Source organism: Jaculus jaculus, chromosome 1 (genome assembly GCF_020740685.1).
Source record: "Jaculus jaculus isolate mJacJac1 chromosome 1, mJacJac1.mat.Y.cur, whole genome shotgun sequence".
NCBI classification, from domain to species: domain Eukaryota; kingdom Metazoa; phylum Chordata; class Mammalia; order Rodentia; family Dipodidae; genus Jaculus; species Jaculus jaculus.
In genome coordinates, this window is record NC_059102.1 from 226,809,817 (window position 1) to 226,881,905 (window position 72,089).

A 72,089-nucleotide genomic window follows, 5' to 3' on the forward strand; every position below is an offset into this window, starting at 1 on the left:
TCTCCGTGGAGGGTCACACATCTGGGCCCCAGGTCTCTGTGTCAGGTGAAAGAAGGGTCACACATCCCAACCCCGGGGTGTGCCTTCCTACTCTGGTTTTAATCACGTGGTGGCAACGTGGTGTACAGCACTGGGATTTGGAGCTGACCCTCGGGACCATCCACACACTCCTTCAGAGTGGAGGAGACAGTCACACAGTCAACATGGAATGTGTGCGGCTGCCGGCAGGAAAGTAGGTGGCTGGCTACTCTCCTTATCTGACCCAGGAAGCCAGAGCCAGAAGTGGAGGGATTCCCAGAGGCATGGGAACTCAGGAAGGACAAGAGTGCTGGAAGCAGATGGACTGTCCAGTGCCCTTGGACAGTGTGTAGCTTCCCAGACATCAGCCTCCTCCTGAGAATGAGAATAATAATGGGGCCCAGGATGAAGGAGGTGAGTGGTGCCAGCGTGCTCACTTCCCCTTTTTTGAGCCTTGTTTAGATTTACCTGGAAACGTGAAGAGAGAATATCAACAGGGCACCGCCGCTGTGCTCTGGGGTCCAGCAAGTCTGCAGAGGTGTCTTGGAATGCACAGGCAGAATAGAATAATCTCTGCTCTTCCCTTGACTTGGTGAAAAGAGTAGGCTCTATCCCTACCTCAGGAGGAGAGCCGAATGCTGAGTAGGTAGGTCCTAAATGTTGTCTCTGTTCCTTGTCTTTCTTTTTTTCCTGGTGGTGGGGGTGAGTTTGAGGTAGGGCCTTGCTCTAGCCCAGACCTGGAATTCACCATGTACTCTCAGGGTGGCTTTGAACTCATGCTGATCCTCCTACCTCTGCCTCCCCAAATGCTGGGATTAAAGGTGTGCACCACCACGCCCGGCCTCTGCCTTATTTTTTGAGACAGGGCCTCTCACTGAATCTAGAGCTCGCTGATTTGGCTAAACTAGCTATCCGGGAGCTCCAGAGGCCCTCCTGTTTCCATCTGCACGGTGCTGGGATTACAGCACGCACTGTCACGCTGGCTTTTATGGGAGCACTGGGATCCAAACTCGGGTCCTCATTCTTACAGGGTGAGCTCTTTACACACTGAGCCGTCTCCCCGGCCCTGCTTGTTTGTTTCTCATCTAACCCTGTCATAGGAAATGACCAACTGATCACTATAACTTTTTTCTCTTTTTTTTTTTTTAAATAAAAGCACATAAAATAGCAATGGAAGACACATAATAATTTATGACTTTAGGCATCACTTGGATTTCTCAGGAATCCTGCTATTGTGCTGTCACATCCTAAAAGCCAATCTCTGGGACTTTGGAACTCCTGGCCTGAGCTGGGCATCAGGATCTGATGTTAGCCAAGCTGGAATGGGACATGTCCTGGAGACAGTGGCCAAGGCCGCCAGGTCAGCTCTTCTATTGACACGGTTAGTCAGAGGGTTTTAGAGAAATGAGGAAGACAGACACTCAGGCTTGGGAGACCAGCATTGTTTTCCAGTCCTGCCCTGGACCATGGGTTCAGACACGAGGACATACCGATGACCCTGTGTGGCCTCGGGTGGCGTGCACACCTACTGCTGTCCAGCCACCGTGGTGTGGCACGCTGAGCCATGCAGGTGGCCCCAGCTCTCCAGACAGATGGGCACTCCCCCGGCCCCACACACGCAGGCTGCGGCGGGCTGGGTGGGAAGTGGGTGGGCCGCCTCTGCTCCTCAGTCCAACTTGGCCCTGGCTGGGCGGCAGCCGCCCAAGCCGCCTCTGCTGAGGCCTCCGAGCGGCTGGAAGCGAGGCCCTACATAAACACACGCTATTTTTCTTTGAGGCTTATAAGCGCTTATCCATGTCATAAATTGTCACCTACTTACACTGAGGGAGAGCAGGCCTCCTTCCCAGGGAGGTCCCTGGCTCTCCCCAGCACACAGGGCAGAGGGCTCCTCTGAAGCTCTTGGGGAATGGGTGATTCTCACATTCAGGGATCCATGGAAAATGCAAGGTTCAGGCCAGCCGGCTCCCAGGAGTCACTCATCTGCTCGTTTACTCAATCAACAAACACTCAACAAGGGCTTTCTCTGTGTCTGGCCCAAGCTGGAAGTTTGGGATGAGGCGCAGGCGCAGCGCAGAGAGAGGGTTCACGCTGACGACATGAGGAATGCAGCGATGGCGGCTGGGTTTGGCTCCAGAGTCCTCCCAGAGGAAGGGAAGTGACTAGGGAAGTGGGTTGCCGAGGCTGGGGGTCACGAGCGAGGCTCCTGAGCGTGCTCTGCTCCCTCCGAGTAGGAGAGGACAGCATCCATGGGAAACGGTCACAATTTGGCTGGAGAGTGCAGAGTTAGAAGCCGAGGTCTCCGGCCACCTGGCTTAAAGCCTACTTCTGCCATTCACTGAGGAGCGTGGCTGCAACTGCTCTCACCCCTCTGCACCTCAGTTTCCCCAGATGGAAGTTGGAGGTAACAGCAGCACCTGGCTGAGTGCTGTGTGGATTGAGTTACTGTCCAGGAAACAGCGTGTGGCCGGCAGGGCACCCAGGCACTCCTTACTTGGTGTGATTCTTTTTTTGTTCGTTTGTTTTGGGTGTTTTTTTTGTTTGTTTGTTTATTTTAATTTATTTATTTGAGCGCAACAGAGAGAAAGAGAGAGAATGGGCACGCCAGGGCTTCCAGCCACTGAAGACGAATTCCAGATGTATGCACCCCTTTGTGCATCTGGCTAACGTGGGTCCTGGGGAATCGAGCCTCGAACCGGGGTACTTAGGCTTCACAGGCAAGCGCTTAACCGCTAAGCCGTCTCTCCAGCCCTGGTGTGATTCCTGTTTGCAGCTGACAACACCAAGGTGAGAGTGGCAGAGATGTGGACACAGCGGAAGGCAGAGTGGAGAGGGCCTGAGGCCTAGAGCTCCACAGTCCACTCCAGCATGGCGATGTGTGGAAGGTGCCAGAACCAGGGGCTGAGGTCCGCTCGGATGGGTATAGCTGGCTGGTCGTGAGCCCCTCTGAGGGACTGTAGGAGCTCAGGTTTTCCTTGGGGCTATCAGTGCTTCCCTCTCCAGTCATTTTCTCGGGAGGTGGCAAGACATGGTCCCAGCTGTGGGGCCAGGACAGGGGTAGGGGTGTTTGAAGGTCAGGAGCCAGCCTAGAGGCAGGCGATGGCCCTGACCCTGTCCCTCCGCTGGGCTGTCAGCCACACAGCACTGAATCCCTGTGGTTCTGGACATAGATGTCAGTGCGCAGGGAATTCCCTGACCTCTGCAGAACAGCTTAATCTCAAAAAGGTGAGTAGTGGGGGAGGAGGTAGGACATGGATGAACCTAACAATGGTACCAAATTGACTGTATTCGCTGGGTACAAAACTAATTAATAAAAATAAAAATAAAAAAGGTGAGTAGAGTGTATAAGTTGGGTAGACACCATGAATATGGGAGGTAGAGATGTAGACAAAAGTCACATACATTCATAGTTATCATTTATAATCCCATAATCCCTCAAAGAAACAGCCCATGTTTCCTACCAATGCAGAAATGGATAAACTGGACTGCAGAGATGGCCCAGTGGTTAAGGCCCTTGCCTGCAAAACCTAATGACCCAGGTTCAGTTCCCCAGTACCCACGTAAAGCCAGCTGCACAAGGTGGCACAGGTGTCTAAAGTTTGTTTACAGCTGCTGGAGGCCCTGGCATACACATGCTCTCTGTCTGTCTCACATGTCTCTCTGATTGCAAATAAATAAATGTTTTTTTAAGAAGAAATGGAAACACCCTGAGATGACAGAGTTAATTCCAGGTCAGCCTGGACCAGAGTGAGACCCTACCTCGAAAAACCAAAAAAAAAAGAAGAAATGGAGAAACCAACTGGAGTATAAAAACATTCAGCGAAATATTACACAAGCGAGCTGCACATCACACAATTCCACTTCCACAGGATCAGTTGGTAAGCACCTGGTGTGCCAGCGTGCAGACCTGGGCATCCACATAAACGCCGGGTGCGGCAGCCTGCCTGGAATCCCAGCGCTCAGGACACAGAGGCAGATGGATCCCCGGAGCAAGCCAGCTAGCTAGGATGCCCAAGTTGGTGAGCCCAGGCTTCAGCTAGAGAATCTGCTTGAGCGTCCCTGTCCTCGGGAAAGCCATTGAGAAGATGGCCTGGGGGATAAATCACTTCCTGTCCAAGCACGAGGATGAAAGCTTAGAACCCCCCACCTCCTCCGGCACCCACATAAATGCCAGGTAGATGTGGAGGCAGCCTGTAATTCCGGTGCATTGAAGGTGGAGGCAGTGGGTCCCCTGGGCAAAATGTCTAGCTGAAATGGCAAGCTCTAGGCTCAAGGGAGAGACTCCCCACCACCACCACCACTACCAACCCCCCCCCCCCCCGTTTCAGTAAAATAAAGAAAATACATGACCTGAGCTTCTGGCCTCCTCACGTACCCACACACACATACAAGTGCATGCACCCACAAACACCATACACACAAACACAACAAAAAAAGAATTACTTGCAAAGACTTTATAGAAGGAGCAGGACCATCAAGATAGGAGGAACTAGTAGTTTCTGGGCACTGGGGGACAGTGGGCCAGGGAGTGATTGCTGTGTAGGTACAGGATGATGTCCTTCTGGGGTGATCCAGTTGGTCTGCAATTAGATGGAGATGTTGTTTGTTTTGTTTTTGGCAATGTTGTGAACGTGCTAAAAGCCACAAAGAACTCCACCTTAAAAAGGCTAAATTAAGCCGGGCATGGTGGCGCACGCCTTTAATCCCAGCACTCGGGAGGCAGAAGTAGGAGGATCATGACGAGTTCGAGGCCACCCTGAGACTACATAGTTAGGTCCAGGTCAGCTTGACCGGAGTGAGACCCTACCTTGAAAAACCAAAAAAAAAAAAAAGCTAAATTATATGACTTTCGCCTTGATAATAAAACAAAAAAGGAAAAGCAAGGCAGACAAGTTCAGATGGACAAGTCAAAGCCCTGGAAAGTCCATTACTCCACGCTGACATTATGTAAGTGATGAGGCGGGGACAGGCGGGAAGGTGGCAGGAGGCAGCTGCGCTGGCGGGCACACAGGGCGAGGCTCGACATTTTCAGGGTTTAAAGTAGCAGGAAGCCTGAGCCCGGCCATAAATCAGGATTTGCTGACTGGGTTTCTTGTACAACGCTGAACAAAGCGTATTAAATGTCCCAGCGTGTGTGAGGCTCCTGCTTCCCGGCTGCCAGGTCCTGCCACGGGGAGACTTCTCATTTGACGCCGGCCTCAAACTGGAAATCGCTCAAAAAAAAAAAAAAGAGGTTTCAATGTCTTAGCAAAACTGGAGACGAATGGGCATTCCATGGGATCTGGGGTAACTGAAAAATAACAGACACGTTTTGTGCATGGCCTAAACAAGCAGGGGGACATTTCCTCTTCTGGACCCATGTCAGAACTCAGAATGGCCGCTGCGAAGTGGCGAGTATGGGCCTGGCCCGTGCTAGCATTGGGAAGCCCAGGCTTCATCCCTCAGACGTGGCCCCGGGCAGGCTTTCCCCTCCAGCTTCCTTGGGGCTGGAGGCATTGGCACCCAGAGCCTGCTCACCTTGAATCAGCCACATGTCGTTAACATAAGCCGAGCTTCCTTCCTGCAGCACTGTGGGAACCCGCGAACCGGCTTTTCCATCAACCACTAAGATGAGTCGTCCCAGCAGACGTCCTGACCAGAGGAGGAAGTTGATTCAGTCAAGACAGATGCTCTCTCTGCATTTTATTTTTGGCAACTTCTGATTCTTCTGAGCTGTGGTTTGCTCTAAGTCCATCTCATTGGCCTGCCATGGGAATCAAAATCACCTTTAAGGCCTGGTCCCTCTGCCTGGCACTCTCCCCATCCATCCCTCTCCCATGGGCTGACTCCATCGTCTTATAAGTCTCTGGTGGAAGCAGATCTCCGAACGATGCTTGCCTGACTCCTGGAATGGCTGGAATCTCTTATCATAACCCTCAGCTACCTTCTGAGAAAGATCTGTATTCCCTACCTGAGGCCAACCCGCATGGCCTAAGACCGCCCACCGCCAGAGCCTTCACTCCATCACAATGCAACATCTCTCCTGCCACGTAAGGCCACAGCTTCAGGATTTCAGGACCAGAGTAGGGCTTGTGGAAGCCGTTAGTTATTCTGTCTATACAGCAGCCCTGGCCTCTTCCTAGAAACAGACTGCTCTATGAACAACTTAGGAAGGGGGCAAGACAATGAAACCAGTACCTAGATAATCACATTCAAGGGAAACTCATCTTTCTGCGTCAATAGTAGTAAAACAAAAACTATTTCTGGGACCGGAGAAATGGAACAATCAGTAAAGTCCTTGCCATGCAAGTATGAAGACCTGAGTTTAAATGTATGGAGCAGTGGCTCACACCTGTCATCCTAGCACTGGGGAAGTGGAGACAGGAGGATCACTGATGCCTACTGGCAAGTTAGCCTAGCCTCCTTGGTAAGTTCCAAGCCAATGAGTGAACCTGTCTCAAAACAAAAAATTAGGGCTGGAGAGATGGCTCTAGCTCTAGAAGTTAAAGCACATGCCTTGCAAAGCCCAAAGAACTCAGGACTCACATAAAGCCAGATGCACTGGGGGTGCATGCATCTGAGTTCATAGAGGCCCTGGAGTGCCCATTCTCTCTTTTTCTAACTGCCTCCTTGTCTGTCTGTCTGTCTCTCTCTCTCTAATAAATAAATAAAATATTTGTAAAAAATTTTAAGTGGGTGGTACCTGAGGAACAACTCCATGGTTGTCCTCTGGCCTCCATATGCAAGTGCACGCGCAAAAAAGAACACACACACTCATGCAAAGTCTATTCATGGAGTACCAACTGTGCTGAGCACTTTGTCCTCAAACATCCTCACGGATCATATACAGTAATGGCACAAGGTAGATGTGGTGCCCACCTAACAGAAATGACAGCCAAGACTGGAAATGCCCCTTGAGTGGTCTATAGTCTGCAGTTGTTCTGATATCTACCATGTTGAACATGGGACAGGAGCTCACAGCCCTCCACTGAAGATGGGGCAGAAGCTTAGAGCATCCATTGAAGATGAGGCAGGAGTTTACAGCCATCCACTGGCAATGGGGCAGGAGCTCACAGCCCTCTATTGTCTAAATGCCACATGGAGATGCAGAGGTGGTGCTCAGATCATTTGTCCACTGCTTGTCAACTTGATGTGGGGAGTGGTCCATACCCCTCTTAGTTCACAGCTCCTTTCCCCATGGCCTATGGAAAACACTGGATGGGCAGTGTGACTGTGCCCGCCCAGTCCATCTGTCTTCAGATGAGTGTCACCCTGCTTCCTGCTCAGCCAGACAAGTGGCAATGAGGAGAGACCCTGACCAGTTTCAGGGCAGATACAGCCCACCTGAACCTTTCAGCCAGGAACTCAGAGATCACCACCAATAGGTTACCCAGAGCTTAAGAACCCAGCTGAGAATCTTAGTTTCCCTGGGGAATTAGGGTCCTTGTAGTTGGATGTAGTCCAAATTTCTGTTGTGATAGCTAAGGTTCTTTTGTGTATGTATTTTTTTTTTTTTTGGTTTTTTTATTTTGAGGTAGGGTCTTACTCCAGCCCAGGCTGACCTGGATTTCACTATGGAATCTCAGGGTGGCCTCGAACTCATGGCAATCCTCCTACCTCTGCCTCCCGAGTGCTGGGATTAAAGGCGTGCACCACCACGCTCGGCTTGAGGTTCTTTTGAATAAATAAATTTATTCCAATGTCAGAGGAAAAGAACTCAGAGAGAAGAGATTCCTCCATGAGGAGGGGATTCCAGAGCTGGAAAATCCACCAGCCCTAGTGGGAACTGGACCTTTATCAAACAAGGGAAGCCCAGCCATCCAGAGTCTATGTTTGGTCAGCTTAAATGAAAGGGAAGCAGTTATTGGGCCATGATGCATCCATTGCTACATAGGTCCCAGAACACCGCCAAGCCAGGCCGCCCCGCCAGTGGAAAAACTCACTTAGGCCAGGAAGAAGGAGGAGGGCATGGAATAACCCTCTTGGCCATCTTGGGTTAGAATATAACCACCTACCATGGGTCCTGTTGCTCTGTCAGTCTGCCTAGCCAAGGACATTGCCTGTCTCCTATTGTATTTCAATTGTCCCTGTCAGAAACCACCCTAACTGCTATTAGGAAAATAGGGCAGTGATGGTTCCATCCTGGGGTTCGCCAGGGCCAAAGGCTAGTGCCACATAGCCACTGGGTACCATTAGGAGCTGCCCAACACATTTTAGCCTCAGGACCCAATCAGCAGTGTTGCAGACAGCTGCGTGTTGCTGGAAGAAAACACCCGACAGCAGTTGTGGGAGGGAATGGTTTATTTTGGCTTACACACCAGAGGGGACACTCCATGATGGTAGGGGGAAATGATGGCATGAGCAGAGGGTGGACATCACCTTCTGGCCAACATCAGGAGGACAACAGCAACAGAAGAGTGTGCCAAACACTGGCAATAATACATTGCTTCCAAGAGGCTTCGATTCCCAAATTGCCACCAGCTAGGGACCTAAGCATTCAGAACACATAAGTTTATGGGGGACACCTGATATATATGTATATGATATCTATATATGTATATGTATATATCTATATATCTATATCTATATCTATCTATCTATCTATCTATCTATCTATATATATATATATATATATATATATCAGATTTGAAAATAGCCATCTTGATATCCATAATTATTTTCTTTGCTCATGGAACCAGAACTACTAGAGGGGGTCCAACATACGTGTATAGAGTGTTGTATGACTGAGGTTCTAAGAGGCCACTGTTCTCCCCTCCCCAGAACTGGCCGGTAGCCCTCGTGTGCTGGCAAAGCATCCAGTCTATGGTAGGCCAATGTAGCAATTCCCTCCATGACGAGAAGCTTGGGTGTCCCAACCCACGTGAGAATAAGGAAAAGTGCCTTGAGGTCTTTCAGGCTTGGGTACGGGAACATGTGCTTCCTGTGTGTTCCTCCAGCTCTCATTCTGGGTCCATGCAGTGTAGACATGGCTGTAACAAACCCGATGACTTTGTCCATACACAGATGTGGCTGACTGGATTAGAGAGGAAAGGTAGATTCCCTGATGATACTGGGATCTCTAGAGACCCCAGATCCAGATGATAGCTAAGGCAGCAGGAAAAATAAGGCCTCAGGCGTAGTCTATATTTCCAGCATTCCACAGGCTGAGGGAGGAAAACAATGAGCTTGGCTATACAGACAGACCTTGTCCCAAATAAAAATTTTAATATTTATTTATTTTATTTATTTATTTGAGAGAGAGAAAAAGAGGGGGAGAGAGAGAGAATATGCATGCACACCAGGGCCTCCAGCAACTGCAAACAAACTCTAGATATGCGCACCATCTTGTGCATCTGGCTTACGTGGGTCCTGGGGAATAGAACTTTGGTCCTTTGGCTTTACAGGCAAGGGCTCTAACTGATAAGCAGCCCTCAGAACAAAATTTTTTAGTCTGGTAAAATATCTGTCTAGTATGCAGGAGCTCTGAGTTCCAACCCTAGGTGAGAGAGAGGAGAAGAAGAAGGAAGAAGAAGAGGGAAGGACAGAGGGAGGGGGAGAGGGACACACAGAGAAAAAGAGGTTAGAGGACATATCCGCTGTGTGGTGGCCACCTACTCTGACAAAGTGGACTATGCCCAGGTCAGAAATTTGTTTTCTGGGTTTCGCATTGGTGGTAGTAATTTTAGCATTTCTGTTTTCCATCTTTACATGCATAAAGCTGGCTAAGACAAATTAGTAATCATGAAATATTATAACGGTATCAACTGATTTCGATAATAACGCAAATTCTCAGTATGGAAGAAAAAAGATACCAAAGAAATACAGAGGAGAAGATGTCTTCCTCCATGGACCTGAGTCAGAAATGGAAGCAGCAGTATGGACCCCTGAGGCCCTTGTTCAGGAGCTGCCTGCCAACAAGGGCTTAGGAAAGATTGCAAACTCTGAGATAGTCTTTGAAACACTGCTGCTTACTAAAGAAGCTAGGGGCTTCTGGGAGAAATGGGAGCTTCACACATGCAAAGGGAATGCAGTGGGTAAACCCGGAGCAACATGCTATCCCAGACTACAGGGGCTCCCGCCTGGAATCCTGGGAATCCAGCCTGGGGAGGGTGTGAGAGGCCATGGGTGAAACTCTCTAACATGCTCAAGTCTGTGCATTTACAATGCTGTTGCTTTTGTTGTTGTTTGTTGATGTTGTTGTTTTTGAGCCAGGGTCTCAGTGTAGCCCAGGCTGACCTGGAATTCGCTATGTAGTCTCAAGCAGGCTTCAAACTCATGGCGATCCTCCTACCACCGCCTCCCTAGTGATGGGATTAAAAGTGTGCGCCACCACACTTGGCTTGATACTATTATTTAGAGCTTTAAAAAAAATTATACTGCCGGACGTGGTGGCACACACCTTTAATCCCAGCACTCGGGAGGCAGAGGTAGGAGGATCGCCGTGAGTTCAAGGACACCCCGAGACTACAGAGTTAATTCCAGGTCAGCCTGGACCAGAGTGAGACCCTACCTCAAAAAAACAACAAAAAAAAAATTATACTTATTTTCATAGGGAGAAAGAGAGAAGGGGTGGCCTCCAGCTGCTGCAAAGAAAATCCAGATGCATATGCCACTTTGTGCATCTGGCTTTAGGTAGGTACTGAGGAATCCAACTGGGGTCATTAAGCTTTGCAGACAAGCACCTGCTCTCCAGGCCCACTGATGCTATTTTTTAAGGCCTAAATGGCTGCCTTTCTGAGATTAAGAGACGTCAGGTTATCATGAGGAGCATGAGTAAATACAAAGAATCCATCATTTGACCCCATTTTCCTGTGTAACTTGGGTCATGGGTAACTGAGCAATAGTGGAGGGGACACTTCCCTGTACCAACTCACTGTAGCAGATAAAAGAAAATGAAATTACAGATTTGGAACATCACTGCTTTGTAACATAATGAATTAAAGGGACAGTACCAACTGTCAGGAACTGGTGACACCAAACACTAGAGAGACAACAAGACAAAAGAGCAAGAAAACCTAAGAACTCTGTCTTGGGTAGTGAAAACGCAATAGGAAAATATTTATTTATTTTATTTATTTACTTGCAAGCAGAGAAAGATAGAAGAGAGACAGAGAGAATGGGCATGTCAGGGCCTCCAGCCACTGTAAACAGACTCCAGACACATGTGTCACTTTGTACATCTGGCTTTACATGTGCACTGGGGAATTGAACTTGGGTGGTTAGGCTCTGTAGGCAAGTGCCTTAACCACTAGCAATCTCTCCAGCCCAGGGGAAAAAAAAAATTAATTGTCTTTTTGTTATAGTTTGTTGCTATCTTGGGAGTCTTTTTTGCGGGTGGGGGGAGTATTTTTGGGTTTTTGTTTTGTTTTAGGATTTTGTTTGTCTTTCCATCTATTTGTAACAGGGGTGTTGTTATGTAGCCCTGGTGGCCTGGTGCCCACTATGTAGTGCAGGCTGGCTTCAAACCCAGGACAGTCCTCCTCAGCCTTCCACATTCCGGGATTACAGGCGTGCACCACCAAGTCTGCTTCATCGCGATTATTTTAATGCTCACAGTATGAGCACACACCTGTACGGGTGCAAGCAATGTGCCCATACTTGACTGAGGCAAATTACCATTTCTTGTGCCTTAGCAACAGAACTTTAAAATAACCCAAGAGCAAAGCCCTCACGTTAATCTACAAATCTCTGCTCATTTCCATCATGGTCACCCAGCCTATATGAATTGCAAAGTTGCATTTAATGCACGTATCCCATTACCAGGGCCATTCCATCGTTGTTCACATCTATTTTTGGTTTTGGTCCTTGAGGCAACTAGTAAGCATTTTCAGGAAACGAAACCTACAAAAACGATGCCAGCCCGAGTGCTCTATGCAAAGGGTTTTCACGCTGGGGTCCCAGCAGCGAAGGGCATGCTCGCTCAGCGAGCTCAGTTGAGCCCCTGGAGACCAAGCCTAGGAAAAGGCCCTGCCCTAATTAGATTTCACTTGGCTTATTAGCAAATCTCATTCGCCGACTTAATGAGAAACAAAAGTCATGTGATAAAAGAGTCACAAGCAGTAAAACGTCAACTAAATTTATACAGCACAGCACTGGAAATTTTCCCTCTATATCAGCAAGACTGAAATCTGCGCTGGAAACAGGATTTGCTATAAATGACTACAGACCTAAGCGTGGGGATCATTTTCTATTCAGGATGTAGCTTATTCCAGAGAGAGCACACACTATTTAGACATTTAAAGTGCCAGAAAGGCTTCAAGTCTTTCCTTACTAGGGAAAGTAATAACAGCTTAGATTATTGCCCCCGGCTGTTCTCACTGCGCTCACTGAGATAACTCACTTCGCTTTATAGGGCAGACACTTGTTCTGCCCATTTTATAAAAGGGAACACTGAACCTCGAAGAGAGAGGGTCTTACCTGAGGTGACTCAGAAAATAATTGCTAGCAGTACAGTCCTACCTCCAAGCCAAACCCCAGGAACCCTGAAGCATGGAGGGAGGACAAGTTATGGAATAGTTACAAAGCATAAGGACGGAGTAAGATAGACACCTCTCCAGGGACTGCTGGGAGGCCAGGTGTGATACCTGCAGCTTCAGTCCACTCCCCGTCACCTTGTTCCAATTGCTTCTACTTGATGTTTTTAAGTCATGGTAGGTGTGACCACTCCCAACTTCCTCACCCCTGGGAGACACAGCACTGAGACGAGATGCCCAGAAAGGTGACCTCTGGTTGCCCCTAGTATGCCCTGATTTCTTTGCCGTCTCTGCCTTGCTCCCTCCGCCCTAGTGAGGTTTCCTGGGATGCTCTGGATTTGGGACCTTGTCTGAGGCTCTAGGGAGCCCCTGGGTGTGAGGATTCCTGTTTGTCTGCTTCGTGCTGAGGTCCCAGCACACAGGCAGTGAGGGCCTCCCTCAATTCAGAGAGCTCAATCCACGGAAATGCCATGGACATGCCACTTGATAATCCATGCATAGCATTCTGTTGTGCTACAGGACAGCCAGCTTACATGTACGCAACCCTGAGCGTGGAAAGAGTCCGGGGCAGATGAGGAACAAGGACTCTCCTGACCCCAGACCCTCAGTGGAGGCTTCCAGTAAGCTGAGAGCCAGAGGTGAGAAAAGGCGTGCGTGGCCAGCACTTGAGGTCTTTGCTGTCTCGAGTGTAAGTAAGCTATTCTGCTTTCAGTCGTCTGAGAAATGATGTTTTGATGTATTTGCAAGCAGAGACAGAGAGAAGAGAGAGAGGAGAGACAGAACTAGAGGCAGAGAATGGGCATGCCAGGGCCTCCAGCCACTGCAAACATACTCCAGATGCATGCACCACTTTGTGCATCTGGCTTTACATGGCTACTCGGGAATTAAACCCTGGTCATGAGGCTTTGCAGGCAGGCACCTTAACTGCTGAGCCATTTCTGCAGCCCACCCCCACCAGAAACACTTTAAAATGCTAATGCAAGGTCAAGAAGGTAGCTCAACTGGTAGAACTACAGTACACCAGAGGCCTGGGTTCCATCCCTATTCAAGAAAATAGCTGTAATGGCACACACCTAGAATCCTAGTACTCAGGAAGCAGAGGCAGAGAAATCAGAAATTCAAGATCAGCTTCCATTACATAGCTAGTTCAAGACCAGCCTGAGATACATAAGACCCTGTCTAAAAAAGAAAGAAAAAAAGAAAGAAAGAAAGAAAGAAAGAAAGAAAGAAAGAAAGAAAGAAAGAAAGAAAGAAATCCCACCATCAGGGAGGCAGAGGTAGGATCACTGTGAGTTCAAGGCCACCCTGAGACTACATAGTGAATTCCAGGTCAGCTTGGGCTAAAGCGAGGCTCTACCTTGAAAAACCAAAGAAAAAGAAAAAGAAAACCAAACAAAAAAAGTTGCATGCTGGTATACCGGCCCTTCCATAAAGATTCTAAAGGTCAAAGCAGACACTAAGGTGCTTATCCTGCCTCTACATAAAAACTTAGTACTCACTCATCACTGGCTTTACATTTCTATTTCAAGCCCTGTCATGGTGAGTTACTTGGTACCTTCTAATATTCTGCGCCTCTCAGGTCCATCCCAGCTCCAGCTCCACAAAGCTGTCCAGATCAAAGTGGAAGATTCTCGTGCATGTGTCACCAGACAAAACCTCAGCCCTCCCTGCACATTGGGAAACACTTGCCACGTGCCTAAAACAGAATCGGGTCAAAATACCTCTCTGACAGGTGGAGAAACTGAGGCTTAGTAAGGTCCAGAGACAGACCAAGTCCCTACGGGTGTTTGGTAGCTCACTCGCCCAGGAACCAGGTCTGCGGGGACGGCCGCCTTCCCAGCACTGCCCCTGTCACTTGATGAATGGGGGAGGGACAGTCAGTCTACTGGCTCTGGTTCCTTCTGAGTCTGGGAAGTCAGCTCTGGCCAGGGGAGTCAGAAATTCCGCTGGGATGGAGTCTGGAGCTCCTGAGACCAAGCCAGAGCTGGCCGTCCTTGGACACCAGGCAGCTGGGAGATCACACTGTGACCCTTCCGCCCCCATGTCCACCATATACCACGTCTTCAGGACAGTGACATCAGCGTGGAGTGCGCAGAGACCACCCTGGGAAGGAAAGCAAGTGGCAAAGAGGGCTGAGTGGGGACAGTCACCCCTACTTCACCTTGTGACCACAACAAATTCTATCATCAAGCTCATCTCTAGCCTGTAAAGCTGCCACTTTCGGAGCTATCCCTGAGGGCCCAGCTGGCTGTTCAGAACACACAGCACCTCAGCCAAGCCTGGAGACAGAGACAGTCGTGGGAGGTGCTATGCTCGGAGCATCTTTCCCGTGAGGAGGCAAAGCCAGCCTCAGTGGCTTCTCCAGGTCTCTCAATAATATGAGGAGCCAGGGTTCAATTAGCAGAGCATCTCTGGTGACTAGAAGGGTGATGAGGCCATTCTCTTCCCTCAGGAAGCCCTGTAATCTTACAGAGGACAAAGGAAGGTGGCCATTGCCCTTGAGAGCCAACACCCAGTCCCCACAGCTCCCCTGAGTGGCTCCCCTCTGTCCCGTGGTCTCTGCTCTTTCCTTCTCTCCTGTCCTCCTACGCACAGGATCCCAGCCCCTCCCTCCCCTACTGACCCTTCTACTAAATCAATTGAAATATATGGCAGCCAGGGAGGTCAATACCCCCAACTTGCACCCTCATGCCAGAAAGAACGGAAAAACCCCAGCCAGCCCCGTCCACCCACATGTGGGACTGCTGTGGAATTATGTACATTTGCTGATGGGGGACGGCGGGGGCGGAGGGGGCTCAAATACTTCTGATGAGACTGAACAAGGGCTGGCAGCAACCGCACACTGACTTGGCTCATCTACCCTGACGCTCACCCGACCTCACCATCTATCAGGGAACTGCCAGCAAAGAGCTGGCCAAGAAGCGCCACCTCAGAGAATGCTATGTGCACAGGACCCCTGCCCGGGAGGGGGCTTTCCTTCTGAGACTCCATTTCCTGCTCCCACCAGGTGGAAAATCTGCTAAGCTCCAGAGGTCAGACCTAGTTTAATTTTATACCCTCTGTCAAGAGTGCTCCTAAAAAAAAAAAAAAAAAAAAAACTATATTTCTTTCCAAAGTCTCAACTTAATTCATGTGGAAGCAAAAGAAAGATTAGGATAAATTTTCAAATATTGAATTTGAATGCAGCATTAATGACTTTTATTTCAAAGCCTAAGAGGTTGTCTGGAACTTAGGACATTTTTGGTACCGTTGTCCAAATGGAATGACATGTGGTTGTGTTTTGGAAAGACTACGCCAATGTCCCTATCCAGTCTATAAGTCCCTATCCAATCCGTGTGTGTGTGTGTGTGTGTGTGTGTGTGTTTTTGAGCCTTGCATGTGTGTGTGAGGCCAGAAAAAACCTTGGAACACAATCCACTTTTTATCTTTTGAGACAGGATCTCTCATTGGCCAAAAATTCACCAATCAGACTAGACCAGCTAGCCAGTAATCAGGAGGGATCCTCCTGTCTCCACCCCCTCAGTGCTGAGATCACAAGCACACCCCACTATACCTGGCATTTTGTGTGGGTTCTGGGGCTCAAACTCAGGTCCTCATAATTATGAGGGGAGCACTTTACTGACTGAACTACTACCCCAGCCTGTAGACAGTCTGCCTTGAAGCTCTTTGTCCCGGGCAGTGAGAACCTAATCTGGAAGACTTAACCCTTTTTTGAAAAAAATATTTTTAGTTATTTATTTGCAAGCAGACAGAGACAAGAGAATGGATGCACAAGAGCCTCCAGCTGCTGCAAATGAACTCCAGATGCATGCAGCTTTTTGTGACCTGGCTTTATGCGGGTGTTAGGGAATCAAATCCGAGTCATTAGGCTTTGCAGGCAAGCGCCTTAACCACTGAGCTATCTCTCCAGCCCAGACTTCATCCTTTTTAACTGTCAGGGAGAGTTGTTGAATAGCACGGATCCTTGCCAACACTCCCGGGATGACGATGACTACTTTGAGAGAAGGAACAATGTTCTGAGATGATAAATTGGAGAAAAGAAAGATGTTCTAGATATGGCAGGATCCCACAGGGCACCGGAAATCTTCGATAGGTGCTTTGAGTTCTGCTGATGCAGCACTAAGCCTGTACCACTTGGGCTCCATCTGGGTAATTTCCCCAACCCAGTATGGTGGGTATGTCTCAGAAAAACTTCTGGAATGGAATGTGAGCACTTACGCAGATCCCTGGACCACAACACACTGGATGGAGAGGACATGGCGGTCCCACATCTGGCTGAACAGAGCATTCTGTACATTTGGAAAATCCTCCACTCTCCAAGATGTGCCAGCAAACCAAGAGCCTTAATCTTTTTTTTTAAATTTTTTGGTACTTTTATTTATTTGAGAGCGACAGAGCGAGAAAGAGGCAGATAGAAAGAGAGAATGGGAGCGTCAGGGCCTCCAGCCACTGCAAACGAACTCCAGAAGCATGCCCCCTTGTGTGTCTGTTTAACGTGGGTCCTGGGGAATTGAGCCTTGAACCGGGGTCCTTAGGCTTCACAGACAAGCAATTAACTGCTAAGCTATCTCTCCAGCCCAAGGGCCTTAATCTAAATCTGCTCTACCACTGGACTTTGTCAATAAAGCTTTATTGGGATACACCTATTCTTCCAGTGAGGTCCCACCAGAGGCTCTTTCTGTGCTGGATACCAGATGACCAGCCAGGCCAATTGTCCCCATCATCAGCCTCAGTGACCTGGGCAGCTGGCCCAGTGGGATGACGCACCCTGGGACTTGAGAGCTGAGCTGGCTGGAGGGGGTGGAGGGACACGTCACCCTGGGCTTTGCTGGGAGGACGTTCCCACAGAGCTGCTGGCTGCATAGCCAGTGTGATGGGACTGGGGAGGGTGGAAAAGGAAGCCTGGGCCATGTCCTGTGTTTCCACTGCCTCGGGGTCACTGGAGCTGGAATGGGCCGGCCATCCTGGAGCCACGGGCCTTCAATCTGTCATGATAGCCCAGGAAAAAGTACAGCTGAAATTCTGTTTTTGCATCCTTTTTATTACCCTAATGAGACTTAACCCGGAAGCACTGTTGGCACAGGATGGTGAGACGCAGCCAGCAGAGAACCGGGACGCGGTGTGCCGCAGGCTAGCCGGGGTGTTAGAGAGACCGCCTCAGGGGCCAAGGTCATCAAGACCCAGCTGGACAGGTGAGAGGACAGGACAGGCAGATGCTCTCCCTGACAGCTTTATGGCCTTTCGCTCAGTGCTGTAGAGCAGCCAGGGCAAGCACGTCACGGGCCTCCCTAGTGTGTCATGTCACCGGGGTGGGTGGAGCTGCAAACTTTGGAACTCAGAACCAGAAAGTCCTGTTTCTAGCAGTGACGAGGGTGACCCTCAGGCCAGCACATGGGCTAGATGCCAAGGGATGTCCCAGAGCCAGGCCCCTTCCCCACACAGAACAGTGCATAGCCGCTCGGGGACAATGCCTCTGAACGCTGCCATGCTTGGACTAAAATACAAATGTCCCTGGGATGGAACAAATGACCATGATGGGCTATTATTGGCCTCTGGCCTCTTAGTGCCTGAAGAGCCCTGTCACCTTGCAGTGCACACGTGGGCCTGGACATAAACATTAGTGTCCTTGAGATTCCTCCCTATGTACAGGGCTGACCTCGTGCTTGTGGGGAGTCGCTCTAGGCCCCTCAGAAAGCTCTTGCCCCCAGCTTAACACCATGCTAAGCCTACTGAAGCCCTGTGCTGGGCCCCCTGACGGATCAAGCCCCTGGCCCTAGCTCCCTTGTGCAGTGCTGACTCCAGACTCATTCACCTCTGTGACACCTGCTCCCAGGCAAGTCCTATGAGGTCCCCAATCACCCCAGGACACAGAGACCAGCATTGATGCCCATTTTGTAAATACAGAAATTGGGCAGCTGGGTCCTGGAATAACTTCTCAGAGGCCACGGTGCAGGGAAGAGGCAGACACAGGGCTCAGAGTGAGCTGCCTTCGCCCACAGCCTCTGCCTTTCACTGTAGCTGGCTTCCTCCCATGGAGCCCGGGAAAGCCAGAGTTCTGAGTGAGAGCCCAGGGGCAAATCTGGGTCATGGCCCTCGCCACCTCAGGGAGAGGCTGAGAGGGGGAAGGAGGTAAAGATGGCATTGCTGTGAGGTCTATAGCCGTGCAGGTAGTTATGGGTCCTGAGGATCTTTCTCTTATCATCCACTTACCTTTCCTGAAGCCAGCACAAAGGCAGGTCCTGTCCCAAAACCGTGACTGATTCCCAGATCAACTGTATAGGCACCAAGGAGCCTCTGACATCAGGAGCTGCCACCTGAAGAATGTACTTGGAGCCCATGACATCTCGGGGACAGAGCCACAGCCCAGTGTTCCCCATTCTGACCTAGCAATGGTGTGAATCCCTCTAATACTGGCATCAGACACTTAACAACAACATGTGGGGTGGCCCATGCCCAGCATCCCAGCATTTGGGAGGCTGAGGCAAGAGAATTATAAACTTGATGCCAGCCTGGGCTACATGAGTCTCAAAACATGCAAGAAAAAGCAGGGGGAGAAGGGCAGAAGATTGAAGTAGAGGGCAGAGGAGGGGAAAGGGAAGGGCAGGGAAGGGAAGGCTGTCACAGAGATAGCTCAGTAGGTAAAATTCTTACTCTACAAGCACAAGGGCCTGAATTTCTTCCCCAGAACCCAAGTAAAAACTGCTAGACAAGATGGCACACTTAGAATCCCAGCTCTGGAAAGGCAGAGACAGTTGGATCCCTGGGGCTCACTAGCCAGCCAATCCAGTCTACTTGGTGAGTTCCAGGCCAGTGAGAGACCTTGTCTCAAAAACAGGAGGGACTGGAGAGACGGCTTAGACATTAAGGTGTTTGCATGCAAAGGCAAAGGATCCCGGTTTGATTCCCCAGGACCCACGTAAACCAGATGCACAAGGTGATCCATACAGCTAGAGTTTGTTTGCAGTGGCTGGAGGCCCTGGCGTACCCATTCTCTCTCTCTTTCTCTCTCTCTGTCTCTCTGCCTCTTTATCTCTCGCTCAAATAAATAAAATAAAATAATTTTTTTAAAAAAGGTGGATGGGGCCTGAAGAACAGCATCCAAAGTTGTCCTCTGGCCTCTATACATATATGCACATACACGTATACACACATACACACACATGCAAAGAAAAGAAAGAAGGAAGGAAGGAAAAAAGGAGCCTGTGTTTGAAAGGGGCTTGTGACAGAAGCGAGCTGTTGCAATAGCAAAAGCCAACGGACCAGAGGGCAGGTGACTATGGAGAGGCAAATGCCCTGAGGAGAGGGAGTCACACTCCAGTCAGGAACACACAGTGGATGGCCCAAGGCAGATCCTACTGAGACAGCAGGAATCATCGCTGGAGAAATGCCACAAGCCACTACCTGGTTGTCCAGGATAGACCAGGGTTCCAGGAGGCTGGAGGCCCTGGTACACCATTCCTTCCCTCCCTCCCTTTCTCTCTCCCTCCCTCCCTCCCTCTCCCTCTCTCTCTCTCTTTCTCACAAATAAATAAAATATATTTTAAAAAACAGCAGCCTATGCAAGGCCACTGAGAAATCTTGCTGGAACTGGCTGATAACCTCCTCCATGTAGACCAACTGACAGAAAGCTGGAAGAAGCCATTCTGCATGCATTTTAATGGGAGAAAGAGAAATCACCAGTGAAGATAATCATCAGTGGACGCTGTAAGCCTTATAATTGGCCAGCCAGGCCAAATGAGCCAACAGGTGCAATAGTGGCATGTCTGTTATGGGGAAAACCAACTTCCCTCTAATTGGACTGGAGTCCCACTCCATGGGACAGGAATACATCCCTGACACTGAAAACTTAAAACAGGGGTAGTCATGAGCCCTAGGGGTGTAACATCTGCTGTTGCCTGGCTAAATGTATATACTATGCTCATCAAACTGCCCAGTAAGCACTTCTGTTAATGTTCACACCCTTATAGTAATACTACTCTCACTTTTGGTAGAGAATCTTCTCTTTTCAGATGGCAGTGACCTTGGGACAACTCAGAAGGTATCATGGTGATGGAAAGAAATGACCGCAGTGCTCAGTACTGCAATATCTGTATCACACCTTCCAAGGCCCAGGGTCTAATGCAGAAGAGGTGGCAGAAAGAATGTAAGAGCCAAAGGAAGGGCAGGACTCCATACAACATGCTCCCTCCAGACACAAAATGGCCTGGAGATCCAGGGCCTCACAGTGCCTGATACTACCTGCATAAGACCATCATAAGAGGAGGAAAAGATCAAGACATCAAAAGTAAAAGAGAGACTGACTGAGATGGGGAGGGGTATGGTGGAGAGTGGAGTTTCAAGGGGGTAAGTGGGGGGAGGGAGGGTATCGCCATGGGATATTTTTTATAATCATGGAAGTTGTTAATAAAAAAAAAATTTTAAATTTTTAAAAAATAGCAGCCTAGGGCTCAGCAGGTAAGAGTATTCACTGTATGCATAGGAGCCTGAGAGGACCTGAGATCATCTGAGTTCTGTTCCCTAGGACCCACATACACAGCTGGGCATGGCCACACGCATCTATAATCCCAGTCCTGTGGACAGCAGAGACCAGAGAGTCACTGGGGCTCATGAAAACCACAGCTCTAAGTTTAGAGAGAGAATCCATCTCAAGGAAATACACAGGTGAGTGATAGTGGAAAGATACTTACTGTTCTCTGGCCTCCGCACATGCACGTGTGTATGTGGACACACACTGCACCACACATATCACACATGCAAAAGTAAAAAAAAAAAAAAAAAACAGCAGTCAAAAAGGTGTTGTGGAGCTAGAGTGATGGCTTAGTGGCTAAGGTGCTTACCTGCAAAGCCTAAGGACCCAGGTTTGATTCCCCAGTACCCACATAAGCTAGATGCACAAGGTGGCGCATGCATCTGGAGTTTGTTATTCATTTGCCATAGCTAGAGGCCCTGGCATGCATGCCCATTCTCATTCCCTCTCTCTATATATATATATACTTCTAGCTGCTTCTCTCTCTCTCTCAAATACATAAAATATTTTATAAAATGTGCTGTGGCTGATTCTATGCAGATGTACTGGCCTGGAAGCTAAATGGGGGTTCACAGGCATGCAGGGAGAATCTGGCTGCTGCCTCGACCCCCATCATTTAGACTCCGTCTGTGGTACAACATGGCTTCAGTGGCACCTAGGAGTCAAAACACTCGTGACTCAAACAACATGTTGATAGAACTTGCTTTTCCCACCTAGAGGTCAGACTGTGCTTTGACGGTCTCCCCGGATTGTTCTGGTTAGACTGTGTAACCTGCCTACATGAGCCACATGGTTTGTGCCAATCCTCACTGAGCCACAAGAGGTGGGGCTCCCCACTTTCCTTCTGGGTCACACGGCTCCTCACAGCTCACTGCTGCTGCAAAGGAAGCTGGGAAAACATGCTATACTCTGAGTCGAGACGTGCCCAGTTAAGCACCCTGTTGTCAGGGGTGGAGGCAGGGACTTTGTTGGGCACCTTCAGCAGCAACCCCCACCCTCCACAAATCCCTCATGGCTTCAGGACAAGTCCTTCACAGAGGCTGTTCTTCTGCCTGGAACACTGTCCACCTGTCCTCCTAGTTCACTCCCGGCCTCCTCCTGCTTGAGCTCTTCTCCCCGGTCCTGCCTGGTTCGCAGTGATCCCTTTGTGCCATCATGTGCTGCCCACATCCCTTGGGGGATAGTGCACTTTCCAAGGCGGAGATGGGCAGCTTCCTATCAGATGCTCGCACCTAGCCCTGATGTGCGGCCCTGGAACCGGCCTGCCCTGAAGTCAGGTTCTCTTCCTGCACTTCATGGTCCTGGAGCGGGGACATCTGGCGACTCTCCTCTGTGCTCTGTGCCCATCTATCAGAGATGCCACCAGCCCACCTGAGACTCAAAAGGCTCCTCCTCCTCTTGTCCCCAGGCCTCCTGTGTGCGGCTCACCCTGGGAAGAATCAAGACACGGGGAGGCAGTAACCCACCACCTTCCTCATGGGGAGCCCCTGAAGCTGAGCTAGCTGAACCAGGCCATCCATGGGGACCACCTAGGCCACCGCAGAAATCACTGCCCAGGACCTGGCTCCCGTGGCTGACACAGCTCACACAGGCTGTTCCACTGCAAAGCCAGGTGGCCTCGTGGCCCCGCCGCGTGACTCTCTGCCTTGGGCCCAGCCTTCCCTGGCTTTGGTTTCCCTCTCTGAGATGGAAGCGTCTATTTCAGTGAGCACGAGAAGCTAGGGTGCCCTATCCAGCTACGGGGCTGGCGTGGTTCTCACTGCGATGCTTGTGGGAAGCAAGCCCGCAGGCTGGGGGGAGCATTCGGGCCCATGTGCGAGCTCGCCCCACTGCTGTGGGAAAGTGCCACCCATGGCCAGGGGCACCTTAAACAGCGAAGTGATTCCCACTTCATAGCTGGAATCTGAAGTTCTGATGTGCAGGGCCGGCTCCTCCTGAGACCCCTTTTCTCACTTTCAGGTGACATTTTCCTCGTCCTTCTCAGCGTGACTCCTTCCTAAGTGTCTCTTAGGACCCCCTCAGATTGGACCAGGCCTTGTCCCACAGACTCCGGGTTAGCTCGCCCAGCTCTTGGAAGGCCCTGCCTTTAAGTTAACTCATACCCCAAGGTCCCAGGGACTGGGACTTGAACACGTGGCTTCGTAGGGGGCAAAGCTCAGCCCACCGTCCTCTGGGTGTGCAAAGCCCCTGCGTGAAGCATCTCCAGGAAGTTGCTGGGCTGTCCTCGGTAGCAACTGGCCCTCCACATGGCAAATCAAAGCTTCGCTCTAAGCCTGTTCCCTCTCTCCTCCCTGCTCCACAAGGGTTAATGGCAAGGTCCCGGCACTGGGTGGATTTACTGCCCCCCAAACTTTATCATGGAGTCCTGGCTGCAGGGCTCACATTTCTCCCTTAATCACTTGTCCTGCAATCAGAACAGATAGCCGGGCTGCATTCAGGGGCTGCAGCTGCGAACTGTTTATTTACTTTTGCTCAGCCGGGGAATGGCTGTAATTTAAAGGTTCAGGTCCCAGCTACCCTGCCTGGTGCAAACCCACTTAAACACTTCCATATTGCTCCACTGGAATGTCGCTGGAAGCCACCCCCACTCCCGTCCCCGCCCCCTCCCCAGACAGGGAGCCCAGAAAGCAGGTGTCCCAGGTTACCAGGCTGGCCGAGGGAGAGCCAGCCGCCCTCGCGGCTGAGTTCTCATCACCCCCACAGAGAGGGAGGCAGAAATCCCTCACAATGTGGGCAGCAGTGAGGACCACACCATGTTGGGGCCCCAACCACTGCCAAATGCCAAACCCTGTCTGTCCCAGTTCAAGCCCAGCTTTCCCTAATTCCTGCGCCAAATGGTGTAATTACCACTTAAGTTGTCAAATGGCCTCCAGATGGCCTTACCTTTCACACCAGAGGTTTAATAAGCTTTTAGGCATGACCCTTACAGCCTGTCCCCCACCTGCACAGGCCCTGATTTGTGAAATGTGAGCACACAATTAGATCTGATAATGAGAGTCGAGGCCGCCCAGCCTTGAACTCTGCAAGCCCGCTTCCAGGGGCGCCCAGAGGGTAACCCCATGCCCCTAACAAATGGCATGCATCTACCACAAACGGAGGCCTCTGCGAACGACCCCCACAGGCCGCCTGGGAGCTCACAGGGCAGAGGCCCTGAGACCCCACAGCACTTGGGGGCCACAGCTTTGCAAGCCCAGTGGGCCTGTCTCAGGAGCCACTTCTGCCCAGGAGGCAGCTTTGCAAGTACAGCCACCTTGTCAGCACCAACAGGTGGACACCCATTGTGTGTAACAATCAGTCATGTCTCCCTCTGCATTGTACACACTGAGGAGCGCGACAGTGAAGCTTTCCTGGATGGTCGTGGCAGCAAAAGTTTTATTCTCCCCTGAGATGGGGCAGAAACACCCCCTCCCCCCAACAGTAACAGAACTACCAAGTATCAGGCACCACCACAAGGTTTCACATGTACATGTTTATTTCGTATAATAACATGTTTTTCTATCTACTTGTAGGTTAGAAAAGTGTAGCATGGACAGGTTGAGTAACTTGCCCAAGGTAACACAGCTAATGAGCACTGCAAATGAGATTTGAAGCCAGGTCAGGTGTCATTCATTATAAACCTAACAACCACCACTTTGCTTGGATAAAAATAAATAAATAAATAAATAACAACTCAGGGACTGAAGAGATAGCTCAGCAGTTAAGGTGCTTGCCTGCAAAGCCTAACAACCCAGGTTCAATTCCCCAATACCCACGTAAAGCCAGATGCACAAAGTGACACATGCATTTAAAATTCATTTGCAGTGGCTAGAGGCTCTGGCACTCACTCTATCTCTTTCTCTCTCTGCTTGCAAATAAATAAAAATATTGAAATTATAATTCTTTTTCTTTTTTTAAGGTAGGGTCTCACTCTAGCCCAGGCTGACCTGGAATTCACTATGTCATCTCATAGTGGCCTCAAACTCACAGCAATCCACCTATCTCAGCCTCCTGAGTACTGGAATTAAAGGTGTGCACCATCACGCCTGGCAATGATAATTTTTTGTTTTGTTTTGTTTTGTTTTATCTTTTTTCAAGGTAGGGTCTCACTCTAGCTCAGGCTGACCTGGAAGTCAATCTGTAGTCTCAGAGTAGCCTCGAACTCATGGTGATCCTCCTACCTCTGCCTCCCAAGTGCTGGGATTAAAGGCATGCGCCCACGCCCAGCTTAGTTTTGTTTTTTGAGGTAAGGTCTATCTGTATCCCAAGCTGGCCTGGAATTCACTATGTAGTCTCAGGCTGACCTCAGATTCATGGTGATCCTCCTACCTCTGCCTCTGGAGAGCTAGGATTAAAGGCGTGCACCACCACACCCAACACAAAATAATTTATCCAGGTGTGGTCACTGTGAGCTCAAGACCAGGCTAAGACTACATAGTGAACTGCAGGTCAGCCTCAGCTAGAGTGAGACCCTACCTCAAAAAAAACATTTAATTTAAACGTGTTAAGGAGTAGGTCGGATGTATGTCATAGGTATTAAAGCTTCTGGTGTGCAGGTGTTTAGAGGTGCTGACTATTTCGAGAAGAGCTGCATACACTGATGAAAATGCACAGAAATAAAAACAAGACTAAATCTAAGGTCTCTGTTCTGGGTGGGAGCCAAGAGGGAAGAAGGACGGGCAGACACACTTCTTGGAACAAGGTTTCCATGGGGAATCTTGGCCTGGATCTCTACCAGGAGGGTTTTGCTTAGAGCAACCGAAGACAGAGAACTCAACACACTGCTTCTTCAGCGGAGGGAAAGGGAGGCTCAGTCCTCTCTGCTGGCTCTCACAGGTACTCTGGGTTTTATGGTCCCATTGAAAACCTACTCTGAAGACTGTGTCACCACTCTAACTACAGGGAGGAGCAGAAAAGGCACTGAATGTTATCATCTTAAGGTCACTTTGGTTCCAACAGAGAACCATGAGAAGACTCAAGAGAAACAGGTCACATCCGGTATCATTGTTTTAACAAAAATAATGGAGGAAGTAAGCCTGCATCTAATATGGAATATAAAGGAAAACACCATGGCATTCTCAGATGAGGTACCTTCCAGAAGGCCAGGCTGGGTGGGCCGTGGTCAAGCCCCGCTGTGGGGAGTGGGACAGCCTCTGCTAAAACCTCTGATAGAAGATCTAAGGGAAGAGGGTGGGGAATCAGGCAGGCCTTTGTGTCAATGGTGACATCGTCGTCAACAGAGAAACCAATTTACACGGGAGCTGGCTGGGGAGCAGAGGCACTTGCGTTGAGAGAGCCACAGAAGACACCCACCTGCTCCCTAGTGGGGGGGGGACCAAGGTAACCTGTCTTGCCCTGGGGTTTGTTCTTGGCAACAGCTGCATGGTCCTGAGCCCACCAAGATATCATGTCCCTAAGCCAGGAACCCCACCATTCCCTTTGCTCCAACTGACTTTGACCTTTGCCCTCCTACTCAGAAGACTCTTGTTCAGAGCCGAGGTGTCCTCTTCACTCTCCCAGGGTGGCCTGCTGCAGCCTCCATGTCCCCGTTCCTGTCCCTGTCCTGGAGGGCCGGAGCACCCCATACCTAGCCAGCACTCACTCTTGGTCCTGGCCAGTGTCTGTGAATATCTGTCCCCTCATCAGCATCCCTGTTGAATTCTCATCCTCATCCTCCCCATAAGGTGAAGTCTGGGGGACAGGCATTGAGTACAACCACCCTCATGACCCTAGGGCACCAAAGGGCAGCACCATCAATGCCAAACAAATCACGTACCCTGCCCCGTCCCTCAGTCAGCCTCTACCTGCAGACTCAGCTCTGAGACACTGACCCTGCTGATCCAAGGGGAGAAGGTCCCCTTTGTCACCCCTAGGAGACAGATGTAACTGCTTACCTGCCATTGCACTCCAACAAAGCCAGACACCATGTGGGGTCTGTGGCGGGGAGCTGGGGGGGGGGGGGAGCTGTGACTCAAGGGTTCTGAAAAAGAAGGCTGATAGGGGAAGGTGGCAGACACATGGCTCAGAGACAGTCTGACATTGCAAGCCTGACCTAAACCAGGTGTTCTGAACGCCTTCCACAAAGTCTGCATGCCCTGGTTACTGTACCCGTGTTCCAGATGGAGAAAGTGGGGGCCAGCAATACCTGCAGCTTGACCAAGGTCACACAGCGGTGGAAAACCGGATTTGGTAGGAACAGAAACATCTAATGCCCCAGCTGCCCTGTCCTGGGGAGGCAGGAGGAAGCAAAGGTGAACCACTTTCCTAGTTCCAGAGTCAGTCTCTGTATTGGGGCATAGCTCGGAGGTAGAGAGCCTGTGTGAGAGAAGTCCTGGGTTCAAACCCCCAGAATCCCTCTTCTCCCCACCCTCCCAAAACACAAAGTCAGAGCCAGGCATGGTGGTGCACGCCTTTAATCCTAGCACTCGGGAGGTAGAGGTAGGAGGATCACTGTGAGTTCAAGGCCATCATGAGACTACATAGTGAATTCTAGGTCAGCCTGGGCTAGAGCAAGACCCTACCTGAAAAAAAAAAAAGAAAAATAAATAACTAAATAAATAAAGTCAATTTTTGTGTGAGTATGTTGTGCATGTAAATGAGTTGCAGTGTGCATGCCAAGTAATACATTCAACAGTGTGAGTGTGAAGTATTGTCCTCTCCCAGAAATAAAATAAAAGTCTCAGGGGTCTGGAGAGATGGCTCAGTGGGTAAAATGCTTGCTGAGCAAGCATGAGGACCTGAGTTCAGATCCCTAGAACCCTCATAAAGTACCAGCTGTGACTATGCATGCTTACAATTCCAGAGCTGGGGAAGTGGAGGCAGGTGGATCCCTGAGGCTCACTGGCTAGGTAGTCTAGCCAAAATGGTGCATTCTAGATTCAGTGAGAGATCTTTTCTCCAAAAAATAAAAATAAAAATAAGGTGGAAGCTGGACATGGTGGCACATGCCCTTAATCCCAGCACTCAGGAGACTGAGAGTTCAAGGCCAGCCTGGGACTTCAGAGTGAGTTACAGGTCAGTCTGGCTTAAGTGAGACCCTACCTCAAAAAAATAATAAGGTAGAAATGCTGGGGAGATGGCTCAGCATGTTAGAGCACTTGTCATGTAATCATAAGTGCCTGAAAGGGCTTGATTTGCCCTTAGTTCGATTCCCCAGCACCCACTGGGCATGGTCACGCACACCCGTACCCCACACACAGACCAAAGGATCAGCGGAGCTTACTGGTCAGCAGCTCTCCAGCTCAGTGAGAGATTCTATCTCAGGGACACCCATAGAAGAGCCACAGAGGAAGACACCTGACACTCCCCTTTGGCCTCTGCACGCAGGACACACATCTCTGCACATAAGCATGCATTTGCCAAACACACCACAGTGCACATACTCTACACAGAAATACACACACAAAATAATCATAAAAATAAGGTGGCAAGCAACTGAGGAAGACACCAACATCAGCCTCTGGCTTCCACAAGCATGCTCACACAAACGTGCACCCACACACGGGAACACGTGCGCATGCACACACACCACACACAGAAAGTTTCAGGAAGACAACGCAAAGCCATTTGGACAGGCCATTATATTTCATGTTTATTGCACCCTGTTTTGGGAAAACATAAGCCAGCACCGATCCTGCAGCTTCCTGCCTTGGCCGGCAACAGTTCGGGATGAGGGGAGGTTTGGGGATTCTCTATGACTCAACAGACTATCCATAAATGACAAGGACCCCAAAACTCAGAGAGGCCTACTTTTCCTTCATGCTGACTTTCAGAACAGAGTAGTAGCCAGAACAATGTCCACAAGGCCAAAGGACCTGTCCCCTCCTGGTCAGAGGACCTGCTGGTGTCTGCCAGAGATGACACGTCTCTCCTGCAGAGCTTGAAATGGAGTCCCTCGTGCCTTACCAACAAAGCAGAGCCCAAAGATGGTCAAGCTCCCCAAAATCCTCACTGTGGACTCCAACCCCATTGATTCAGTGCAATATGTCTGGTTTGGATGGTTCTCATCAAGATTTCCAGGAGTGATAACTTTGCTTGACATTATGTACAATTAAAATTAATTCTTCTCAAAAAAACCAAAAGAAAATTATTAAGCCAGGCATGGTGGCACATGCCTTTAATCCCAGCACTTGGGAGACAGAGGTAGAAGAAACTGTGAGTTCGAGGCCAGCCTGAGGCTACATAGTGAATTCCAGGCCAGCTTGGACTAGAGCAAGACCCTACCTTGAAAAACCAAAAGAGAAAAAAAAAAAAAATGAATTCTTCCCTACCCCTGATTCAGACCTGAATGTGTACAAAGTACCTGGGATTCCTGCCGGTCACTGCTTCAAGCAAGTAACAGCAGGCTCAGTTAACTGAAGAAGGGACTGAGGCTAATTTGCCAGGTCAGCGAGCTTGGTACAGGGGGCAGCCTGTGAGAACACCATCCTCACCCCAAATTCCAAAGAATTCAACTTTGAAAACCAAGAACCTGAGACTGAATTGTTAAGCAAACAGCACTAGGGTTAAAACTGCAACCCACAGCTCACACTCTTTTATAAACTCCATTCTCTGGGGGGTTCCGGAAGGGCACCCTTCAGAATTTGGTTACTGATGGGTGGGTGAGACCAGTCTGTCCAAACAGCGCCCCTACAGGCCACACAGCACACTGCATCCCCCTCCAGGCTGGGAATCACCCCACTGCCCTGCACAAAGAATGGGCGGAAACAGGAATTCACCCTGTTGCTATTTCACACTGCCTTGTGTAGGGACAGTCCTCACAGGGAGAGAGCCAGGGACACCAGCAGAGGAGAGGTGGCCTGAGCTCCAACACTGTGCTAGGGGCCTGGGAAACAAAACACACACACCCCCAACCAGCTGGCAGGAGCCATCGCCAGCAGAAATCTGCAAGCTCATCAGAGAGCTTGGAAACCTGGACAGAGCACAGGACACATCCTGCCCAGCAGAGATAAGAGAGAGCCCCAGGTTCTCACCATGGAGCAGCCCCTGGGGAGCAGAGAGCTGGCCCGAGCAACGTGGGACGTGAGAACGATGCCCAAAACAAACACGGGGACGTGCCTGGACAGTGGCTTCACCCTTCACCCACTATGGGACAGGACACCTTGGGGAGTGGAGATGTCCTTGACCACGTGGGAACTGGTCTTCTACTGACATGCTCACAGATGGTGCCGTCCTTTAAATCATCCCTGAGGCTCACCTCAAGCCCATCCTTCCTTGGTGGGTGGGCAGGTCCTGGGCAAGTCCACCTGCTTTATGATAAAAACCATGAAGGAATTAGGTATAACAGGAATGTATCCCACTGTAATAAACTCACAACCAATAGCATACGGAATTGCGGAAAACTGAAATCATTTCCTTTAAGATCAAGAATGAGACAAGGCTATCCATTTTCTTCACACTCACTCAATATAACATTGTCAGTCATAGCCAGGGCAACAGGGCTTAGAGAAAGTAGTAATACATCCAAATAGACAAAGACAGTGTCAGTTTATCCCTATTTTCCCATTGCATTATTATAACATAATATCTTATTATTCTAATATTTATAATATATAATATTATAAAGATTGCCTAAAAATATTACAACTGATAAACTCTCAAAAAGGTTACAGGATAGAAATATCAGCATACAAAAATCAATAGCTTTTTTATATAGCCACAACAAAACTAATGAAGAGGAAAGTGATTACAATGGTTACAAATAAAGTAAAAATGTTTACATTTATTGGGCTAAGGAAACAGCTTAGTGGCTAAGGCATTTGCCTGTGAAGCCTAAGGACCCCGGTTCGATTCCCCAGGGCCCATGTAAGCCAGATGCACAAGGGGGCGCATGCATCTGGAGTTCATTTGCAGTGGCTGGAGGCCCTGGGGTGCCCATACTTTCTTTTTCTCTATCTTCCTCTTCCTCTCTATCTCTCTCAAATAAAATATTTTTTTTTAAGTTTACATTTATTGAAGCAAGGCAGCAAAGGATTTCTACCATGAAAGCTAGAACGTGCTAATGAAATACATGGAAGTTCAAACAGACAAGTGTCCGCGCACAAGACTGGGAAAACTGACATGGTTCAAATGTGAGTACTCCACAACCCCATCCACACATACAACCCAATCCTTATAGAAACATCAATGGCACTCTTCCCAGAAATAGAAAGAAAAAAAAAAAAAAACTCTTAGAATTTGTATGGGACCACCAAAGATCCCAAATAGCTTAAACTGTGATGAGATGGGGGGGGGGGATGAAGCTGAAGGCATTTCAATTCCTGATGTTAAAACCTTCTACAAAGCTAATAAGTCCAAACAGGGCTGGAGAGATGGCCCAGCAGTTAAGGTATTTGCCTGCAGAGCCTAATGACCTGAACTGAACTCCTCAGTACCCATATAAAGCCAGATCCACAATGTGGCCCATGTGCCTGGAGCTCATTTTCAGGGGCTAGAGAGGCCCTGGTGTGTCCATTCTCTCTCTCTGCCAATGGCACGCCTTTAATCCCAGCACTCAGGAGGCAGAGGTAGGATTGCTCTGAGTTTGAAGCCAGCTGGGGACTACAGAGTGAATTCTGTAGGTCAACCTAAGCTAGTGTGAGAACCTACCTCGAAAAAAATAAATTAATTAAAGCCCAAACAGCACAGTACTGGTGTACAGATAGACATGCAGGCCAGTGGAAGAGAACAGAAATAAACCCACAGGTGTACAGCCAGCTGATCTGCACAGAAGCAGCAAGAACCGACAGCGTGAAGAGAACATATTGGGAAACTGCATATATATGCATGCAGAAATAAGAAACTAGATCCCAGGCTAGAGGAATAGCTTAGCGGTTAAGGCATTTGCCTGCAAAGTCAAAGGACCCAGGTTTGATTCCCCAGAACCCACATTAGCCAGATGCACAAGGGGCTACATGCATATGGAGTTCATTTGCAGTGGCTAGACGCCCTAGCATGCCCATTCTCTGTCTCCCTCTCTCTCTCCCTCCTTCTATCTCTGTCAAATAAATAAATAAAAGTAACTAGATTCCTATCTCTTACCATCAGCAAGAATCACAAGGACTCACAGACTTACATTTCATGCCTGAAACTGTGAAACTACCAAGAGAAAAGCCAGGAAGTAAATCATCAGGACATTGGTGTGGGCAGAGATTTTTTTTTTTTCCTACAGATAATCTGAGAGGTACAATCCACAAAGAAAATCTTGGTAAGAGGCGTTACACCAAGGATGGTGTTTCTGTACACCCAAGGGGAGATCAGGAGCGTGAAAGGACAACTCGCAGGATTTGGGGACAGTATTTGCCAATTGCTCACTGAACAATGGATATAGGATATGTACGATAGAGAAGGAAATCGATAACTCAACAGAAAAAATATATAATCTGATTTTAAAATAGGCAGATGGTCTGAACAGATATTTCTCCAGTGTGTGTACAGGGAAAAGTCAGTTTCACTAGCTGTCGGGGGAGCTCAGAGCAAAGCTACAAGAGACACCTCACTGCAGTGAGAGTGACTCCCATCCAAAGTCAAAAGACACGCTGGCATAAATGCGGAGAAAAGGGAACTCACACATGGACAGTAGGGTCTAAAGTTTGCAGCCATTATGGAAAATGGTATAGGGCTCCTCAAAAAAACTAGATTTTTATTATGCATCTATCCCACTACTGTTATACACCAAAAGCAAATGAAATCAGTATGTCAAAGAGACATCTGCACATCCATGTTCATTGCAGCACCATTCCCAACAGCCAAGAAATGGATTCAACCCAAGTGCCCATCAAAAGATGAAGGGATAGGGATGGAGAGACGGCTTAACGGTTAAGGTGCGTGCCTGTGAAGCCTAAGGACCCAGGTTCTATTCTCCATGTCCTACATAAGTCAGATGCACATGGTGGCCCATAGGTCTGGAGTTCGTTTGAAGTGGCTAGTGGCGTGAAGCGTCCATTTACCCTCTCTCTCCTCTCTCTTATCTCTCTCTCTCTCCCCCTCCTTCCCTTTCTCTGTCTCTAATAAATAAATAAAAATCTTAGATGTATTCTTTAGAAAAAGATGAAAGGATAAAGAAAATGTGGTAACACCGTGAGATATTATTCTGCCACAAAAGGATGAAATTATGTCGTTTGCAGCAACGTAGATGGAGCTAAAGAATATTATATCAAGTGAAATAATTCAGCCCCAGAAAAGACAGACACCACTCATATAGACTTGGAAGCTAAAAAGTTGATTTCAGGGAAGCTACCAGAGCCTGTAGTAGGAGAAGGTGGTTTGGATGGAGGAATCGCTTCTAGAGTTCTGTAGCAGAACTATGGCTGACCAGAATTAACTGAGTAGAAAAGATTTTGAATGTGTCCCACGAAGAAATTACGTATATGACAGGTGCCTGTCATCCTGATCTGACCATTAAACATTGTGCTGAAAGATTACACTGTACCCCATAAGTATGTGAAATTACTATGTACCACTCAAAAATATAAATGAATGTCTTGTTCAGTAAAGTTTTTCATACCTTTCTCTCTCTCGAATAATATTTTAAATATTTAATTTAAAAATTATTTGTTTATTTATTTGAGAGGAAGAGAAAGAGGTAAATAGAAAGTGAAAGGGCAGGCCAGGGCCTCCAGCCGATGCAAACAAACTCCAGATGCATGGGCCACCATGTGCATCTGGCTTATGTGGGTACTGAGGAATCAAACCTGGCTCCTTAGGCTTCACAGGCAAGCACTTTAACCACTAAGCCATCTCTTCAGCCCCAAATGTTTTTGTTGTTGTTGTTGTTGTTTTGTTTTGTTTTTTATTTATTTGAGAGCGACAGACACAGAGAGAAAGACAGAGAGAGGGAGAGAGAGAGAATGGGCGCGCCAGGGCTTCCAGCCTCTGCAAACGAACTCCAGACGTGTGCGCCCCCTGCTGCATCTGGCTAACATGGGACCTGGGGAACCGAGCCTGGAACCGGGGTCCTTAGGCTTCACAGGCAAGCGCTTAACCGCTAAGCCATCTCTCCAGCCCTTGTTTTTTAATATATAAAATGTTTTATCGTGAATTGCGTTGAGCGAGAGACCTGCATCATTCAGGTGTCATGGCTTCTCTGTGAAGACAATCCCTGTCACCACAACTGTGCTCACTTGCAGGTGGGGTAAGGTTTGTCTCAGTTTAAGCAAGGGCACAGTCTAAGGTCCCTGCATTTGCCTGTGACAAACTGCTTGTCTCTGACAGGAGTCCAGCTATACACTGGGCCCTTCTCAGGAACATTTATGGTCATGTTTATTTCCACACTGTATTTTTTCCAATCTGTTTCATCCCTCATTTTGCAATGGGATTTCCAGGAATGGACTATGGTGGGCCTCAGGGCCATCTTCAGCTATTCATGATGGAAAAGTCATCTGTCCTGGACCTCCCTCCTCCCTGTGTACGTGGACCTAACTCCCACCTGTGTGGACTTCCCTCCTTCCTGTGTGCATGGACCTTCCTCCTCCCTTCATGGGGGACTCAGCAGGCACTCGGTTGGCCGACATCCAGTCACATACAGAAGGTAATTCCAGGAAAAGGATGAACCAAGGACCCACTCTTAACGCTCAGTACTCAGCACCTATTAACACTGCACTGTTTGCTCCAAACGCTTGTGACAAGCCTGTGAGGGCATCTGGAGAGACTTCCACACTACAGTGAAAACCTGAGACGGAGAGGCATGAGAAAGGGGCTCACCCGCAGGGGCAGTGGTGCCCGAGGGCTGGCATTTAGGGTTTAGTTGCCATTTAGTGATCATGGCCCTCTGATCCATGCGTGTGCCATGTGAGCACACTAGCATCCGGGTCCTCCCAGCAGCCATGTGGGTATCTCCGGTCAGCTATTCCCAAGATGAGGAAGCAGTGATGGTGGAGAGGCTGCGGGTCGTACCCACAGTCCCGTGCAGCTGTATGTCTGTGTGTCTCTTCAGGCCCCAGCAGAATGAAAGGTTCCCGGCAAATGTCAACCCTCTAGGCCCAAAGAACCAACTTGTCCCAGAGGAACTCAAGAGTGGTGAGGATGACTGAAGGAAGAGGAGGAGGGAGAAACAAGCAGAGCACCCGGGGGAACACCGCCAAGAAGCCCAGGACACCCTCCCTGTTCCTGCTCACCACACGTCTCCATTTGCGCCCACCCCGAAGAGTTTCCTGGAACAGCATCACGGCCTCAGCTGTCGAGGCTCTGCAGTTGAGATCCCACCTGAGGGCTTAGCACCTGTTGGCCCGCGGCCACATCTCCAGCTGTTCTGTGCCTCAATTTCCTTTTCTGCCGAACAGCCATCATAAAAGAAGCCATATGTTTGAGGGGGAACTTGCGGCCAAAAATCCTGACTCGCGCATTTTCTCCTACGGGGTACGGCACTCATTCTATTTCTAATGACAGCGAATGAAATACTACTGAGAGGAGCAGCTTGTCAGAAGCCTTGTTGGTTTCCGCATCTTGTAATCAGGGGAGAACCGCGTGACTCCCCAGCTCTGCCCCTCGGCTCGGTTCCCTGCCGCGGCAGCCCGTGCACCGGAGCTGTACTGGCAGCTCCTCTCACTCGCAGGGCGGCGCAGAGGCTCAGCCGCTGGCCGTGGGGGCCCGCGACGAAGCCAGCGGGGAGCAAAGACCTCAGGCCCGAGGCCGGGCAGGGCCGCCAACCTCAGGGACCCATCTCCAGAGACGCGCCTCCGCTGGCCATGAGATTCCACAAGCTTCCGAAAGAGCATCCCCGGCTGGGGAGCAAGTGTGCAGGCACCGGAGACACCCAGGGGCCAGGTCACGCTCAAGCCACGGCAGGGGACTCATCGCACCTGTTCTGAGCCCCTGACTCAAAACACGCCATTACCCAGAGTCCTCCGGAGCTGACGGTGACCACGTGCCCAGTGCTGGCTCGTGAGATGGCAAGCCCCTTCCCCAACAAGGCGGCCAGACCCTCTCCTCTACCCTTCTTCCAGATGCGCGAGGCCTCACAAGCATGGCATCCACCCTGCCCCCGCGAGGCCAGAGGCGCGGAGTGAGGCTAAAGGCGTGCAGCTGGGCGGTGCACTCCCTGCCCTGGCCCAGGAAGAACACCTCTCCCCCCACCCAAACATCTTTGGGGGAGTGAACACCAGCAAAGCAGGCTGGCCAGCTGTCTCCATGGTCTCAGGGCCCCGCCCTCTTGCCTGGCTGAGATGATTGACAGTGATGCTATCCAACTGCCGGTTTTAGTTTATTGGCTCAGCACAGGAAGTGTAGGCCACAGAAGCCAGAAACCCATTTCCTGGTTGGAAGTAGTCAGCCAGCTCTGGAGCTCCTGTGTAGCCTTCCTCCCTCGTCCCATTATTACTAATAACCCAGCCAGCCCACGTGACTCTGGGGCAAGTGGCAGTCGGGATAAAGCTGGGTTTATTGGCTCCCACGCCGGCCATACCACTGGGATTCTGACGCACAACTGTGCCTTTGGCTCCTGCCCCTCTCGACAGCCTGTTGGTTTTCCATGCTGGACCCAGGGACAGGGGCCACCTCAGCAAACAGAGGGGTGAGCTCCACCGCTTCCCACTCTGGCTGGCCTTCCAGTGTCTCCCCAGTGCCCTCCACTAGCAGGAGCCCACCGGAGGCCAGCTGTTACACACTTCTATGAACCGCAGTTCTCACCCAGCAAGGCCATATGAGGAAGGGTGATCCAGACAGACCCTGGAGCTCAGAGGCTCGCTAAGAGGCAGGTTACCACTGGCAGCTGTCTCCCCGGAGCCCCTCGGGGACCATCTTGGAGTAGGAGGGTCCAAGTAGCCTCTGTCTCCTCAGGTGGAGTTGCAATTCTTTGGCTTGAGAATCTGGATGATGATGTTGCTTGTCTAACCAGCCAGGAGACGGTGGCACATGAACCATCCCAAGACTGTAGCACATGAGTGCTGCTCAGATATGACAACTTTCTCTTGGGAAAGTCTGCATAGAGGTCTGATGTTGACTGGGAGGCCTAGCTCTCCTTCCTTGTGAAAGCCTTTAGGCAGGAACTAAAAGTCAGTCTTTTTCTACCAAAGGAAAAACATCAAAACCCAGAAAGTCTGAGAATTGCACCCAAGGATACTAGCCAGGCAGTGGCAGAGAGGTGATGCTGGGCAGCTCAATACCCACTTATTCCTGGACTTGAGGGGCTGGCCTAGTGACAGCCATAACACAGTCCTTCATTGAGTACACACTGTGAGCCAAGCCCTTCCTTGCAAGTGCAAATCCCCACACCCCAAGAGTGAGATTACTAGCTCCATTTCATGTAGGAGGAAACTACCGAAGTGCTGAAAATTTCAGGACCGCTCCGGTAAACAAGAGGCAGAGACCCATGCAAACTCAACCCTGCCCTCTCTGACTGTGTTCCTTGCAGCATGGCACCCCTCCGCTCTCCAGACCATCACTCCTCTACTCACTCGCTAATGGGCTGTTTAGCAAAGTATGGTGAGACATCCTAAGAAAGTGGAGTTCCTAATCCAACAACATGAACACAAGTCCCCAGTTCTCCCAGCCCTTCAGGGTCTCTACTCCACTCAGCTACTCAGCTCTCATGGATTCCGTTTCCCCAATTGTCCAACGAGGGTGCTGACATGACCCATCTCCTTGACTTGTTGAAAGATGCCAGAACATACCTTGAGCACCCAACTTGTGAGCTGAGTGAGTGTCCAGGCTACTAGAAGCATGCCTCATTGTGCTCCTGAAGTCCTGGGCCCTCAACAACTACAGGCCTGTGCTCCAAACAGGGGAACCAAGCAAGAAGTGGACTGGGGAGATGGCTCACTGCACACAGTGCTGGCCACAAGGCAAGGAGACCTGAGATCAGATCGCCAGTACCCATGTAAAATGTCTGGTATGATGGCACATGCCTGTAAATCTCAGTACTGGGAGACCCCTAGGGCTGGCTGGCTAGCTAGTCTTGCTGAATCAGTGAGTTCCAGATCCAGTAAGAGACTGCCTTGATAAATAAGGTGGAAAATGATCAAGGAACACATACGATGTCAACATCTGACTTCCTCCCACCCATACATCTACGTACCAACACACAGATGAACACGCCCCCCCCACGCACAGACACACATAACGCAGAGATAAAACAACTTAGTAAGTGACCAAAACGCTAAGATTGACATCCAGAAAGCCAGGAATCGGGTTAACAAGGGACAGCAACATTACTTAATAGTAGCACGGTGCCACTTGGCTGGGTCTGATGCCCACATCTGCACAGCAAGTGCCATGGGATGAGGTGGCCATGGAAGCTCTTTTCTGTGGTGTGTGACCACTGCCCCTGCTGGGCACAGTGTCAGACTGCACTGAGCAAGCCTCAAGATTGGCAGGAGAAAAGCCCAGGCCGCATGCTGTCCCGCTGGAGACGCAGCTGGGCAGTCTGTGCAGCGCCTCATCAAAGGCTCCGCTCTCCAGACACTTGGGAGGGGTTGCGCAAGAAAACTCCCGAGAGCCAGGCAGGGTGGGCGCCTGTGCCACTTGTTTGCACAAAGGATCTCAAGCTTTTCCTCCCAGCGCACAGCACAGACACGTTAGCTGACCCTTGAACACCAGACTTTCGGCTCCCCATCTCCTGCCGAAAGGACTTCACGGTGTGTGTGCAGCGGGGACGGGATAAAACCCCTGGGAGCCTGCAGGACTGCCGCTGGAGGCTAGATGAGACAGACAGGGGTCTCCTGGTATGTCTGGGTGTGGATTTCTCTTTACCTTTGAACTAAAACACACCACCAAAGATTCCTCCTGATTGCCTTCAGCTGTACGCCTCCCCATCTTCTTTCACGGAGATCAATCGTGACTTTCTCAGAAAACAAAAAAATGTAAAGTTTACAAATACAAGTCCCAGAATATGAAATAGCACACTCTTCATGTCACTACGGTGACAAATGTAGCCAACACTTACCAGCAACACCGGCCTCCCAAGCTGTAAGGCCACGTGCGAAGCGGGCATTCACTCTCTACCCTTCCATAGGGGAAAAGAAATTGCCAGAAAGGATCGTGGTCCCTATAGCAGCTGAGGGCTCAGCAGCTGACAAATGCAAACATGCCTATCTTCCAGGCCAGAGTTGGTCAGACAGGCTGGGCGAGTTCGTGTTTTAAAAACTCTCGCCTCCAACCAATTAAGTCGCACACATCAAATCCGCAAGTCCTTTTGCCTTGCTAGTTTTCTGAGAGCTAAAATATTTTCAACTAAATGAGAAAATGTTTGCTGTTGAATGGCCTATTAGAGCTGTCAGGAATGTGATTTCTGGAAATAAACAAGATTGTTAAGAAGGCCGACAGAAACGTAAGTCAACACTAATAGGTGGTGTAATTAAATTATCCCTTAAGCCAAGGTGCCAAGTGACACGGATTTGTGTGTATGTTCGTTCTAATAATATCACCTCCGAGTGTCTGCATGAATCTGAATGGCTGTCCCTGCTAAGTCGCTCATTTTATTTCTGCTCTTTCTACATATCAAATAGCTAGCAAACCAAAGTACGTGGGAGTGAGAACTTCAGATTTTCTCCATATCATCTTACAAAGGCTCACTTGATACAAATGTGGCCCAACACACGGAGTTTATTTTTTATGGGGTAGTATCTTGCACAAGAAAATTAGAACTAAGTTACAGGAAGATTTATTTACATTCTATTTGCTGGGGACTGCCACTCAATACCTAAATGACTTTCTCCCAAAGGGCAAAATCTTTAAAGCAGAACAGAATTTATTTAAACAGCTGGCTTTTTTTTTGCACAATCATTTTATTAATATGCAGACTTGCCTTGTGAAAAGCAGGGGACTAACTTGCACAATTTGTAAATACATACACATATGAAAGCTAGTGTGTCATTCAATTAAGTTTTTAAAGAGCAGCACAAGATTAATTACTACCATACTGGGTGAAATCATGGTTTTCTTCCGCGTCTTTGAATTTCTGTCTTTAAATAGTATTTCAAATTTGGAGTCAAAGGAAACTCTCGTCTTCCCTAACAAGAAGAAACAACACCACTCTTAGAAAAAGAAACAAATCTTTTCATTGCTTTTGTTGAATTCCATGTTGTTTAAATATTTTGCCCACATGCAGACTACTTTTATAATTGAAAAGTGATATGGCAAGTGATTAAAATACATTAACAAACCATGTTGCCCATCAAGATCATCCAAACATGTTTTTAAGTCATTTTTAACTTAAACATTTAAAATGTTATCTTGATTCTTTGGGATTCTCTCTAGCAAGAGATGAGGACAGAAAAGTGTCTGTTTGGGGAATAAAGTGAAAACTTTTCCCAACAGGAAGTAGAAAGTTAAGCTGGCTTCATGTGTGGGAGTTGGAGAGCTCAGAGAAGCTGGTCTTAGCACCTGGTCAGGCGCTAATGGGACAAAATATGGCTCCTGAGGTTCACTTGGCCCCACTTGCCCATCAGCAGGAAGAGGCATTTGCGAGCAGGCTAGAGTATGTCCTGTCATTATCTATCTACACCTGCTGGGTTTATGTTCTGCACAAAATCCCCGAATATCCATGCACCACACTTTGTCCATGATCACCGAGGGAGAACAGCAAGGACCCTCTTCATTTTATACAACATAGACTACCCGACGGATGAAATCCTGAAATCGCCTCCAAGCTGCTTCCACTCCACCCCCCTCTCATTGCCAGGAAGCATTCCTTTGACCTTTAACTGGGGGTCAGACCCTCGCAGATTGACATATGGCTTAAATACTTTAGATACTCTTTGAGAGTTGGCACCTTGCACAGGAGGCTTTTAAAAAAAAACGAAAGAAAGAAAGAAAAGCTTTTCTTCCTTCATTTAGAGCCAGTGCTCACACTCTGGAAGAGGTGACAGATGAGATCCCCAAAATGATCTTGGGCAAAAGCTCACTGTCTTGTTTTCCCCACCCCCACTCCATGATATCTCTAGAAGTAACATCGCCATCTACCGGGCAGCAGGCAGATCTCCCTGAGAAGAAATGCTTTCTGTCTAAGGCATCCAGTGAGAAAGGCAGAGGTGAAATTTACTATAACTTGAGGAACAAGAATGAAATACTCTGATAAAGTGCAGGAAATTAGAAACTGCCTCTTTTTGTGCATCTCTGGTCTCAAACCCATTGCTCTACCCTTTGCCATAATCCCCAAAAGAGAACTTTGTTTGTTTGTTTTAAGAAAATTGTGTGTGTTAAGAGTATTGTGTTAACTATGAATTTCTGAGTAAAGGATTTTCCCCCACCCATCACCTTCCACTGTTTTCTGTGCATACTTCCTGGAATTAGTGCTTTAGGACACACACAACATATGTGCAAACATACATACATACACACACACACACACACACACACACACACACATACACACACATATACACACACAGAACCTGCTTTTTGGATGAATGTCTTTCATCCTTCCCAGACCCAGCAAGGTTTCCAGAACACAGAGCATAAGCCTGGGATAACCCAAATATTATTCCAAATTCCCTTTTCAGCCTCTTAAGCAAAACAACTTTCGTTTTTGGATGTTTATATAACTTTTGTTACAAATTTAATCACAGTCTAATTATATATCTGTCCAATGTCAATTTCTGGATTTTCTTATGCAAATGACAACCCAGCCATCATCCTTATTTTCCCCCTTCTGAAATTTGAGTATTAATTGCTCTTTCTTTGTAATTGAAAGCAGGGTATTCTTGACACAAAAGAGATTGATCTGTATCTATATATATTTTTTTTCCCCAAAACTAGTTGCCATAATTTCATGTAAAGGAAAGATATCAATGGTGACCTAGAACATTAACTTTTGTTGCCCTTATAATCCTCTCAATGTTTAAGACATTCAGAAGACCTTTTTTCTAATTAGACAACTTGTGTTTACAAATGAAAATCACAATTAAATTTATTTTGTATCACAATTCACCTCTTTTAAAAGAGAAACAGTTTTACTGAGTCTTATTTCTCTTTATTATACATCATAAAAAATTTTAAGTGTCCTGAGAGCCTAGATCCAGGCTTGCTATTGTATTACAGCTACAAATTACTTCATTTCGTGTGTGTGCATGCGTGTGTGCATGTGTATAAGCCTAGGTATTTACATTTTGTAACTTAATTTCTCACTCAATAGAATTTGAAAGATCTGGACATTATAAAGGCAAACTCATTTTCTGCTGGAATGAAATGAAGAAATGAAAATTTTAAAAAATTCATTTTATTAGGTAAATTCAGCAGGGACTCACCATGAACCCCTGAAATAAACCAGCCCACTCTGTTTACTTGCTCCATCTTTCAGAGCCTTAAAATGAAAATTGAAGTCGCCCCCTCCCCTTCCTATCCCATGTTTGTGTAGAAATTCTAGAGTCTCTTTCCTAAAGGCAGAGAACCAAGCCAAAGGCTGACAGAGCGGGTCCACGCAAGCCAGGAGCCCATGGAAAGTCACCCCGAAGCTGAAGAGGGGCACAGGGCTGCAGGGACGCATGGATGGGGAGACCTGGGCCAGGCCAGGACACTCACAGTTCTGAGTCCGCTTCGGCTCCTGGTCCCGATTCCAAAAGGAAACCTGGCTCTTTTGTGCAGAACCAAAGACGAATATCCAGGAAGCTGGCAAAGTCACTAACCAAACAACCAATAGTGGAAACACAACAAAATTTTCAAATATCCAAAATCGGGGTTTTTTTTCTTCTTCTTCTTTTTTTTTTCCACAAGGGAAAAGCATGTAAAGAATGGGGAGGAAAGGGGACAGATTGTAACTTTTTCCAGTGACCTGAGTCGGGTTAATCTCAGTTCAAATTTGGAATATTTGCATCCACCTAATACAAAGGATTATTTGACGGACTGCCTGGGATTTCGGCTGATTACAACCCCAAAATTTGCTGGCTGAAATGGCTGAGTTTCTGCTGCAGATCTGAAGTGAGTTTTCCTAGGAAAATACACTTTAAAACCCAGCGACCCCCCACCCGAACGAATGCCTTCAGTGACAGGAAACGTTAACCATTTTAAGCACATTTTATTTGCCTCCGCTCTGAAGCTCAGGGAGTCGGGGGAGAAATGTACTTCCAATGATTGGTCCCAAAATTAAGATGGATGGAATGGGGAGGAAGGGGCATTCTGAGCATAGGGTGGGCATCCTGGGGTCTGGTGACAAGAGTAACTTCACCCCGATTTCCCACAGAAGAATGGGGGGGAGCTTACATTCTTCCGTGATGCCATTTTTCAAATTCTCTGTCGTGGATAAATTAGAAGGCCACACTCCTCCACTTTGCAGCTAGACATCTTAGTAAAAAATGTCATCTTGCAATGTTTGCAACACAGAGATTTGTGTGTGTGTGTGTGTGTGTGTGTGTGTGTGTGTGTGTGTGTGTGTTTTCTCCCAGGGATCAAAAGAAAAAAGGAGAGTTTTTCCCCCCAAAATCAACTAAACACTGAGAGGCAGAAACACACAGACTGTGTATAACACTGTCCTTCAGAAACCCGTCTTGAATTTTTTTAAGTCCTCTCTTTGATCAAAAGCTGGGAGAGAATTACATTTTTCTCATTCTGTTGCATTTAACGTGGACTAACACAGGGTAAGTTTAAACAAACAGCTGGCCGGGCCATGAATGCGTCTTTCAGTCTGAGTAGCTTGAGGTGGGCTGGATCTATGCATTGAGGGGGAGATTAGTTCAAGGGGAGAAAAGCTACAAAGTTTAGGGGGACAGCTAAGACAGTCATAAACCCATGAGAAACGTTTAAAGCCGCCCCCACACGCTGAGCCCGCGCTGTGCCGCTAAACTGTTGAAATTCTTGTGCCTAAAAGATAAATGGCCTACTTGACTCAGAGTGTCAAATAGAGAAAACAAAACAAAACAAAATCCCTTCAAAGTATATTTTCAGAGGATAATCTACAATACGCTGAGTGTGCAGTAAGAGGGTGATCAGGAGGACGTGGCTCCTGCTGGGAAGCCAGAGGCGCTTCGGGGCTCCAGCACCCAAAGGTGGGATGGGAAGGAGCCTAGAAACGCCAAAAGCTGGCATGGGTGAGAGACTTTGCAGCTTGGCCCAAGGCGGGCTGCTCCCCCCAACACCCTCCCCCCCCCCCGGCCCCAACCCGGCAGATTCAAGGTCTGAAACACTCCAAGGTGTCATGGCGGGGCTCTGTGCTTATGCAGACACTTGAAGGCCTCTGTGGGACATGGAGAGTGAAGGTATGGTGATGACAACTTAGGCTGTGTCCTTCCAGGTGGGAAGAAGGGTATGCTAGCTGGGACCCAGGCCATGGCAATCCCCTTTACCTCAGAGACCTTCTAGAACCGTCCCTACCAAGTGCACCCTAAAGAAGAAGGCAGCTGCTTTTACTGTTCCCCACCCAAGGAGACAGCACCTTGCCTCTCCATCTTAACTCTGCGCTCGTCAGAGGAATCCCCCACCAAGCCCCCTCCCCGCTGCTGGGGCAGGGATTCCTCCTGGCACTGCGGCCAGGTGGGCGAGAGCCGAAAAATCCGCAGGCAGCTCATCCAAGGCGCTGTGTGCATTGTTCACTTGACTGTGCACAGGAAGACAAAATCCGCTGTGCTTGGGATGGGAAGGGAGGGGAGCAGACATTGCTGGGAGTAATTTATTGGCATTCACACATACTCTAAGAGGGGGCAGTTAATTAAAAGTGAAGCATTCCTGGACGCTCCATTCAGAGGACAGGAATCAGCACAAAAAAAAAAAAAAAAAAAAAGACAAACCGACAAGGTTGGTCTGCTGTTAAGTGGAAACTTGGAGGGACCCAGGACCCAATAACGGCTGCCACCCTCACAACCTCCCATAGCCACCAGGCTGACAAAGGTAACACAAGTTCTTGGTGGCTAGAATTTCAGTTTTCAGCCATGCTAGAACAGAGACAGCCTAAACCTAGCGCCAGCAGGAAGCTGACCCCTCAGAGAAAGCAAAGGAGGGTCCTGCAGGGGCAGACCAAAAGGAAGAATGTGCTAGAAGTAGAGCCCCAGTCCCTAGCCCTGGAAGCAACTGACATCTGCTTGTCATCTTCACTGGTTTTTCTCTGAAGTACCAAAAAATAAATCATAGATGACACAAATACGGGTGTGTAAAAAGAACTTAGACACGATGCTCATGGGCATACACACACAAACACGTTTTATTCTGAATTTATTTACTTTAAACACCAGCCTCGCTCTTAGGACTAAAGGCCCCCTTTCAAACTGTTACCCCAACTCCCACAGAGCTTCCCTTACGAATGTAAACAAAGGCACTTCCCACCACCCTCTTGCTGGAATGTTCTGAAATGCTCGAGTCCACACTTTTCCCTTTCGTTTTACAGCAGAGATGGCTTCGTGACACAGTGTGTGGGTGTGGGACGAGGGGACACAGGAGCCCCGACAGTGTGGAGAGTCGCATAAATCCAGAAGAGTGACGGTGGGGCTGACGGGAGAGTTGGGGAGACCAACAGGCAAAACATAGCATGCAGCGTGGAGCCTTTTACCTTTATGAGGCCTGGAGCTTGGACGGACAGCGCGGACCACGGGGGCCTCTCATTAGGCACTTGATGAATTGGAGGAGGGGACGATTGCCCTCCTGGGGCAGCCAAGCGCTGGAAAACTGAGTTTTATTAACCTATAAAATAGAAGAGGGAAAAGTCAGGAAAATTTCAACTAGGAAGGGTAAATGCTGGGAAGCCGGGTGAGGTAACCGACTTTGAGAATGATATCGGGGCAAGAGCAGCTTGTGGAAAGGTCGCACATGCATGCTAGCATCTGAGCCCGGCTGAATGGGGAGCCACATCTCTGTCACCTCTTAAGGAGTCTTACAAACCAGGGCCTTTCTATTACGCTTAATGCCCAAGTCAGGAATACAAGAGCGGACGGCTAGGACAGCCACAGACAGACGTCTGCAGAGTACCAGAGAGTTTGGAAGAATGAGCTGAGCCTTGTCCCTGTCATAGGCTGGGAAGGAGAAAAGTATCACCAGGAGCTCCCACCTGGCAACAAGCGGAATAGAAGTGACTCAGAGCAAAGACCTCACATGCCACAGGGCTGCTTTGCAGACAAAAGCCTCCAGGACCCTGAGCCTGAGAACCAATGAGGAACTGACAGTGAGCGTTTGTCTTAGGACAGAGGCCACACATGCTTGCATAGCTGGCAGCTTGGGAGCAGGACCAGTGTGGCACATCAACAGAGCCAGCCGAGGATCTTGCCCCGGGCCCCTCAGACCTCACCTAAGTACCGTCAGCCTCGGAGCTGCAGGGTGAGGCCTGCTTCACAGTCCCCAGGGCAGGGATACACGGATGGCTTCGGTGCCCACAGCTGCAGCCTTGAGGTCCTGCACACAAAGTCAAAGCCATTGTCCTAGAGAGAGGGCCCTCACCTCCTCCTAGGCCAGCCCTTCTTGAACCTAACAGCGCTCACGTGTAGACGCACGCATGCGCTCACTGACACATGCTCCACGTCGAATCCCTGGCCTCCGCTGCTGTCACATCCTGGTCCTTGGCAAGCAAGCATGGATGATAGCAGGGTGGTTCTTGAGTGCACATTCATCTCTCTATAGAATTTCTGGGTTATTTATCCATCCCTGAAAGTTAGAAGAGCCCTATTAAAAAAAAAAAAAAGCAAAAATGTAAACAGATATTTAGGGCAGTGAAATGACTCTCCCCGATACTATAATGGGGAGACAGACATGACACACCGTCCAGCGTTGCAGAACGCACAGCTTGGGAGCAAAGCTGGGACACCTGGCTCTAGCTGCTTGCTCCGTGCGTCAGCATTGGCTCTTCAAGTGTTAACAACCGCCCCACGCTAGCACAGGATACGCACGGCAGGGAAATGTGAAAGGGGAGGATGCAAGTGTTCCCCCCCCCTCTCTCTCTCTCTCTCTCTCTTTCTCTCTCTCTTTCTCTCTCTTCAGCTTATCTGCAAACTGAAAGTGCTCTGAAAACTAAAGTAAAGCAGTAGCCTGTGCCTGTAATCCTAGCACTTGGAAGGCTGACACAGGAGAAATACTGCAAGTGCCCGGACAGCCTGAGTTATAGAGTGAGACTCTGTGTCAAAAGGAAAAATAAAATTATAAAATAATGCAATCAAGTAAATTAGATAAATAAGGAAGTTTCCCAAAGCTGGGAACCCATACGCTCTGCACTCAGGAGGCCAAGACAGGAAGATTGTGACGAGTTAGAGGCCAGCCTGGTACTACGGTATGAGAACCTGTCCCAACAAAGAAAGAAAGGGAAGAGAAGGGAGAGAAGGAAAGGAACCCTCCAATAGAAGAGCTGCTTACTAAAGGGGTTGTGTTGGCTTTTTTTTTTTTTTTGAGGTTGGGTCTTGCTCTATCTAGCTCAGGCTGACATGGAATTTACCATGAAGTTTCAGGGTGGCCTCAAACTCACGGCGATCCTTCTACCTCTGCCTCCCAAGGCCAGGGATTAAAGGCGTGTGCCACTACGCCGGGCTCCTTACTAAAGTTTTCCTTATGCGCTGTTCTCTGAGAGAGGACCTGTGGAGAGTAGAAAGTTCAGAACAAGACAGCCCCACTGATGTCGGAGTCCCATGGAAGCCACTCTGCAAGGTGGGTCATGGCGTTCTGCTGCAGTGCTTTAAGTAAACTGACACCTTGTTTTCCTTCCCTGGTTGACTTGACCCTGACTGGGATTGCAGAATGGCTCCTCCCTGGTCTCTAAGGCCACTGTCCGCAAGTCTGCCCACGTTTATGACTACAGAATGATACCTCGGGCGACAGCAACTCACTTGGAGACCCTCCTGCCTCTGGCCCTTGCTAGCAGGTATTGGCAGAAAATGGACTCTATTCCAGGTTATAGCAGAAAAAAGACAGACAGAAGTGGGGACAGATGAAGAGGACAGGAAGTGAGAGGTGCTTGTCACCAGCACCTGGTGTCTTTACAAGGAGTGAATAGCTGAGGTCACTTCACCCTGTCATAGATAGTCAGGGCCACCAGGCGAGCCCAGCCCTGTGATAAAGCCATTGCTGTCTCCTTCAAATTTCAGCCGAGGGGACTCAACCAAGTGATGGGGGATGGCTTCTACCCATCACCCCACAGAGCATGCTCATGGCCTCGGGTGTAGCACTCAGAAGGTGAAGGGAAGGGAATGTGACGTGGAAGGGCTGATGGGGACAGGCAACTAGAACCAAGAAACCAGGGCTGGCAAGAGCAGATTCGGGACAGCCCAGGGAAGCAGTCCTGCGGCTTCTGCTGGGTGGTTTCCAGCTCAGCGCTTCCTTAGTTAGATGCATGAGGATGTCATCTCAACTCTCCTGCAAGAGGTCATTGGCTCTACAGACTGAAGAATACCAACAAGAAAAGGAATGTCATCAAGTTGTGATAACCAGCAATGAGGCTCTGAGAGAAAGAGATACAGACAGAGATTGCAGACCAGAGCAGTTGGCAGGGACTCGTAGAACAGACAAGCCACATAGAAACCTCACTCCAGAGAAGAGGTATATGACTCAGCAAACAGTGTCTGGACAAGCGACCATGTCCATCACAGGGTAGTAGCTTCAGTCCATAGTCTCAGCACAGTAATTTCATCCATTCATTGCCACCTTAAAAACTGACCATGTAAGCTGGAGAGATGGCTTAGCGGTTAAGGCGTCTGCCTGCAAAACAAAAGGATCCTGGTTTGACTCTCTAGGACCCACATAAGCCAGATGTGTAGGGGGGGTACGTGTGTCTGGAGTTCGTTTGCAGTGGCTGGCAGCCCAGCACACCCATCCCCTCTCCCACTCTCTCTCTCTCTCTCTCTCTTTCTCTCTCTCTCTCTCTCTCTCTCTCTCTCTCTCCCTCTTTCCCCTTTATCTTTCTCAAATAAATAAATAATATTTTTAATTTTTTTTTCAAAAAAAAACTGAACATGCAAAGCGGAGAACCGTAGGAGGTCTTAAATTCTCTCTTTGTCTTGGAGCAGGAAAGAGCTGGCAAAGTGCAAAGCAAAGGCAAAAACAGAGCAATGAAAACTGGTTCCTACCTCTAAGCCTTCCACACTTAAAATGCCTAACAGAGGGTTAGAGAGATGGCTTAGATGTTAAGGCGCTTGTCTGTGAAGCCTAAGGACACAAGTTCAATTCCCCAGGACCCACATAAGACAGATGACCAAGGTGATACATGAGTCTGGAGTTCATTTGCAGTGGCTAAATACCCTGGTATGCCCATTCTCTCTCATTCTCTATCTACTGCTCTCTCTCTCAAATAAATTAATTTAATTAAATAAAAAATATTTGAAAACAAATGCCTAACAGGCAAGTAGTCAGGAAACAAAATTAAATCACAAATAAATGGGAAAATTTGCTGCAGATTACACACCAAATCAAATGTCATCCTTAATACGTAAGGAATGCATTCAGATCCAAAACAAGATGTTGCAACAAGGACATAAAGAGAAAAAACCCACATGCCCAAAGATGCTGTTTCAGGCCACATCCCAACCAGGGGTACAGATTAAAACAAAGCCACTCGGCCGTTCTGCCCTTGAAATGACTTGGAGACAGTAAGGACGTTCTCAACTCACCCAGCCTTCCAGTGAGCAACTCCACAATGTCACTCAGTCACAAGTCTCGCAGGTGACCACACACTTTGCTTCCTCTTGTAAGTTTTCCCTTGGAAATGATGCAAAATGTATCATCTTTCATAAATTATTTTTATAACAACCCAGGGGCAACTTATATGTCGGGGAGGCAGGGTGTGATGGTGTTATAAGTCTATGTGGCAGAGTATCTCATGTGTGATTAATTTGCAGGTTTTGAAAATATGAAAATCTGCTCATCTCGTTAGGTGAAAAAATGTCACAAAGAGTTTATGGAACAAAATCTTGATTTTTCAAAATGCATAGAAACAAAAGACATCTAGGTTATAATAAAAAAGAAACTAGTACCTGTCTGGTGCAATTCTAGTTCATTTTAGTACAGTTTTCACCTATGTGTCTTGGAAATTTTCTAAAATGTTCATGTGTTCAGTTCACAAAGTAAGTTTTGTAGTATACATTTTTGTCTCCTAAGAATTAGTATATACAAATGACAGCTAAACATTTATTTTTGAATTTTATATATCAATAATATTAATAGTATCCAATACTAAAATTACATTAATAAATATTCCCTAATAACAATTTTTTCTGGAAATTAATGTATAAAAGTGATAATAAAATTATGATAAAATATATCATAAATATTTTTCAAATAATATTTGTAACTAACAAAACTTGCATAAGTAAATATTCTACCAATAGCAATTATTCTGGGAATTAAGATACAGCAGTGGTAATAAATCTATATTTGAATTATGTCACAAATGTATTACAAGTAATATTTATGAATATTATCACTAATCAAATGTCTATTGTTAACATTATTTTCATATTTATTAAATACTATTAATAAATATTAACAAATGCTAATCAATATTATATTAGTAAATATTCCTCAATAGAAATTTTTCTGAGAGTTAATATGTAGAAAAGGTCATGTTTGCTGAAGTTATAAATGTGCCACAAATAACAATATTAATAGATATGAAAGGAAGCATTAAAATGTCCATTCGAGCATTATTTGTAATAAAAAATTGAAAGTGGACTTGTCGGGAAGATAACCCCAACAGGGGAAGGACCTGGAGGATTGGCTGAATAAGTCACTACGGTACAAATGAAATGTGCTTAATGCACCGCATTCCTTGTCCACAAGCGCAGGCTGCTAGAGGCCAGCCTGTCCTGCGAGGCCAGTTTGCACCACCCAGAGAAGAGAGCGGACAGGAGGGTGCCCGTTGCACAGAACGGGAGCAGAATCTCATGAAGTAACCCAGAGCACCGACTAACGCTGGAAGAAACAGCAGAACGCCTCACCCGATAATGTGTAAGTGACAGGACTACTGATAACTCTTTTTCAGCCCATAGTGTCTAATGTTTTAACTACTCTGATAACAAATAGCGGAAATTTGGGAAAGACAAAGTAATACAAACAAAAGGAAGATAAATACCGTGGCTCTCGCACTCCATTGACTTTTCACATGTGCGGAGCCTGTTGAAGCCAGAGTCCCAAGGCTCTTCTAGCCCCGGGAAGAGCCCACGCCTGACCCCTCCTCTGCTGCTCCAAGGACCAGGGTTCTGGGTTTGTGCAGATAGCCCAAGAACTTGGGGAGCTAGCTGGAGCGTGGGGCTGGTTTTGTCTCTACAGACTGTCCCCCATATCAGGGCTCCGTGCATGCCATCGCTACCCATGCATACATTACTGTGGAAGCATCATGTCCCTTCTTTTCTCTTTTCTTTATTTCCTCCCAAGTATAAAGGGCAATGTCGTGAGTGTATTTATGCATAAAAGTACCCTGGTATTCCGGCTGAGTACACAGAAGACAGACCCAGGCAGACGGCTATCCAACCACCACGCACCCAGTACGGATGCAGCAGGCTGCAACTTCTTGTCGCCTCCCTTTGTTTTAAGCTGCTCCGATTACGATGATGAAAACCAGCCAGCCGCAGCCAACAGTACAAAACAACAGACCTCACATGTGCCAGGTCCCTTTCTGTCACACATCAGGATCCCTGTTAGAGCCACAGGACAAAACTAACCACAACAAACAAATAAAAGCGAACCCTACAGAATAAATAAAGAAATGAAAGCGTGGAGAGGGACTTGTTTTGTTTGGTTTTGTCTCACTCAGTAGGTAGCCCAGCCTGGCCTGAGACTCACGATATAACCAAAGCTGGCCTTGAACTCATGGCGATCCTTCTGTCTCAGCCTACTAAGTGTTGGAATCATAGGTGCGAGCCAGCTCACCATGCAGTGGCAAACCGGGACCTCAGAAAGAGACTACACATACGAAGCTGCTCTGACTCCTGATTGTCACAGGGAGGAAACTCTGTCCCTGGCCAGGGTGGACATGACCTCTGAAATGAGTGGGGCAGGCTGTCAGTCATGCAACAGACTGTCCAAGAAGGAACCTGGGGGACCTTCTGCCTCTTGGAGGCCATCAGCACGTAAGATCACAATGCCAGGGTCCCAACCCCAGAAGAATAAAGAGGACCCACAGACATTGAATTTTACAAACCCTTTCCCTCCCTCCCTCCCTCCAACCAACCAAATTAATGTGACCAAAAATAAAGTCCCTTTCCATCCTGTGGTGATTGTATCTGTAGGAATAAGCATGTCCTCGCCTGTCCCCCCAAGTTCCGGTATTTTTGTTTGCTGCTTTCTCAGCTCTTTCTGCCTGGGGCCCCTTGGACATGAGCCCAGATGGCCCAGCTTGCTGAAGTCTCCCCAACACATTCATAGATTGAAGTATTCATGTTTCAAAACCACTCAACAGCATGCTGCTTTGTGCACTCGGTGATATCAGAACATGAGGTTCCAACGCGTCCCATGGACAATGGTAATCACTCAACATCATGGGCATGTGTCACAGTCCATCTTACCACTCCCCTCCACCACACCGGCCCTTTCCAAGTGCTCTCCCTATTCACAGCCTGGCAAATACCCTTTTAGGTATTATTACACCCAAGCACTCACAATGTCTTGTAAGGTCCACTCCTCCAAGTCGGATCTTACCTTTCCAACACAGCTTGATTCTGTACCCACATAAGCTGAAAACAAGTTATGGGATCCCAGGCAGGCTACCCAAAGTGTTTCCCCTGCACCAGCCGTCTGTGGGCATTATTGGCCCTTATGTTTTCACCTACCTGGGTCACCTCAGATTCTTGCCTACCCTCCACCTTCCGGGCTATGGGTGGAGGATCTGGGTGCCTGGCACAGGGCAACTGGCTGCAACATGATGTTATCTGGGCTTCTAACAGTGTTTGTGTTCCCTTCTTCTCATTTCACAGGACAAAGTGGTGGCACTGATCTCTCAGGGTCCTTATGATGAGGTCCTTCATCAGCCTCTGAATTGAGGACTCAGTTGGACCTCCCAGGAGGAAAAGGACATGGAGAGTGTGGAAGTCATGCCTCTACAGTCAGGACACACTCAGTGCCCAGCTCCTGCCTCTGCATGGGTCTGCTCAGGGAGCTTAGACACTGCCAGCCTCTGGCCATCGCCCCCCCTAATCTTCTCAGGATGTAGCTGGGTGCCATCAGCAGATCCCCATTTTACAGATGAGACCGCGGAGGCCCAGAGCTAAGTCACAGACCAAATATTATGAGCAAGCCATGTTGACTCTTCAGGATTCTGCAAGAGTCCCTAAATTCTCTTCCCCTCCATTTCTCCCTCCTCCCACCTGGCCAGCTTAGACTAGGTCTGGGTTCTGTAACTACTCCTGTTATAACAACTGAGTATCCCTGGGCTGAAAAGGGGGTAATGCTACCTTCCTTCAACCCCTGCCTCAGCACATCTGCCAAAGCCTCCCTCTCACAGGGCAATTTCCTCCCCCTCTGCTCGCTCTCACTCTCTCTTTTTCTCTCCATCACACATAGAAGTTCTCATTCCAAGATCCATCTTTGACTTACAGGACCACCATCATATATGAAGCCCACCACTGACTGAAATGTCATGCAAAACATAGGTATAACATATGGGCACAGCAGCTCATGCATACACACACATTTGTACACATGTAATATATGTAGAAAGTGTGTGTGCATGCACACACACACACACACACACACAGGCACTGCAGAAGAAAAACACTGACATGAATCAGTAATTTCTAAATCAAATTTTCCTTCTCTAAGATACAAAGATTCTAGGAAAATGTATCTTGCCTTAACATTTGGGAAGTACAGCATCCTCCAACCCTCTCCTGGTGAGTCACAACAGGTGCAGGAGCTGAGATGTCCTGTTATAACCATGCTGCTCAAGCATATTCTAATCTGTGTACCTCAAGCAAGTTTTCTTTGGAGCGTCTCATGGTGTTCACGTATCACTTCCACCCTTCAGTGTGATAAGGGACATGCCATGTACTGCATACTAGCGCAATAGCCCTTCCAGATCCTCCAAAGCCTTTTGTCGAGTGGCAGAACTGAATGTCAATAAAGCTGTCCCGTGGAAACAGAGTTCCAACTGCAGCATGTCAGGCGGCAGAATGAAGGAGCATTAGAGAACCTAAAGTCAGAGGCAAGCTCGGGGAGGGCGGGTGGTGAGGAAACTCCTCCTGTGGGAGCAGTCGTATAGGTGAAAGTCTGCAGTAAGGCTCAAGATATGTCCAGCTGGATACAGTGATGCCCAGTCAGGTGACTTTGGCAAAAGCTACCTGATTTCAGTGACAGAAGAGGAAGCAGGTGCGGACGACACTTCTGGGAGATCCCACTTCAAAGACATGGCACGTAATCAGGTGGCTCCTGGGGAGGAGGTGAGGAGTGGGGGCATGTGTTTGCTTTCTCTTCTTGGGGGAATAGTGGTTGTGTTTCTACATCTTCTAGAAAAGGTAGCAGTTACTGGATGCTTGGCAATGGACATCTTCACTTGATCATAGTCACTTCTGGAATAACAGCTCATGGATTCATGGGTATCACAACAATCTGACACTCATTCCCAATTCTTCCCTTGGGGACCTGCTCTCATTGTTCGATATTTTACTTTTACATAGAATGGAAACACACTGTATATTGTAAGCATCATTGCTTTGTGCTGTCAAGTATTTTTACATCAGTTAAGTGCAAGGAAAGCAAACTTTGCAATTATCTTCATTTTTACCACTTTCACTTTCATCACCTTTTGTTCTTTTTCACGCAACCAACATCTGGATGCTTCATTTGCCTCCTGCCCAACAAATTTTCTTCAAGAGTTTCTGCAGGACATGCTCAGTGGCAATTTAAAAAAAAATCTCTAGTTTGTGCATGTCTTGAAGAAAAAATTATTTTCCCTTCATTTTGAAAAATAGTTCTGACAGCTGATAGATCTCTTGGTTGATAACTTTGGTTTAGTTTTGGGGTTTTTTTGTTTGTTTTTGAAACAGGATCTCATTCTAGCCCAGACTGGCCTCAAACTCACAGAATTCTCCTACTTCAACTTCTTGAGTGCTGGAATTATAATTGTGAGCCAACATGTCTGGTTTTTGATAGGGGGATTTATCCTTCCCTCTCCATCTACAACCATTTCAGCCCCTTAATGATTCTATTCCACTGTCTCATAGCTCACATAGTGCTTGAGGAGAAGTCTACTGTAATTCTTACTGATGCACTTCCATGTGTCATCTCTCCCTGTCTTATCTTCAGTTTCTAAAGCATGAATATTTTGTATGTGTTTATTCTCCTTAGTGTTTATTGCTCCTGAGATCTTCTTTCATACTTTTAAAAATTATTTATTTATTTAAGGGGGGGGACAGATAGAGAATGGGCATCCCAGAACCTCTTGCCACTACAAACAACCTCCAGACACATGCATCACTTTGTGCATCTGGCTTTATGTAGGTACTGGGGAATCAAACCTAGGCCATGAGGCTTTGTAAATAACTGCCTATAACTAACTGCTGAGCCATCTCTCCAGCCCTTTAGGTACTTTTTAAAGCATTCTCATTCATTAAATTCATTAATTTTAATAAGTCTCAGCCATTGTCTCAAACAATTTTCTGCCCTCAATTATCTATACATACATCTATCATCTCTCTCCTATCTCCTTCTCTTCTGGGATCCCAGTTTTGTGTATATTAGACTCTGTAATATTTTCCCTCAGCTCGTGGACATGCTGTTCCATTTGTTGCTGCTGTTGCTGCTCCCCCATCTTATCTCCTTGAGTGTCTGGCCAACAGGTCTGTTTTCAACACACTGATTATTTTCTTGGCTGTGTCAAGTCCACCAATGACCCTGTTGAAGGCATTCCTTATTTGCTAGCACCATTCAAATTCTTTTCCAAAAATTATTTCATTTTTCATGTCTTTGCTATTCCCTATATATTAATGAATACTTCTTACCTTTTCCAATCAATCCACTTTCCCTGACTTTTTGTGTCTCACTGGGATGATCAGTATAGCAAATGGCTATGAACTCTGCAGCTTGCACAAGTAGACATTTATTTGTCAATGATGGAACTGTGGCCTGGTTCAGCAAGGCTGGTATTGGGTTGGGTCCATGTGCTCCAGATCCAGGCTGAAGAAGAAGCAGACTACACATGCTCTTCTCAGGCGGGGTGGGTAGCAGGAACAAAGGTGGCAATGCAAAACCTCACCATGGTTCTTATGCCTCTCCTTGGAACTCAGTCTTGTTACCTCTGCTTCCTTCCTTGAGCCAAAGCAAAACACATGATTGAGATCAGAGTTATAGGACGAAGATGTGGGTTCCAGTGGAGGGGCAGAGAAATAATATGTGAATGTGTGTGGTCAATAATAAGACCACCCAGAGCATCTTGGGGAGCAAAAGTTAAAGGGCATCTTATTGGATGGCATCTGTTTCTTTTGTGAAATAGGAGACAAACCAACTCTTGCAATGAAGGGAGGATGGCAGTCAGGTGTGAGAGTGGAAAGTATGGAAATATTTATGTCCTGTGAAAGGCAACCTGAGGAATGCAAACCCTCTCAGCAGCAACAGGGAGACATACCAAGCACAGGCTCTTGAGTTCAACTTGACCTCTGGCTTTGTGTGCCCCCTGATCTGGACTGTATTACTCTAGAGCAGCATCATGCCTGTTCTCCAGAAAGATTGTAGTGAGAGCACTATCATGACATCATCAGTTTCCGGCTTGGTTCTAGAAGGATGGAGCCACAGTAAAATTGTGTTTCCACAACTATCCACTGGAGAAGAAAACACATGTACTGTTTGGGATGTGAAAATGTCCCCCAAAGGCTCATGTGTTTGAATACTTAATTCCAACCTGTGGTGCTGTTCTGGAAAACTGTAGAACCTTTAGGAGGTGGAGCTTTACTTTAGGAAGTGTATCCCTGGGGTGGTGGGCCATGGGATGTTCTGGCTGGGTCCTATGTGCCAACCTTTGTCTCTGCTTCTTGACTGTCAGTGTTAGTGTGACAATGTGAGAATGGCTTCCCGCTTCTACCATGCTCTCTTCTCCATGGTGAACTCTACCTTCTAGTACTGTAAACTGAAACCAGCTCTTTCCTTCTCTGAGCTACTCCTGGCCAGGTATTTTGTCCCAGCAGGAGAAACTAGCTGATATAGCACAATCCCCTCTCCAATCATTAATGCAGCCTTTTCTTTTTCCTGCTGTAGAGCTCAGAGGAACTTGGCCTCTAAGAAAGACCAAGTTGGATACTCAGGACAAGTGGCAGCTGGAAACTCCAGGTGGCTGGGGACTCTGTTCAGAGGTGTGATTGACTTTCCTTAATTCTGGTTTCACTAGAACACTCCAAAGGACGCTTCAAAATACTTTCCTAATAGTCAAATACACCTGGTGTTGGCTCCATCTTACTTCTTTCAACTAAGAAGTCCTATGGAGTTCAAAAGAACCCAAAAGCCAGGTCCAATTCACCCCACTTCCACTGCCTACCTGCTGGTTTCCAGTCATACTGTGATCTTGCCAACACCTTCCCTTGACCTTGCCAACATCAAGGAGATTCCATCCCTGGCCCATGTTCCAAAGAGTGAATTCAGCCCAGAGCCTCAGAGCCTGGCCAGGTCTTTCAGGTTGGGAAACTATCAAGGGTATGGAGTCCACTTCCTGAGCTGACCCCTTTCCCTTCATACCAGTGCCAACTCCCTTGTGGCTATTGACACAGTCCTCCTTTAATTTAGATCAAAGAAAATCCTAGCTTCCAGGAGGGAGCAGATATTTCCAGAGCTATGGACGTCAGTATAATTTAGCAATGGCCAACCTCACAGACCCACTGTGGACATAGCAGGCCAGTAAGCAGAGACAAAGCCATTGATATGTGGTGAGGGGAAGACTACTGTGCATGCACAGGGACTGGCTTCTTAGCAAATATCTGACTTTGAGCATGGCCTTGCTATGACCTCAGCACTCTGATATAGCTCAACCACCACAAAGGCTCTTGTGTGCCACAAATGCTCATGCTCCTTGGTCAACATCGGAAGCTCACCAAGTCTCTACCACCACCTTGGACACTGGCTGCAGCCAGACAAGGCACCGTCTCAAAATGTACAACTCCAGAGTGGGCTGCTTCCTTGGACTGCTTCCCTGCCAGGGTGTGGAAATGTAACTCAGCACAGCTCCCTAAATGTGACATGCAGCTGGCTACAGCCTCAGTCAGTCACAGGGTGCCATGCCCACATGCCTCCTAGGGGCCAGACCATAACTCTAAGCTATGACACCAGGTACCTCTGAGCTCCTAAACTTAGGTAGTCTATTTAGAGCAGGCACCCATCAGTGTTGTTTGGGGGAAAGAACAGAGGATAAGCTGCAGGCAGGAGGGAGGGGGTGGCTGAAAGGCATCTAGAAGTTGTGTCTGCACAGATGGAAGAAGCACAGACTCCAAGTCAGCAGAATCCAGGAACTGAAGATGGAGAAGAGAAAGTAGACCCCTCTGTATGCCTACAGAAACTGGGGAGTAAAAACAGAGAAGACACCCCCATACCTGCTGCTCCATTGTGGGTTTGCTTTCTCAGAGTTGTACTATGTAGCTAAGGCTGGCCTGGAACTCTTGACCTTTCTGTTTCAGCCTTCTGTGTGCTGGGATTTTAGATGTGTGCCACCCATTTGGCTCCTGCTGTTCAGTTTTGCTAAGTAGCTAAAACTGATCTAAAAAGTAAAGGCTCTGGGCTGGAGAGATGGATTAGTGGTTAAGCACTTGCTTGTGAAGCCCTAGGACCCCAGTTCTAGGCTCAGTACCCCAGGACCCAGGTTAGCCAGATGCACAAGGGGGCACACACATCTGCAGTTCGTTTGCAGTGGCTGGAGGCCCTGGCATGCCCAGTCTCTTTCTCTCTCTCTCTCTCTCTCTCTCTCTCTCTCTCATAAATAAAAATAAACAACAAAAAATTAAAAAACAAAAAGTAAAGGCCCTGCTGTTGAGCTGCTTTCCTCCTGTAGGGTGGAGGGAAGGCTCATTAGACTCAAGAAGTCAATGGCATATACAAGGCCTAGGAAGTAACTGAATCTGACAAGATGCTCAAAGCTCCTCCTCAGAGTTACATAAGCAGAAACACCTCCTGGTGGAGGAGAATCTGCCCTGCTGGGCTGCTGCCCGCAAGTCTTATAAGGTACTTCAGGAAGCCGGGCGTGGTGGCATACACCTTTAATCCCAGCATTCGGGACGCAGAGGTAGGAGGATCACGAGTTCAAGACCTGAAACTACATAGTGAATTCCAGGTCAGCCTGAGCTAGAGTAAGACCCTACCCTGAAAATCCAAAAACAAAAAAAAGGGGGGTGGGGAGTTTCAGGGGAGCAGCTTAAATGAACCGTGGCTCACATTGAGATGGGCTTTTCCATGAGGAAGCTACCTTTGAGTTGTCCGTTCTTCTGTAAGCAACCACTACAAACTCTCAGGTTCATCACACTGGACTTGAGTAGAATCATTTCTTTGGGTCTGTTGTCAGTGAGAACTACCAATGGCACAGGCGGCCAGTACAAAAGGGGAGCCTCACAGTATGGTGCATTTGCTTGCAATTTGGTTCTTAAACTCACTGATTTCCTCATTGGCTGGCTTTTTAATGCACACCCTGCACTCAAGACTCTGTGAAGGGGTTATCTTTCATTTCTTTTTTAGGAAAGCTTGCAGAGGAGCATTTATAACAAATCACACATTGCAGTTAAGTCTCTGCCAACAAGAGTCATGGGGCTTGGTAGTGGTTCCAGCCGTTTCCTTTGGGCTGCTCAGAGCCTCAGTGGCCCTTGGCAATCCAGCACAATGTCCCTTCACCATGCATGACAGTCAGAACTGGTTACTGTTTATGCTGGCCTGGCCCACATCCACCACCAAGTCAACTGGTCTCTTAGGCACTTTGCATGTGGCCACAGTTGGGGTTGAACTCTGGAAGCTTCAGCCAGTGGCCCCCCCACCCATGCCTCTCTAAGGATTCTAGCAGGGAACATGGCACACAGTGAGGTGGTTCTCCACCAGAGCTTGTGCTGAAAGCATTCAAGTCAAAGAAACTTGGGTTCAAGTCTCGCCTCTGACTGTTCCTAGTTGGGTGATCCTGGGGCATGTTATTTATCCACTCTGAGTTTCTCTGAGTATTGCAAAAGTTTCTCAGGCTGGAGAGATGGCTTAATGGTTAAACAACCCAGGTTTGATTCTCCAGGACTCACTTAGAGCCAGATGTACAAGGTGATGCATGTGCCTGGAGGTCGTTTGCATCAGCTATAGGCCCTGGCACACCCATTCTCTCTCTCTCTCTCCTCTCTCTCTCTCTCTCTCTCTTTTAAATAAATAAAATACTTTTTTAAGTTTCTTGGGGGACTAGGGATATAGCCCAGTTGATAGAGTGTTTGCCTAGCATGCCAAGTAGCGAATAAACCAAATGTAGTGGCATACACCTGTAATCCCCAGCACTCTGGAAATGGAGCCAGGAGTTTTAGAAGTCCAAGCTCATACTTGACTCCATAGTGAGTTCAAGGTCAGCTTGAGATACATGAGACCTTGTCTCAAGAAACAAGATGTGGAAAGCTTCTTGTAAAGGTTACACTGAGAAACCACAGAGAAGAAAAGCTTTCAGGAGTAATTATCTCAGACTGAGTTCTCAATCCATGACAACTATGATCAAAGCTGTCATAACTGGGGTGGGGGACCACACTGAACAAGAACGGCTGTCCACTGTATATACACTGCAGGTACAATTGTGTATAAAGTCTCTATGTGTTGTGGCTACATGCCTAATACATGTGCATTCAGATATATGCAGTATCATTGACCCTCCAATACCACAATGTGCACAGGTGTTCAAATTCGCATTGCACCTGTACTCTGCCCACAACTCTGCCGCCATTCAGAAGCACACCTTCCTCCCCATTTCAAGCATGAGGAAGTAGTTTCAGAGAACTTACGCAATTTCCCCCCTGTACAGCAGGGCTCCTGCACAGAGACAGCTTCCTAAGCTGCTTCTCCCACGTCTTTATACTCCTTCACCTCACAATCAGCCTCCACCCCCAGGACAAGCAGGCCAAGAACCCACACACCACCGAGGCCCAATACTGCCATCGGCAACAGGCCTTGGTTACTGACTTGGAGGGGCCTTGAGGCCTTTAAAATCTTTCTAAGCGACGTGGACTCTTGGCCCAGAAACATTCACTCAAAGCTACATTAAATTTTGTAGAGGCCCATCTATGCATCCCCGGGGCCCTTTAAGCCATGACATTCCATTCCAGTCCTCATAAAATAAACCAACAAAACTCTACTGGAATGAAACCTCATGGTGATTCATTCATTCATTCAACAAATTGTGAAGACAAAAAAAAAAGTTCACTTCAAAGAAACTTTGTGAACTCTGGAGAATTAGTGGTGCTATGTTGCTCTCTTGGAAAAGTGGGTCAGCAAACAAAGCAAAGCAGGAACGTGGGCAGAGTAGGTGACATTGGTAAATGTGGCAGCTACGATCAGTGCCAAGACCTCAACTGAGGTAATGACTAACTTGAAAAGGAATTACAATTTAGGTGCAATTATGAGAAAACCTTAAAAACAAGACTTGCTAACAAAGCAAAGTGTGAGCCAGCCAATTTCTGATTAGTTAACTAATAGAAGGAGACAGGTATAGCAACCCCAGGTCACTTAAGAACTGTGTTTGGTCTTCAGATTCAACTCAAATGAAGGAAAAAAAAAAAAGTATACAGCAAGCATACTGGCAGACTGCATATATGGTTTTACTTCTGTTTAGGTTTTGAGTACCACACATATAGACAAATCTACAAAACATTAAGTCTTTCCTAAAGCGGTTTGTTTGTTTGTTTTGATAGGAATTAAGAGTAAAGTAGCCCCCATTTTGTAGACGGCTAGTTTCAAGCCCAAAAGGAATAAACCAATAATCTGTTTGTGCTGACAGAGCTGATGTACACAGAAGTTTTAAGAAACCCGGAGACTGTACCAGTTGCGGTGGTGCACGCCTTTAATCCCAGCGCTTGGGAGGAGAGGCAGAAGGATCGCCACGAGTTCGAGGCCACCAAGACGACAGAGTGAATTCCAGGTCGGCCTGGGCTAGAGCAAGACCCTCAAAAAAATAAAAAAGGAAAGAAAGCAGAGTCTGGGAACTGGAATCCAGAAAAGCCCTCACTTATGTTGACCCACCAAAAGGTCAAAAGCTCAGGCTGGCTCACTTGAAGGCCACTTGGCCCATGTGCACTCAAAGTGACCAATCCCATCCACCCCCAGTGGATGTTTAATATACATCGCTAAAGTCACAACTCCCCCCCTGCCCCCCCAGTCACGACGTGGCTCTCCTCCCAGCTAAGGAGCTCTGTGCGGGAGCTGCACGCCCTGCTTTACGTTCGCTTTCGTCACTAATACACCCTCGCTCGACTTGCCTCTCAGCCATGTCTGCACTTGTCATTCTTTTCCGGTCACAAGACAACAAACTCAAGAGCCACTGGCTCTGGGAGTTTTAACGACCATTGAGGGTTACCTTAACCCCTAAACTAAGCCTGTCCAGAGCCCAAAATGAAAAAGGCTCCGCAGCTCCCAAGAGCCACAACAGCTTGTTTACACAGCTAAGGATTGCACCAAGGTCCCAGATATGGTAAGCACGTGATCAACACTGAACCACACCCCCTTCCTCCTTTTCAGGGTCAATTCCATCTCAGGTATGTTCGTTGGGTGACTTTTTCTAAGAGTTATAAACACATGTCTGTTTCCCCCAGACAGGGCACCCATGACAGACTAAAGGATGGATTCCACCAACTGTAGCTTGGTAAACGCATGTTTTATTGGAGTTACTTACAGGTGCATGGGTGACTCAACGGTTGTGGAAAAAGTGAGGCCAGCATGGGTGACAGCTCACAAAAGCTGGGTGGGTAGAGGAGGGGTTTTATGAGTCTTGTGTCTTCCTAAGCTTCTTGAGTCAACAGAAGCAGCTATTGGAGTAAAGGGATTTATTTCAGGCTTACAGTTTCAGGGAGAAGCTTCATCATGGCCTGACAGCCAGCTTACGACTTCACACATCTGCAGAGAGAGAAAGACAGAAAAGCAAGAGGGCGCTCTCAACAGCACGTTCTATCCTCAAGGCCTACCCCCATTGACACACCTTCTCCAGCAAGGCTCTACATCCCCAAGGCTCCACCAACTGGGAACTAAGTCCGAAGCTGAGTCACAAACACTTGGGGCCATGAGGGGAGTTTTACATTCAAAACACCACAGGCCCCTCCCTCCTCTAGGAGAAAAAGTTTCAATCCAGCAGAAATAGCTACCCCACAGTGTGGATGCCTAACATGAGTGGAAATGACTCTGAGAAGTCACCTCCCAGAAAAGATAGAAGTCATCTCCCATGAAGAAGTTGTGTTCCCTCCTCCAGCTAGGAATTCCCTTCCTTCTCTGTGTTCTCAGAATGTCCACCACAGGCTTCCCTCCACATTTGGAACAGAATTCAAAGCTCCCATCATTGACATTACCTCAACGTAACCTAACTTAAACCAACCTTCATATGGGATGCGAACCCAACATTTGTTTTCTAACTACACCAAAATGTCTTATTTTCCCCAAAACATTACTTGCAAGTTGGCATTTTATTGATGCTCCATGTTTAATGTTTTTCCATTTATTTATTTGTGTGTGTGTTGTACATGCACATGAGTGTGTACGTTCACATTTGTGGACACATATATGTGTGGTATCATCTTCAATTACTCTACAACTCGTTTTCAAGACAGGATCTCTCCCTGAACCTAGAGCTCACCAGTTTGACCAGGTTGGCTAGCCAGTGAGCTCCAGAGATCCTCCTGTCTCTGACTCCCCAGCACTAGGATCACGGGCACATACCACCACACCCAGCTTTTCTACAGGTTTTGGGGATCCAGAGTGAGGTCCTCATGAGCACAGCTAGGATGCGGATCCAAACTCAGGTCCTTATGCTTGCACCACAAACACTTTACCCACCAAGCTGTCTCCCCAGGCCAGCTCCGTTCTTTTGCAGGTGGGTACTTAGTTGCCCTGGCACCATTTGTTGAAAAGACTATTCTTATTCTCGTAACCAAAAATCAATATCCTATAAATGTGCCATTTTGTGGAGTTAATTAAATGTATTGAATCTATTCTGTTGACCTATGTACCAGCCCTTACGCAGGGCCCCAGGGTATAGCTTTGAAGTAAGTTTTGGAATTGGTAAATGTGGTTCCTCCAACTTCAACTTCTTTTTCAAGGAGTTTTGGGTAATTCAGGTCCCTTGAACGTCCTTACCAATACTCGAACCACCTTATCAACTTCTGCAAAGCAGCAGCTAGGATTCTGATGATAATGGCATTTAATCTATAGACCAATTTGAGGAATACAACACTCATTGTGATATTTAGCTTTCCACTCCTTGGTTATGAGATGTCCCTTCATTTACTGAGGTCCTCTTGAACATTTTTCAGCAATGACTCATAGCTTTCAGAATGCACAGTTTGGACCTTTGGGTGGGGTCTATTTATTATTTATTTATTTATTTATTGAGGATGGTATTCTAAGGCCATTTGTCACTGCAAGGAAAACTTAAGCTGGTTTTTTTTTTTTTTTCAACCAGCTTACATAGGTGGCTAGGGAATTGAATATGGGCAGGCAGGTTTTGTAAGCAAGCAACTTTAACCACTTAGCTATCTCCCAGCCTCTCATTTATTATTTTTTTTTATTATTTATTTGAGAGCGACAGACACAGAGAGAAAGACAGATAGAGGGAGAGAGAGAGAATGGGCACGCCAGGGCTTCCAGCCTCTGCAAACGAACTCCAGACGCATGCACCCCCTTGTGCATCTGGCTAACGTGGGACCTGGGAAACCGAGCCTTGAACCGGGGTCCTTAGGCTTCATAGGCAAGCGCTTAACTGCTAAGCCATCTCTCCAGCCCTCATTTATTATTTTTAAGACAGGGTTTCATTCTGTAGCCCATGCTGAGTTCAAACACAATCTTCCTGTCTTACCCTTCAAAATGTTTCAAAATGCAGGCATGAACTACCATAACTTATACTCTTACATTTCTTTAGTTAATAGTTTCCTAAGTATTTTTTACTTTTTGGTACTATTTTTTTGGTGGAATTTTTACTTTATTTTGCTTTTTTTTTTTTTTCTGGTGTTTGGAGGTAGGGTCTCACTCTAGCCCAGGTGGAGCTGGAATTCACTATGTAGTCTCAGGGTGGCCTCGAACTCATAGATCCTCCTACCTCTGCCTCCCGAGTGCTGGAATCAAAGGCTTGTGCCTTCACGCCTGGCTTGCTTTCGCTTTTTTCATCATGAGTATGCTAATGTATAACTGATTTTTTTTTCATTCATGGACATTGTATCATTATGGTTGAGCCTATGATCAAAGAAGAGCTGTGTTTCCTGAATCACCCCCTGAGGACACGCCCATGGAGTATCTGTAAGCTGGTGAGCAAGAAATCAATTCATACTACATCAGGCCCCAAAAACTGGGACTTTGCCTGCATAGCATCTTACCATCTCCAAATGAAATATAGCTTGACTTCTTGATTCTCTTGTTTATTTCCTTCTTAGCCTCACTAAACCTTTCAGTCCTTTGGCCATTTGAGTAACAGATGAGATGTCTATTACCACTCCACCCCTAAAGGCAGAGGCTGCTCACCTCATCTTAAATCTGTTCTGTAAAAGCAGTATATAAAACATTAGGCAGGTGCTTGGTGCACGTTGAAGGCATGAATAAATTCAAGAGGGAAATACGCATGGGGACCTGGTTTTCTTTTTTAAAATATTTTATTGATTGATTGATTGATTGATGAGAGACAAAGAGATAAAGAGAGAGAGAGAATGGACACACCTGGGCCTCTAACCACTGCATACGAACTCCAGACACATGTGCCCCTTGAGCATCTGGCTTACCTGAGTCCTAGAGAATCAAACCCAGGTCCTTAGGCTTCGCAGGCAAATGCCGTAACCTCTAAGCCATTTCCCCATTCCCCGGGGAACATGGTTTTCTTTGATTTTGTCTGCCATGCTATGAGCTCTTTGTGTTGGGCAGTAAGGGAGGGCTTTACATGTTAGCCTGTCACCACTCTTAACAGCCTTCTAGCAGCCACTGCCATCCCCTCCCACATTCCAGTCACTGGGTATACAGGAATATGGTCACCTCCCCACTGGTTCTGAGCTAATGTAAGGAGTCAGAGTCAGGATTTAAATCCAAGTTTGAATTCATTATTCTATGAGACAGCTTACAGTGATTTGAATGGAAAGTATCCCCCCACACACACCAGAGCCTCCTGGGCTTGAATGCTTAGAACCTCAGCTAGTGGTGCTGTTTGGGAACTTGTGGAGCTTTTGGGAGGTGGAGCCTTGCTGGAGGAAGTGCGTCACTGGGGGCGGGCCTTGGCATCTAATCCAGCCCCACTTGTAATACTCAACTTGCTCTTGCTACTTTCTTCATGCTGATGTGAAGATGTGATGCCCACTGTCTGCTCCCGCCATGCTTTCCTTGCCATGATGGAGCTGGGTGTGGTGGCACACACCTTTAACTGCAGCACTCAGAAGGCAGAGATAGGAAGATCACCATGAGCTTGAGGCTAGGCTGTAAATACAGAGTGAGTTCCAGGTCAGCCTGGGCTAAAGAGAGACCCTACCTCAAAAACAAAACAAACAAACAAAAAACCCTGTAAGCTGGAAATAACCCCTCTCTTTCTGTAAGCTGCTTCTGGTTGGGTGTTCTTTCCCAGCAATGGCATAACTGCTGTCCAGCCTCTCAGCCATTCTGATGACTAGATTTCTTGCTGTTTCCATAAGAAGACCCCTTTAGCTATCTCAGCTCCTTCCAGGAAGCAAGAATTTGGGGTGACTCTATCTGCTGAGACCCTGAAGAGGGACCATCCCTAGAGGACATGGTGATAGGAGTGTGGCAGTGGAGAGCTCCTTATTCTGCCTTTTCTTTCAATCACTGTGTTAGCTTACCTGTGAGGAAACTGAGGCTTGAAGAATCCAGGTGCTGGAGGGTTAATCACACAGCGAATGATAAGTGGCCTGAAGCACCTTCCTCTCCTGTACCAACAAAGCAAGGTAAACACGGTACCTGGGGTAACACATCACCTGATGCAGAGGAGCTGACCCACAGAGTTCTCATAGACCGGCTGGCTGCTGGTCAGAAATACACCACTTGCAAATTCATTTTCAGGGTTGTGCACAAGAATGGAATATAAAACATCCACATCCACCCTCTCTCCCCTCCATCTCTGCTTTTGGTCTCCAGTGCCACACTCTCCCTGGCTTATAGAAACATATTCTCGCAACAGGATATGCTGGAAAGTTGGGCCTGACTCAAGAAAAAGTAGAGCATGCTAATTTCAAGGCAAATTAATTAAAATGCAACCCAAGCTCTCTGGAAATCACACAGAAACAGTCTTCAATGCTTGGTGAGGATCCAGACAGAAACAGGCCTCTGCTCTGCCCAGCTTCACTTTGCCTCATTTTCATTTCAGTCTTTTGATTTCATCCTTTAAGGAGCTCAATTCTGAGTATCACCTAGCAGGGTTTTTCTTTTTTTCAAATTTTTATATGGGGTTACTGAAGGCCATGTTCATGCACATGTATAATGTACTTTGAGCAAATCCCCCCTCTCCTCCTACCTTACATTTCCTGTGTCCCCTTCTCACTGGTCTCTTTTGTTCCCCTAGACAGTTTCACTTCTACAGTCATATCACATGTACATATTTGATTTTATGTATCTATACGAAATCTAGGACCTATAAATTAGAGAAAGCATGCTATGACAGATGCAATGTATAATGTCCCCACAGCCTCAGATGTTTGTGAGCAAGCTTCCTCTTGGTCCCCAGCTAGCTGAGCCCTCGGAGGTGGAGTCTTGCGGGAAGAGGCGTGTTGCTGGGAGTGGGTATTGGGCTTGATTAGGCTAACCCTACTGGGTGTTTAGAGCTAGCTCATGTGCTCTTGCCCTCCATCCTTCCTTCTCCTTTTCCCTCTTCCCAGACTCCAGCTGATGTACGGAGATGCGATGTCCCAGCTGCTTTGTTCCACCATGGTGAGGCCTCAAAACTATAAACCTAAATTAAACCCTTTCCTCCCATAAGCTGCCTCTGGTCACGTGTTTGTCCCAGTAATGGGAAGCTAACTGCTACACCTATATTTGTCTCTCTGAAACTGTCTTAATTACTTAGTATGATTATCTCTGCTTACATCCATTTTCCTGAAAATAACATTACTTCATTCTTCTTGATGGCTGAAAAAATTTCACCCTGCATATAAATTTCATGAGCTCTTGTCATCTCTCTGTGTTTGAGAAAGACACAGGTACCGATGTCCCAGGCAGATGTGAGCTACATGCCTTGCCACCATTTCTCTTTTCTAACTAGCTTGTTATTGTTTGTTTAAGTGCTGGGGACAGAACCCAGAGCCCATTGCATATTGGGCAAGTGCTCTACTACTGAGCCACATCCCGAGCCCCCAGCTCTGATTTTCCGTGTAGCTTTTCACAAAGAAGGGTGTGAGGCAGAGAGGCTTGTCTTTTTGTCCATGGCAGGTACAGCCTGTTCGCACACATGGGCGCATCCCAGCACTCTTCCTTACTTGGACAGTTCTTAGAAAGGAAGTGGGGTTCCCAGAAAGAGTCATAGAAGGGGGTTGGGTTCCAGAATGAAGTAGAAAGGTGTTAAATTTGATGTCTCTTCTTTGCAATGTTTTATTTACTTATTTATTTATTTGACAGAGAAAGAGGGTGGGAAATAGAGAATGGGCACACCAGAGCCTCCAGCCACTGCAAACGGACTCCAGATGCGTGCACCCCCTTGTGCATCTGGCTAACATCGGTCCTGGGGAATCGAAACTGGATCCTTTGGCTTTGCAGGCAAATGCCTTAACCACTAGGCCATCCCTCCAGCCTGATGTCATAGTTTTTTTTTTAATTTTTTTTTGTTTATTTATTTGAGAGTGACAGACACAGAGAGAAAGACAGATAAAGGGAGAGAGAGAGAATGGGCGCGCCAGGGCTTCCAGCCTCTGCAAACGAACTCCAGACGCGTGCGCCCACTTGTGCATCTGGCTAACGTGGGACCTGGGGAGCCGAGCCTCGAACCGGGGTCCTTAGGTTTCACAGGCAAGCGCTTAACCACTAAGCCATCTCTCCAGCCCATGATGTCATAGTTTTTATTAACACAAAACTACAAGACAAAGAATTAACTTGTTCCTAAGTCAACCAGGGTACCCAAAATATGTAACAGCAAAGGTGGTTGCCTGCCTTAAGTGGCGCTTTCATGGTGACAAGGACAACAGCAATGTCACAGACCTCCCTACAAGGAGGCCCCACGCCAAGCCTCATGTAGAAGGCTAGTTATCACCCTGTTGAAGTTTAGGTATAAAATGTTCTCCATAGGCTCATGCAGTCGAACACTTTGTTACCAGCTGGTACGGCTGTTCAGGGAAGCTGTGGACCCTTCAGGAAATGTGGCCTCTCTGGAGGAAGTGGGTGGTAGGGATAGGCCTTGATAGTTGTAGCCTTGTCCCATTTTCTGTCCCATTTCTGAGTTCTGATCTGTGAAGATGGGGGTTGGGGCCCAGACACATTGTCACCATCGCTGACTCCATCATGTTTCCCCCATCATGAGGATTGTATTCTCTCAAACGGTGAGCCAAAATGAATCCTTCCTCCCTTTTCCTCCTTCAAGTTGCTTCTGTTGAGTATTTTATTCCAGCAACAAGAAAAGTCATTAATGTACTTTAATTTAATTTAAGCATGAAGTAACTGAGGCCCATTTGCCCAGGGAGATACCTGAATGAGACTGGAACAGGGGTAGGGAGGGGTAAGTGTATCAATTATTTTCTCAGTGCTGTGACAAAATACCTGACCAGAGTAGGTTACAGAAGGGAAGGAGTCTGTTTCAAGGGAAAGTTTCATCAGGGTGCAGGGTGTGTCGGGGGGGGGGGGGGGGAGACGGGAGTGCAGGGACACACAGCAGAGCAGACACCCAGAATCACATTGTCACGTCAGCAGGGAAGAAGCAGAGAGAGCAAGCCATCTGGACTGCCACAACTCAAGGCTCACTCTCTGTGACACACTTCCTCCAGCAAGTCACTGCCTCCTGAAGGTTCTACAAGCTTCCCAATCAGCACTGCTAACTGTTCTCAAACACACTTTAGGGAGCACATTGACATTCAAACCATGGTAAGGGGGAAAAAATGAGGGACAATAAAGAGGGAGGAAGAGAAAATAACTGCCTCCAGGGTTTTATTTATTTATTTATGATATGCGTATAAGCGTGAGCACACACATGCCATGGAGCCTATGTGGAAGTCAGAGACTTCTGGAAGACTGTCCTGTCTCCACCTCCCTTCTCTCCACTGGTACATTGAGATTAGAGAAGGCTACCACAGCTTCCTGCCTTTACATGGGCTCTGGGGGTTTGAACTCAGGTACTCTGAGTGGTGCAGCAAGTGTCTTATCTGCTGAGCCGTCTCCCCAGCCTAGGGTTTCTTCCTTTCTTTCTCCTCTTTTAAAGAATGAGAGTACAATCTCTGAAAGGGGAAAGGATGCTATGTGGTCCAAGGAAAATAATACTACATGTCTGAGTTGTCCTGAGCTTATATCCTTACACACTCAACTCTTTGGAAGTTGTCATAGGGCTGAGCATGGCGGTGTATGCTTGCTATCCTAGCACTTAGGAGGCTGAAGCAGGAGGATCACAAGTTTGAGGCCATCTTGGGCTACAGAGTGAGACCCTATCTCAAAAAAAAAAAAAATACAGTCACTATTTAATCATCTTGGGAGGGCTGCCACCTAAAAATTGCTACTATTTTCATAAGATAGCAGCTTTGAGTTTCCTTTTTTCACATAGTAATGAAACACAAAGAAGGCTGGTGGCTCCCTTGCAACCAGCAATCACATTAAAATTCATCCTCTCCCTTCATCTTTGAACTGTTTATTTTATAAACAGAGACACAGTGTCTGAAAACTCCAGTAGCTCAAAGACACACATTTCTAGTGAAATCTAACCACTTTCCATTTTTATATCTGAAAATGCAGCAAAGTAGTCCTTCAAAAGACATTTCCACTCAAACAGATCCATTTTCCAGGACAGGCGGAAGTCTCACCCAGCCCCCCAAGGCCCATACACCCACACTGTCTTGCAGAGCCCCACTACGCTGGCTTTCCTCTGGAGGAAGTCAGAGTGCCGATTAGTGGAGAACTGATGGCCTCTGGGGAATGAGCAGGCTAGCTCATTCTCCATACAGGCACAGAACTTACACCCCTCACGTAAAACATGGAGGCATTTGAAACCATTCCTTAAAAATCAGCAGACAGGGGCTGGAGAGATGGCTTAGTGGTTAAGCACTTGCTTGTGAAGCCTAAGGACCCCGGTTCGAGACTCAATTCCCCAGGACCCACATTAGCCAGATGCACAAGGGGGCGCATGCATCTGGAGTTCATTTGCAGTGGCTGGAGGCCCTGGTGCACCCATTCTCTCTCTCTCTCTCTCCGTCTCTCTCTCTCTCTCTCTCTCTCTCTCTCTCTCCCCCCCCCCCCGTCTTTCTCTCTCTGTCTGTAGCTCTCAAATAAATAAATAAAAATAAAAATAAATCAGCAATCAGGAAAAGGTGTCTTGAACAGGACACACTCTAGGACTGGAGAGACCACTCAGCAGTTAAGGTAGTTACCTGCAAAGCCTAAGGGCCTGAATTTGATTTGCCTGTACCCACATAAAACCAAATGCACAAAGTGGCACATGCTAGACACCCTGGCTCACCTATTCATCCTCTATCTCTCTCTCTCTTTCTATGTCTTTGCAAATAAATTAATTAATTAAAAGAACATAGTAGCTGGGTGTGGTGGCGCACGCCTTTAATCCCAGCACTTAGGAGGCAGAGGTAGGAGGATTGCCATGAGTTCAAGGCCACCCTGAGACTCCATAGTAAATTCTAGGTCAGCCTGGACTAGAGTGAGACCCTACCTTGAAAAACCAAAAAACAAAAAAGAACATGGACACACACATGAACACTAATTAAAAAGGAAGTTAGACTAAAAAAGTTAGACTTCTTTAAAATTAGTAAATCCTTTTTCTCAAAATAGTTCTTTTTTTGTATGCATGTCTGCAGTATGTGAGCGGTGTGTGTATGTATGTATGTTAATGTATGACTATCAAGGCTGAAAATACTACATAAATCTGTAGTAGAAAATGCCAGAAGAACATTGAAGAAATTATTGGAAATTCTCTCCTAAATCCCAAGATAAAATTCATTTTATGATCTTTTTTGTGTGAAACTTAATTCAACAATTCAGAGAGCAGTTTTTAAAATCAAACATTCTAACACCACACAATCCAAAGA

General features: G+C 47.6%; 1 long non-coding RNA gene across 2 annotated transcripts; it reads right to left on the minus strand.

The window, feature by feature from the left end:
* Positions 1-4,454: 4,454 nt before the first annotated feature.
* On the minus strand, positions 4,455-42,559 carry LOC123459359. 2 transcript variants are annotated; one of them, XR_006636242.1, is made up of 3 exons: positions 42,403-42,559; positions 5,533-5,758; positions 4,455-4,595 (listed from the first exon to the last, which is right to left on the minus strand). It is a non-coding gene; the product is annotated as an uncharacterized LOC123459359 (long non-coding RNA). The 2 variants fall into 2 exon arrangements; XR_006636241.1 differs by lacking the exon at positions 4,455-4,595 and adding an exon at positions 4,904-5,228.
* Positions 42,560-72,089: the final 29,530 nt, after the last annotated feature.